The 50695-nt window shown below is 39.0% G+C and overlaps 1 protein-coding gene across 1 annotated transcript; it reads right to left on the bottom strand.

Annotated features, from left to right (window-relative positions):
• Positions 1 to 18787: 18787 nt before the first annotated feature.
• On the bottom strand, positions 18788 to 44586 carry LOC117713284 (interferon-induced very large GTPase 1-like). The gene is made up of 2 exons (XM_034509540.2): positions 44506 to 44586; positions 18788 to 36712 (listed from the first exon to the last, which is right to left on the bottom strand). The coding sequence occupies exon 2, from the start codon at positions 36706 to 36708 to the stop codon at positions 29419 to 29421; it is 7290 nt and encodes a 2429-aa protein (XP_034365431.1). The 5' UTR covers positions 36709 to 36712; positions 44506 to 44586; the 3' UTR covers positions 18788 to 29418.
• Positions 44587 to 50695: the final 6109 nt, after the last annotated feature.

The raw sequence follows: 50695 nt of genomic DNA on the forward strand, positions 1-50695 counted from the left end.
GCAAACTTGCATGAAAGTTGTATACATTAAGGTAACATTAAAGTGATCTTGAATATAGGTACAGAATAAAAAAAAACTGGGGTTAGTAAGGAAAATGAATAGGATTTTATTTGGTAACCTTTAACTGAGTTCTGAATTGAGTTTCATCCTTTGGATAAACCATTTTCAGAGAAGAATGGCTCAGGAAAATTGAGCACCAAGCACATAAACACTCAGAAATGAACAGAAAGCTAGATTTGTTTAGGACTTGGTTCTCTTCGAGATCTGACTCCTTGGAGGCACATAAGTGCAGACACAGAATGACTCTGGTACATCATAGGATACAGTTTTCCACAAACCTCTGAGATTTTGGACATCTTTATGATCTGGATATTTCTAGGGTAGACATACTTGGCCTAGAGTTGACTACAAACCTTTGGCCATTTAGCTTCATCTGGTTTTGTTTCATTATCTTGTTTTTCTTGTTTGGCTTTTTTCTAGACTTTCCCATGGATTTTTCAGCTTTAGGAGTAAAATAATGTTCATTAATTTTATAATTAATAAGGTATAAAAGGTCTTTTCCTATCTATAAATCTTTTTAACACAAGCAGCTTGACCTAAATAAAGTTGACATTACTATTTCTCAGTTATGACCCAAGAAAATATATTACTGTTTTATTTTTATAAGAATGATTAGGAAATATGAGTTACACTCTCATGAGATTATGGGTGTGAGGCATAAAAACACAACAACAACAATAATTTGATAATCATCACCATCATTATCATCACCATCACCACAACAATCTTCATCACCAAATAAGCCTATTTCAAATTAAAAACATCTGCGTAAGTGTGAAAAGGCAACATATGAGAAGAGAGACAATATTTTCAAACTATCTTATGAGGGCCTAATGTTTAAAATATTTAAGAAACTTACAATTTGAGATTAAACAAATGAAATCTTGAAACAACCATTTGTGAAATTGTGTCTCTGTTCTTCTTCACCCACCTAAGGCATTCTCTAGGCTTTAATAACAATTGAATGGCCACTTAGGTAGAAGAAAAAAAAAGATAGGCAAAATATTCAATAGACATTTGTACAAAAAAAAGATCATAAAAGTGGCCACCAAGTACACAAAATGCTGTTGCAAATCAAACTACAATGAGGTACCACTTTACATTTCATATAGAATTCCTATAATCAAAAAATGGAAAACAATAGATGCTAGAGAAGTGGTAAAAAAATCAGAAAATTTGCTCATAGCTAGAGGGAATCTAAAATGGTTCAGCCTCAGTAGAAAAGTTTGACGTTTCCATAAAATGTTAAACACAGACACACAGACACACAGACACACAGACATACACACACACAGACACACACACACACACACACACACACACACACACACACACACAAAGAGAGAGAGAGGGAGAAAGAGAGAGAGAGAGAAAGAGAGAGAGAGAGAACTTTTTTTTTTTGGTTTTTGGAGACAGGGTTTCTCTGTGTAGCCCTGGGTGTCCTGGAACTCACTCTGTAGACCAGGCTGGCCTCAAACTCAGAAATCCACTTGCCTCTGCCTCCCAAGTGCTGGGATTAAAGGTGTGTGCCACCACCACCCGGCATCTTTTTTTAAAAAGATTTTATTTAGTCTTAGTGAGCAGGGGGAAGATGTGTATCACTGTGCATGTATTGAAGTCATGCTTTGTGGAGTCAGTTCTTGCCTTCTACTTCTATGAGCTGTTGAGCCATAACACTAGCAAAATAATATATGTTAGAAGTTCTACTTCTAAATGTATGCCCAAAAGACAAGAACACAGGTACTCTAGCAAGTACTTGTAAGGGCATATTAATAATAACACTATTCCCAATAGACAAAAAGTAGAAGTAACTTAAATATGCATTAGCATTTGAGTGGAAAAAATCAAGTGTTATAAATATATACAAATAATATTATTCATTTATAAAATATGAATATCACTTCAAGAATGAAGCTCAACAGTGAAGAATTAAAAAAAGCAAAGAATTTTACACACATACCATTTGGATAAAATATCTACAATGTATGAATATATAGACATATGTCAGGGACTGCTCTGCCAAATGTTGGAACCCGCACTGCCAAAAGCTTGGGGGCCAAAATTGTTAGAGCATTTAAAAGACTGTTTTTTTACTATCCCATTGCATCTTAACGACAGAAAGTGCTTTGCTTTCAGTGTTCCCGCTATAAATTTTAGAGAACATATGAAGAGATATCAATGGAAGGTCTTGCCTCAGGGTATGGATAACAGTCCTACCTTGTGCCAAAAGTTTGTGGCTTCCACCATAGAGGGTGTTAGAACCATGTGGAAGCAAATCTATATGATTCATTTCATGGATGATATTTTAATAGCAGGAAAAGTTGGAAAACATGTACTCCAGTGCTTTGATGATCTTAGAACAGCTTTACAGACTGCAGGATGACAAATAGCACCAGAAAAGGTACAATTACAAGATCCATATACTTATTTAGGATTTCAGATTAATGGTCCATGTATTATTAATATAGTAAGGCCACCTTGAGGACTGATTCCCTTAAGACACTTAATGATTTTCAAAAACCATTGGGAGACATTAATTGGCTACGACCATATTTGAAACTCACGACAGGAGAATTGAAACCTCTGTCTGAGATTCTCAAAGGAGATCCTGACCCTAAGTCTAACAGGGCTCTAACAGAGGAGGGTAGAAAAGCCTTACAGAAGGTTGAGAGTGCTATTGCATCTCAATTTTTAACTCATATTGATTATTCTAAGCCTTTATATTTTCTTATTTTTAACACTAAACTAACTCCTACTGCAGTTTATTTATTTATTTATTTTTGGCAAACTGCACCCATATTATGGGTCCATCTTCTTTCATCCCCTAAAAAGGTTCTTTATCCATACTATGTTGCTATAGCTGATATGATTATTTTGGGCAGAGATAATAGTCAGAAATATTTTGGAAAGGATCCTGATGTAATAGTACAACCATATACAAGGCATCAGGTTGATTGGCTTATGCAGAGTTCTGAAGTCTGGCCTATTGCATGTGCCTCATTTGCTAGTCACATAGATAATCATTATCCATCAGATAAATTGATTCAGTTTTGTAATCGCCATGCACTCGTTTTTCCAACTCTTGTACTGTGCATGCACCCATCAAGGAAGCATTGCTAGTTTTCACTGATGGTTCTTCATCAGGAACAGCTGCTTATGCCTTTCAAGATCAAGTAATCTCCTTTGCTACATCATCCGTGTCAGCTCAATTAGTTGAATTACATGCTGTTATTGCTGTGTTTCAAGCATTTCCAAATCAAACCATTAATATTTATACAGATAGCTCATATATAGCTCAATCTATCCCTCTGCTAGAAACTGCTGAGCAAATAAAACATTCCTCAGAAGCAGCTGATTTGTTTTTACAGTGCCAACAATTAATTTTGAGGAGAAAGTGTGAATTCTTTATAGGACACCTAAGAGACTACACTGGGCTACCAGGTCCTCTCTCTGAGGGAAACACCAAGGCAGATATAACTATTCGTGTAGCTGCAGTGACTTTATCAGATCCACCATCTAACTTGGATCAGACCATAAAGGCTCATGAGTTACATCACCTTAATTCTAAAACTTTAAAAATTATGTTTAAAATTACCAGAGAACAAGCTAAGCAAATTGTTAAACAATGTCAATCATGTGTTACACTTTTACCAGTTCTTCATTTGGGCATAAATCCAAAGGGACTGATACCAGTCTCTGGCAAATGGATGTTACTCATTATAATGAATTTGGCAATAAAAAATATATACATCTCTGTGTAGATACATACAGTGATTTCATTTATGTGACATTGCAATCTGGAGAAACAAGCAAGCATGTGATCACTCATATGCTTGCTATAATTGCTGTATTGGGTGTGCCTAAGTAGATAAAGACTGACAATGGCACAGGTTATACAAGCTCAAGTTTCCACCAATTCTGTGAAAAATTGGGAATACTACATAAAACGGGTATTCCATATAATCCACAGGGCTAAGGTATGGTATGGGTGCATTGAACCATTAAATGTCAATTTGAAAAAATTAAAAAGGGGTAATGGCACCCTACCAAGGAATCCCCCAGAAATATCCTTCATCACATGTTCTTTATTTTAAATTTTTTATCTTTGGATTCTGAAGGAAAATCTGCTGCAGATAGATTCTGGCATCCTGATACCAAAAAGAATTTTGCAACAGTCCTCTGGAAAGACCCATTAACTGGAACCTGGAATTGGCCAGACCCAGTGCTTATCTGGGGAAGAGGTTCTGTCTGCATATATTCCCAAACTGCAGATGCCACATGCTGGCTGCCAGAGAGACTGATTAAACAACTAGACAACAATAACAAACCCAGAGAGGAGAAACCTATTTTTTTCTTTGCAGGAAACATGAAGATGCTTCTCAATTACCTTCAAACTGGAACAGATCAACCAGCAAACCTAACTTGGGAAGTCCTCAATGTGGAAGGAGACATCACCACCCATACCTTTAGGGTGGCTCTATTGGACTCTTGGTTCCCCAACTTATGATTTAGTGAGGAACATCATTTAGACCCAGGAGAAAACCCACCCAGTTACTATAGTTGTTTTTAAGGTTTGAGATTGACTGGAGCAGGAACAAGGATTTCCCTACTTGTTTTGTTAAGATCACAGCTATGATCAGTTCTGTATTTCTATAAGTTTAGATTCTGCTATAACACATTTGTAAACAAAATAGAAGAGGCTTATACTTTTTACTCCTTGGACAGAGGGAGTTATGTGTTGCCCTTAAAAAAGAGTGTTGCTGTTATACTGACTATTCAGGCATTGTTAAGTCTCTTGTCTCTTGGGTCCATGCTGTTCAACAAACTGATGGCTTTTGTATGACAACAGATAGAAACCCATACAAATGAAACCCATATAGGTCCATCATTACAGGCTGGAAGTAGGGGATTCTAAAACCTCTGTCATGAAGACTAACGAGGATTAACCCCTAACTTACGAGCTAAGCTGAATAGTCAATGATGGGTAAAAGAACATTTCAAGACCCTTGCCCCTAAAAAGGGAGGCTTCCCCATCCTAAGACAGGAGCTCAACCAATGGCTGTTGAGTATCCAAAGACAGGAAAGGGAGGCTGGGGTCCTTTGTTCCGACCTAAGGCAGGCATGGTTTCCATAAGTTTTCCCAGCCTTCCCTTTTGAAAAAATTTTAAAAAGGGGGACCTGTGGGGAGCCAATAGAAGGCAGCTATCATCCTTGCAGCCATCTTGAGCCATATACCCTGACAAGAGACTTGTTTTCAACAGCCTACAACAGCTGAGCACACTCCGATAACATCTTGTTTTAGATACCCAGGATTTTCCCTTGGGTGTGTGTGACATAAAAGTGTGACTTAGAGAGGAGACTTAAAGGCGTGACTTAAAGGTGTGACTTAAGAAGTGAGACTTATAAAAGGAGAGAGGCAGACAGAAGACAGCACTAGAAACTTGGAACTTGGAGGCACTAGGGACTAGAAACTAGGGACTAGGAACTCTAGACTTGGGACTTGGACCTGGAAGAGAGACTTGAGAATAAACGGGACTGAATCACACTTTGTCTGGTCTCCATTCCTCATATCTGCCCTCACTCTCTCTCTTGCTGAACCCTGACCCACAGACCAGAGCAGCAGTACGAGCCAGAGCAATTTAGCCCTCAAAACTTGGGGCAGTGCAGGCTCTAACAATTTTGGCCCCCAAGCTTTTGGCAGTGCGGGTTCCAACATTTGGCAGAGTGGTCCCTGACACTTTGGCACCCAAAGTGGGGCAGCAAGAATGAGAGACCCAGTGAGGGACATTACTGGAAGAAGGATCTGCCGAAAATTAAGAAGTGAAACGAAGGTGATCACCGCAGGAATCTGCAGCATCGAGAAAGGTAAGTCATGATAATGAAAATGGGGCAAGAAATAAGTCAACCTGAACTCAACTCTGTTTTCATTTTGCTGTTTACTGCTCACATGTGTTAATTGTCTGCTTTTGCTCCATTTCTTAAATGCTATCTTTCATGTTAAAAATAAAAAAAAAAGTATTTATCCGAAATTAGAATCTAAAATACAACCAAAGTTTGATGACGATTTGTCAGAGCCAGATTGTGCTGACCTAGAGGAAGAGGCAGCCAAACATTACGACCCTGAATGGCCCTCTTCTTGAAGATCTGCTCCCTATGTGCCTTTGCCTCCAAATGCTCCCGCAATGGTGATTATAGATACCAGAAGGGAGTTAACATGAAAAATATCTTTTCTTAAACAACAAATAGAGTTAGAAAAAAGAGTAACAGGACTTAATTAATCAGCTACAAAAATTAAAGACAGGGAAGATGTCTCGAGAGGTAAACTGTGAAAATCTCCCGGCTCCTTGTGTTCCTCAACCAGAAGTCTAAAGGCAGTTCCTGTCCCTAGCTTAAGTTCAGCTACAGATCAGCCAGAGGAGGGAGAGGCTGAGGCTTTTTCTGTATCTGAGACCAGAGAAGATCAAGGGGTTGCTTGGAGACATCACACAGAGTTTAATTTTCAAATTATTAAGGAATTTAAAAATGCAGTATCACAATATAGTGCCACTGCTCCCTTTATTCTTGCAATTTTATAATTTGCTGCAGAGGAGTGGCTGACTCTTGGAGATTGGAATACATTAGTGAGAACAGTTCTTAGCGGTGGTGACTATCTTATTTGGAAACCAGCGTATCATGAGAATTGTAAAGAAACAGCTAGGAGAAACATTCAGGCAGGCAATGGTTGGTCGTTTGATGTTTTAGTAGGAGAAGGGCAATTTGCTTCTAGTGATAACCAGATGTAATATGACCCAGGCTTATTTGCTCAAATTCAAACCACAGCCATAAAGGCTTGGTGCAAACTCCTGGCAAAGGGAGACCCTGTTGCATCCTTAACAGCAGTCAGACGAGAACCTGATGAATGATTTTCTGATTTTGTTCATCGATTAATGACAACAGCAGGGAGGATTTTTGGCAATGCAGAAGCAGGAGTAGATTATTGAAACAGCTTGCATATGAAAATGCCAATTCTGCCTGCCAAGTTGCCATTAGACCCTACAGGAAATAGACAGACCGTATGGGGTATATCGGACTCTGTTCTGACATAGGTCCCTCTTACCAACAGGGCTTAGCTATGGCGGCTGCCATGCAAGGACAATCAGTAAGAAATTTTTTGACAAGTAGAGACAAAAAGGTCTGTTTTAAATGTGGCAAGCCTAGACACATTGCAAGAGATTGCAAGGCAGAAAATGAGTTAACAGCCCAGAAATCAGCCTGGGCTCTGCCCACTTTGCAAACATGGAAGGCATTGTGCTAATGAATGTAGGTCCAAAAGAGATGCACAAGGAAACACCCTTTCCCATAATCAGGGAAATGGGAACAGGGGCCAGCTCCAGGCCCCGAAATAACACAAGCCAAAACAGGCTTATGGAGCAGTCAGTTTTATACCAGCAAACAATTCCTTTCAGCACTTAGTCAAGCAACACCAGGAAGCACAGAACTGGACCTCAGTTCTGCCACCCACACAGTATTAACACCAGAAATGGGACCTCAGGCCTTACCCACTGGAGTGTTTGGACCACTCCATCCAAATGTGTTTGGCCTGATAGTGGGAAGAAGCAGTACTACTTTGCAGGGACTACAACTTTTTCCTGGAATTATAGACAATGATTATTAAGGTGAGATTAAGTTAATGGCACAGGCAATTCAGAATATAGTCACCATTCCCACAGGTAGGAGGATAGCTCAACTATTGTTCCCTACTAATCACAAATATAAGAATCCTAAAAGAGGGGATCAAGGCTTTGGTTCCTCTGATGCATACTGGGTACAGCCTATAGTTAAACAAAAACCAATGATGACACTATGGCTGGATGGAAAGGCATTCCAAGGCTTGGTTGACACAGGAGCTGATGTGACTATCCTAAAACAAAGTGATTGGCCTGCCACCTGGCCTCGGACTCCAACCTTAACCAATCTAAGGGGTATTGGTTTTTAAAGTCAAAATCCACAACAAAGCTCTAAGGTGCTAATGTGGATAAAGAAGGTAATACAGGGAGTATACAACCCTATGTCATCCCAAGCCTCCCCATTAATCTCTGGGGCAGAGATCTGTTATCCCAGTTGGGATTGATTATGTGCAGCCCTAATGAAGTAATCATGGCTCAAATTGTAAACTCTGGATTTTCCCCAGGGAAAGGATTAGGAAAAAGTGAAGAAGGGATTACTCATCCTGTTGAGGTCCATGGTAACATTGGAAGAAGAGGCTTAGGGTATTTTTGATGGGGGCTACTGATTCAGCTGCACCCCTAGGGTGTTGTGCAGATCCCATCACCTGAAAGGGGGACTCGCCCATCTGGGTGGATCAATGGTCCCTAATCACCGAAAAATTACAAGCTGCTCAATTGCTAGTGCAGGAGCAATTGCAGGCAGGACATTTAGAGGAGAGTAACTCTCCCTGGAATACCCTGATATTTGTCATTAGGAAAAAGTCAGGAAAGTGGAGACTGTTGCAAGACTTGAGGGCTGTTAACTCAACCATGATTAGGATGGGAGCCTTACAACCTGGGCTGCCCACACTGGTGGCCATACCTTTAGGCTATTATAAAATAGTTATATGTTGAGTATCAACAGACACATAACATTGGCAGTTTCTAGTATCTGGAAGAAGTAGAGAGTGAGGAGCCAGGATATACTCCTTACTGAATTATGTGGTTTAGAGTAATAAGCCATATCATGAATGTACTAAATGGGATTAAATTGTTCCTTTTAAAATAGTTTATTTTATATTATATGAATTTCAGCTTATTTATTAGTAGTACCTTAAATAGATGATGTTGATGATGTGTGGTCTATGTCATGTGTACATCTGGAAGTCAGAGGACAATTTAAGGGAGTTATTTGTTGTTGTTGTTTTCTATCTTTACAGGGGTTCCAGGGATTGAGTTTAGGTTTTCAGTCTTGTATGGCAAGTGTTTGACCACTGAGCTGACTCACTAGCTCTAGATTATTGTTTTAAAAGCATTACGAAACACAGTTTCTATGTTATGCTGGCGACATCTCTTGAAATATTCACAATAGAATGATTTCAGGGAGTGTTTTAAACATATCTAGCAAAGAGAGGGATGGATTTGTGCAAGACTCATATTTTCCCATTTTTGAAATGTTCATTTCTGCCAGATTTTGCTGGTTTATGGCTATCAGAACATCTTGGAGTATTCCTCCCCATAGTTCTATATCAGTGTTTCAGCTGGTAGTGCCACTGTGTTTGCCTTCTGCAGAGTACCTCAGTTAATGTGGCTATAGTCTTTAGCAAGAGCTATATTTTTCAGTTGGTATTTAAACTTTTCCATCTCTTCCTCTGTAAGGTGTTTAAGGATGTTACAAAGGAATGCTTCCCAATTGCATTCCATTTTGTGAAGCTGAATCCTGAAGAAATGATGGACTAGCAGTTACTGACCTGAAATGGAAAGATCACTGTAGTTAACCACAGGAATGATTAAAATTATGACATATTTTGAAAATAAGTCAGAAAAAGAGAAGTAGAGATGCTTATTCATCTGCTTGTGCTGTGACAAAACACCTGACAGAAACCTTCTAATGGAGGAAGCTTTAGTTCTCCTCATAGTTCAAGGGAGCACAGTCCATCATGGCAAGGAAGTCATGTTGGAGGAGTCCCAGGTGGTTGGTTACATTTCATTATGATCAGGAAAGGGATAGAGAATACTAGTGTTTAGCTTGCTTTCTCCTTTTTATTCAGCCCAGGAGGCCATCCTTGGGAAAGTGCCACCCACTTCTGGGTGGGTCCTTCTACTTTAATTATTCTAATCTAGTAAATCCCACATGGACATGACCAGACACTTGTCTGTTTGTATCCTAGATACTGTGAGATTGATAATCACTATTAATTGTCACAATGTGAGATCAGATTGTCTGGTAGATGCACACTATCATATCATCTGCAAATAGTGATATTTTGACTTCCTCCTTTTCCACTTGTATCCCTTTGAATTCCTTTTGTTGTGTAATTACTCTGGCTAGGACTTCCAGTACTATATTGAATAGGTAGGGAGAGAGTGGGCAGCATTGTCTAGTGCCTGATTTTAGTGGCATTGCTTCAAATTTCTCTCCATTTAGTTCAATGTTGGCTACTGGCTTGCTGTATATTGCTTTTAGTATGTTTAGGTATGGGCCTTGAATTCCTGATCTTTCCAGGACTTTTACCATGAAGGGATGTTGAATTTTGTCAAATGCTTTCTCAGCATCTAGCATCTCTTTCTTTGTTGTGTCTGTGTGGTTTAGGTATGAGCGTAATTGTGGCTTAATAGAATGAATTGGGTAGTGTTCCTTCTCTTTCTATTTTGTGGAATAGTTTGAAGAGAATTGGTGTTAGGTCTTTATTGAAGGTCTGATAAAACTCTGCACTAAAACCAACTGGTCCTCAGCTTTTTTTTTGGGGGGGAGGAGACTTTTTTTTTTTTAATCTTTCACAGTTTTAATTCTTTTTAAAATTTTTATTGGATATTATATTTACATTTCAGATTATTTCCCCTTACCCTATTCCCCCCCACCACCTAAGGAAGTTCCTATCCCATCTTCCCTCCTCATGCTTCTATGAGAATGTGCCCCCACCTGCCTCCCCACTCCCACCTCCTCACCCTCAAATTCTCCTCCAACTCGGTGTTCATCCTTCATGGGACCAAGGATCTCCTCTCCCACCTATGCCCAACAAGGCCAACGATTGGGAGACTTTTAATGGCTGCTACTATTTCTTTAGGGGTTATGGGACTGTTTAGATGGCTTATCTGCTCCTTATTAAACTTTGGTACCTGGTACCTGTCTAGAAAATTGTCCATTTCATCCAGGTTTTCCAGTTTGGTTTAGCATAGTCTTTTGTAGTAGGTCTAATGATTTTTAATGATTTTTTTGAATTTCCTGAGTTTCTGTTGTTATGTCTTCCTTTTCAGTTTTGATTTTATTAATTTATAAGATACTGTCTCTGTGCCCTCTGGTTAGTCTGGCTAAGGGTTAATCTAGCTTGTTGATTTTCTCAAAGAACGAGCTCCTGGTTTTGTTAATTCTTTGTGTAGTTGTTTTTGTTTCTACTTGGTTGATTTCAGCCCTGAGTTTGATTATTTCCTGCAGTCTAGTCTTCTTGGGTGTATTTGCTTCTTTTTGTTCTAGAGTTTTTAGATGTGCTGTCAAGTTGCTAGTGTTCCACAGTTGGTGGTATGGTCCTGTTAGAGGATAACTGTCAGTGCATGTGTGCTTTGAAAATTCAAAAGCCAGTGCCATTTTCAGTTAGCTTTCTCTCTGTCTTCCTTGTAGTAGTTGTTCTCAACATGTAAGCTCTTAGTGCCATGACTGCCTGCCTGCTGTGGGGCCTGCTATGATGATCATGCACTAATCCTCTGAAACTGTAAGCAAGCTCACAATTAAATGCTTTTTAAAAATAAATGTTGCCGTGGTCATGCTGTTTTTTTCACAACAATAGAAAATAAGCAAGATACTGAGGTATAATCTAGTCTCTTGGGGACTTTTTATCATGAAGGAATGTTAAATATAATCATAGATGTTCAGCATCCATTAAGACGATCGTGAGGTTCTTCTTTTGGTCTATGCTATATTACATTAGTTGAACCATCCTTGTATCCCTGAAATTCTAACTTCCAAAAATTCTTTAAATTTTTTTGTAAAATTATTTTATGCTTATGGTGTTTTGCTTGTATGTATGTCTGTGTACCACATGCATATCTAGTGCCTGCAGAGGCCAGAAAATGCTGTTGCATTCCCTGATTCCCTGTAACTGGAATTACAGATGTGAGTCACTATGAGCTGCATGGAAACTGAACTCAGGTTCTCTGGAATAGCAGATAGTCCTCTTAACCACTGAGACATATCTCTATCCTTCTTTTTGTTTTTAAAAGTCTGTGTATGATATGTGTGTATATGTTCCTGCATAGGGAGGTTGGAGTACAACTTCAGGTATTGGTTCTTGTCTTCCTTATTGTTTGAACCATGATTTCTTAGTGTTTGTTTGTGGGACTGTAATGGCCCAGGATTATGGAGTAAGGATCAAGGGAGCTTCAATCCTAGATACCTGAGATGAAGGCAGCAGGAATTGGCTACCTTCCCACTCCCAACCTGGCTCCAGTCGGCTGCCCACCATCAAACTTAGTAAGAATTATTATGCTGACAGCTATCATGCTTAACTCCTTGTTTGGCCTTATAAGGCTCTTCACACTTCACCCTACCCTACAGCTCCTGAGTATGTAGATGAAGCGCCTTCCAACACCTCTGCCCTGACCCCCTAGCCCCAGCCACACAAACCTTGCCACAGAGACCCTGGCTACCTCCCTAGGGGTATAAATTAGCCCCCCAATAAAGGAACCAGTTCTCCAAAGCTGTTCTAGGGTGTGTTTATTACACACACACTCACTGTTGACCAAGATCTTACATTGCTCCCACCCATGTCTTGGTAAGTTTCACTCCTTTTAGCCCAAATGTGTGCAACTGGCTTGGCTACACTAAAGGAGAAGCAGATAGGGGACAGCAATTTCTGTTGTGTTCATCAAGCAAACAAGCTGGACTACAAACTTCTGAGGATTCTCCTGTCTTGGTCTCCTATCTTCCCAAAGCATCACTGAGAATTTCATATATGTGTACTACTATTTTGTGGATAGCCCCAGTCTTTTGTTTTCATGGTATTTCCACTCCTGGGAGGGGCTGCAGAGGAGGAGTGAATCTTGTGAACCTTCTGTCCAATTGAATTTGTAAAATAAAGGCTAGAACCAGTGATTGGGCAGTAAAAGGGGAGGTGGAGAAAAAGGGGAGGAGTCTGAAGAGAAGGAGGGAGAAGAGGAGTTGAGGGGTGTGGGGGGGAGAGAGGAGAGAGAGAGAGAGAGAGAGAGAGAGAGAGAGAGAGAGAGAGAGAGAGAGAGAACTGAGAGCCAGAAGAGCGAGAGGAGCCATTGGAGCCATTGGTGGAAGGACAAAGAGGAAGAGAAGAACATGGCTTAGAAAACCGCAGGTTTTAAGGGATCTCATAGCTGGGGAATAGAGTAGTACAATGGTAAATCTGCCCAATCCAAGGCTTGCAGTTTATAATCATAAATATTGAGTTGTGTTTTCCTTGACTGGACGTGTTTGGGTCAGAGATTTACTACAACAAATTTCCTTGCCTTGCTGGGGATTGCAAATAGCCCCTGAAAAAATACAAAGAGGGGATTCCATTAATTATCTAGGGTATAAAATAAGTCTACAAAGGGTTAAGCCACAAAAGGTACAAATCAGAAGGAACCAGTTAAGGACCCTTAATGATTTTCAGAAGCTACTTGGAGATATCAACTGGCTGTGGCCTGCAATTGGCTTGGCCACTCAAGAGCTAAGTAATTTATTTCAAAACTTACACGGTGATAAAGATTTAAATAGCCCAAGGAAATTGACACCTGAGGCTGAGGAGGAGTTAGCCTTGGTAGAAAGAAAATTGCAGGATACACATCTAGATCATATTGATCCAAAGATAGCCTGCATCTTAGTTATCTTACCTTCTACTCATTCTCCTACAGGAATTCTAATGCAGAGAGAAGATTATATCTTAGAATGGATATTTTTAGCTCATAAACAGAATAAGAAGTTAAAAACCTACATTGAGAAGGTCTCTGAATTGATATTAAAGGGAAAAATGAGACCTCGACAATTAGTTGGAATGGACCAGGCTGAAATTGTTGTACCTTTTACTAATGCAGAAATTGCCTCGTTATGGGCACAAGATGAACATTGGCAAGGAGCATGCAGTAACTTCTTGAGAGAGATTAACAACAGATACCCTAAAAGCAAGCGGCTTCAGTTCATAAAAAGAACTAATTGGATTATCCCTCATATATTAAAGGGAACTCAGATATCTGGAGCCCCTACATTTTACACTGATGCTAGTAAATCAGGAAAGGCAGGATATAAATCAGAAGACATAAGTAAGGTGGCTGAGAGTCCCTATAAGTCAGTTCAAAAATCTGAATTACATGCAATAATCATGGTGTTGTCAGATTTTCAAGAGTCCCTTAATATAGTAACTGACTCTCAATATGCAGAAAGGGTTGTTTTACACATAGAGACTGCTGAACTTATTCAGGTTGATTCTGAATTGACCTCACTATTTATTCAACTACAACAAATTATCAGAAATAGGAGTAAACCACTATATATAACACACATAAGATCCCATACAGGTCTGCCAGGCCCTCTAGCACAAGGTAATAATGAAATCGACCAGCTATTGATAGGAAGCGTGCTAGAGGCTTCAGAATTCCATAAAAAACACCATGTTAACAGTAAAGGTTTAAAGAAAGAGTTCTCTATTACTTGGCAACAAGCCAAGGAAATTGTGAGGCAGTGCCCTACTTGTTCATTATATAACCAAACTCCCTTGCCTACAGGAACTAACCCTAAGGGTACCCAAAGAAATGACATTTGGCAAATGGATGTCTTTCATTTTATAGAGTTATGTAAACTGAAATATGTGCACCATACTATAGACATGTATTCAGGATTTCAATGGGCAACTGCCTTGGCATCAGAAAAGGCTGATTCTGTAATTACACATTTGTTAGAAGTCATGGCCATTATGGGAATACCCATACAAATTAAAACACACAATGGTCCGGCATATATCTCTAATAAGATGAAGAAGTTTTTTACATATTATAATATAAAACATGTTACAGGCATATCACACAATCCTACAGGACAAGCAGTTGTGGAGAGATCTAATTGAACTCTAAAGGAGATGCTTGATAGGCAAAAGGGATCAATAAGAACCCCCAAAGATAGATTACATAGTGCATTATTAACCTTAAATTTTTTGAATGCTAATGAACAAAACACCACAGCCACTGAGAGACATTGGATGGTGGAAAAAACTACTGAACTAATATGAATATATGAAGGATATTCTGAATGTCAGAATGGAAAGTGGGAAATGTGTTACGCTGGGGGAGAGGTTATGCCTATGTTTCCACAGGAAAAGAAAAGCTGTGGGTTCCTTCCAAGTTGATAAAAATCAGACATGACAAAGGGAGATCCCCTGAAGACCTCGTCGACACAGAAGAAAAGGGAGACTAACACAACCAACCAAATAAGTGATGTATATATGGTGTTGTTTATGCCTCTTTGTTGTTCCAGAGTTGTTTATGACAGCTCTGGAACTGGCTAGGGCTAAAATGTCTATACAAAGCCAAGAACATTTAATTGGGTACTAATTTTTCATGACTTAATACATGCCATCCTTTATGAGGGCATGTATACAAAGTTATATTATAGTTTGATTAAGTGATCAAACTAACTTGAAGACGGGCAGTTGCCTTTCCTTATTGATCTTCATTGACCAAGCTATGTGCCCTGCATGCTCCACATGAATGTCTTTATAAAACTACCTGCTGCTTTTAAGTTATATGTTACAGGATGAAAGAAGAGAAACACAGCCCTAGCAAGATTCATACTTGGGGATGCTGAGACTCCAGGACCTTCTATTCCAGCTTTGTGCTTGATTCTACTGCAACTACATCGAAGCTGTTTCTTTTAAGGACTTGCTTCCAGATCTTTTCCAGAACAGCTAGATTGCCTGTCCAGCCTTTCTGACTGTCACAGTCATGGTGTCAGCTAAGCAATTAACTTTCTCAGCACATAGTGACTTCAAGGCAAATGATGCCAGCTAGCTCTCCTTTGACTAAGCCAATTTTCCTATTTCCTCTTGGGCCCCCAGATGGGAATTCTTTGCCCCAATTCAGCTGGAAGCAGACAAAAGATCATTATCCCAGTTCCTTATGTTGGGGTGGATGGTTCTGGTTACTTTAGAAATTATACATGTGTTGTCATTTAAAGAATACTTTACAAATGTAGCTTCGGACAGGGAGGGAACTAGAGAGCTTACTCTCAGGGATTTCTACCTTTCCTGTCCTCTTCTCTATCCTTCCTTCTTAGGTAAAAGGGAGGGAGGAAAGAAAGGGGGAGACATAGTAAAACCATAGAAATAGACAAATAGGGTTAGGTTAGCAAATTTACTCTTAAGTTAAACATTACATAGGTATATCTTACATTGGTATAAATCTTTATGATTGTTACAAGGTTGAAGTTATAATCTCTTATATTGGTATAGAATTTATTTTGTACAAATTTAGGGTTTTTACTGGTATGAGTTTCTTATTGATATAAAAGTGGGATTAATATTTTTACTCTCATATAGGCATTGTGCCTGTGTAACTCATTTAGAAATACAAGGCTTAGACCCAGTCCTTTTAAAACATTTTTTTAAAAAAGTGATTTGAGATGGTTGGCTTGTGATTCAGGGGCCTACAGCAATTGCATGGCTCAGAGCTTACCGTTAGGGTGTTTTCTAGATTTTAATTAGAAATAGTGGAAAGGAATTAACAGACAACAGTTCAGATTGCTTTACATAGATAGTTGGTTTTCAAAAACATCAGAAGTCCACAGAATTGATGTTACAAGCATTCTTGTGTAAACATTCATTTTATTGGAGACCTGTCTGCTCCTGACAGCTTCCCTGTCTTGGATTCTAAGAAGAAATTGAGAATCTTTGAAGTTACTCCAGTTGTGGTGAGACAGCCACTAGGCAAGAATTGCCTCTTTTCATCTACAGACAAAATACTGTGCAGAAAAAAGACACACTTGTGGAATAGTTGACTGATTATATCTGCCAAGACAGAGTAATCAGCTCTTAGTAATTCTGCATCACTAAGGTCTGTCAGATGATTCTGGGCCAGAAGGCTGAAGATTTGATGCTCCAACGTTCCATAGTATAGGGGCTTTCCAGGTGTTCAGTGGTCTCCATAAATTGGCTAAGTTTTAGAAGCTATGCTTAGTGCTTCCCATACTTTCAGTTAATCCAGTCATTCTGGATTTCTGACGGGGTTGAAAACCTATAGTCTCATAGCCAATCCTGGCTATTTACTTTGAGAGAAAAGATCTGAGTGGATGGTTTTAAGCTGACATTCATTCTGAAGACAGGACATAAGCCAGGTTCAGAACTAAGTCTTTTAGTTGAGAGAGATGGCAGAGGTTCTATTTAGTTAACAAAAATGATGGACTGGGTATTAGGCCTATCTTGTACTTTAACAATTACAACATGGTAATATAGTTTGTGTTCAATTTATATCTGAGAGAAAAGAGTCTTTTAATTGGACAAAAAGGGGGAAGTGTTGTGGATAGCCCCAGCCTTTTGTTTTCATGGTATTTCCACTCCTGGGAGGGGCTGCAGAGAAGGAGTGAATCTTGTGAACCTTCTGTCCAATTGAATTTGTAAAATAAAGGCTAGAGCCAGTGATTGGGCAGTATAAGGGGAGGTGGAAAAAAAGGGGAGGAGTCTGAAGAGGAGGAGGGAGAAGAGGAGTTGTGGGGAGGTTGGGGGGAGAGGAGAGAGAGAGAGAGAGAGAGAGAGAGAGAGAGAGAGAGAGAGAGAGAGAGAATTGAGAGCCAGAAGAGCGAGGAGCCATTGGAGCCATTGGTGGAAGGACAAGGAGGAAGAGAAGAACATGGCTTAGAAAACTGCAGGTTTTAAGGGATCTCATAGCTGGGGAATAGAGTAGTACAATGGTTAATCTGCCTAATCCAAGGCTTGCAGTTTATAATCATAAATATTGAGTTGTGTTTTCCTTGACCGGACGTGTTTGGGTCAGAGAGTTACCACAACACTACTATGTACTGCTTTGACATGGGTTTTGTGGATCTGAACTCAGGTCCTTGTGCTTGCACAGTGGTGCAGCCTGCAGCAACAGCTGAATGGATTCACCTGCAAGAGAGGCTGAGAATAGGGAAATGGGTGGGAAGAGATGAAGCCAAGACAAAGTTCTCTGATCAAGGCTCGAAGTTTAATAATTTGCTTTCACATATAAAGGGGAAGCCCCACTCCCCCGGAGTCTCTTCTCAGTTCAGCCCAGGGGCTGGGCAAGGAGATAGCAGTCTGGAAGGTGTCAAGGCTAGCTCAGCAGGCAGTCCATTCTTCTTACCTCAAGTAGCAGGCTCCAAGGCCCAAGGCTGGTAATGCAATGCATCTCCTAGGTCCTACTGTTGCTTGGTCTATTGTGGTAAATGACTTTGCAGACCTGCTCAGGCCTGGGGGAAGGGCACAGCACAGTAAGTATTTTACCCACTGAGGCATATCCACAATTTCTAGAAAATTCTTATAAGTAGATGGTTCCTGGGAAGAATCTACTCTCATATTATTAAAGAAAAGCTACTCATTTACATTGACACAAGAAGATGGATGACATGAATTATCCCTTCAAGTCTCCTTTGAAGCCTCCACCACTGTCTATATGTTATTATATAGTTACTTGAAGTGTATATCAAGCATAAGACAGTGCATATATATTTTTGATTATTCAAAAGTGCTTAAACATGATTTTTTTATGTTTTTTTTCTAAGACATGATTTCTCTGTATAACAGCCTTGGCTGCCCTGGACTCACTTTGCAGACCAGGCTAGACTGTACCTCACAGAGATCTACCTGCCTTTGCCTCCCAAGTGCTGGGATTAAAAGCATGATCAAACATACCTGGCTAAAACATGAATTGTAATATACTTATTTAGACATTAAATAATATATTTATTTAGAGATTAATTTCTTAGTATATTCCAAAAAAGTTTCTCATTTCCTCAGTGTAATAGTGAACTTTATATTGCCATATTTGTCCCCAATATTGTCTTTTGTTGTGCTATGTAGTAAAACCTGGACAATTTGTGACCCGCGCAATCGTCTCGCCAGCAAGAACCTACGCGGGCACCAGGATCCTTCTGCAGCAAGCATTTATTGCAATGGAAAGAGGAAGACCCCGAGCCCTGAAAAGGCACTGCCTATATACATCCTAGAGCGGCATGTTCACTTCTAATTGGCTGCTTGCTCATTACCTCGTATTACGCCCCGGGTTGGGCAGTGACTTGGTGCGCTTTCACCACTTGCACATGCGCAGTCCACTTATTACTTGTGGGAGTACTGGATGCCAGTGCCATCTTATAATGGCGAACGTTATCACCGCTCACCGCGGCTCTCTACAACAATTGAATATTAGTTTGTACTTTTCTTCAATCTCATATCTTATTATATCATATTGTTTATTCCAATATTTGCTGCATACTTTGAGAAACTTGCTTGCATGGATTTATGTAGGTAATGCTTTCTGATGTTAAACTATGTTCTTCATTAAAGCTATTTCTTTCCATTTCCAAGAGCTTCCATAGTATCATCTGGGGTAGACTTGAACTTCACTGTGTAAAATGACCTTATTTGAGCTACTGTGTTCTGCAGGGAGGTGGTTCTGATGCTAAGGTCCTGTCTTCCAATTGATTCTTGATAGATCAATAAAGATGCCAGTGGTCAATTGCTGGTCAAAAGGAAAGAGGTGGAACTTTCAGGTTTCTGCAGGCAGGCTGAGAGATGGAAGAAGAGAAAGGGAGATTTCACCAGGCTTTTTGGAGGGAGAGAAGGTGAGCAGTCATGTGAGATCTCAGGTGGAGCAGCCATAGGCCACTTCCCCAGGTGGGAGATTAGAAATGCATCTAAGTGAAGGGCAGTTTTGGGTTGCTGAACAAGGACAAGGTAACTGAACAACTAAAGTTGAGGGCAGATTTAGGGTGCTGAGCTAAGAATATTGGGAAAGACCTTCCAAATGTGGCAGATTAGAAGTGCCTAGCAATTGAGCAAATAAGGCAGGTCGAAAATAAGTTAATGTGTTTGTGTGTCTTTCATCTGCAGATCTGAGGAAACCTGCACAGGGCTGGTAGCACAGTCTGCCTGGAGCATAAAGTGGGATAACAAAACGACAAGCTACAATGTTCTGCCCTATTTCTTCATTCTTCTTCCCTTCTTCCTTTCATCTCTTCCCCTTCCTCCCTTCATTCCTTCCAATAGTCATTGACTCCACTAAATACTTAAGTAGTGTGCACACAGGAAACCCTCAGTGGAAACTAGTTGAAAAGTTGGCATTGGTTTCCAGGCCACTGTTTTCAAAAGTGCATGTTCACAATCTTTCCATGGTACCTCACTGTCAGGGTGTGTTCATAAACATAGTTGTTAATTGTATCCTTAAGATTTGTTTTCTAATCCAAAAGGCCAACAGAGTATGAATAACTCTTTTTGTGTCAGACATTGCACAAAGCTGATAGTAATAAATCAGAAAACAAAAAGAGATGGACCACTCAGCCTAAGTGTAGGGTCCTTAGAACATGCAATAAACTGCTAGAATGCCTTCTATGTTGATTGTAGAAGAAACTGATATATCTTTCAAATAATCACAAGGTAATTCTTTGTGTCAGCAATTGACACCAAGTTAGATGAATATGAATCTCACATGGCTGAGGTAAAGCTCTTCACAGACAAATTAGAAGATGAAATTTCCCTATTATCAGTAAGGTTCCCAAGGTGGCTTGGTATTGAAATCAAGCTTCTCTCTCTACAGTACTTCTAAATCCTCTGAATAACGTATTCCTGATAAGATAGTATTTAATGAGATAGTGGCCCAAAAAGTTGTATGATATCTTCTCTTTTTTGATGAAATTTTAACAGACAGATGTAATTAGCTTGAGCAGAAATATTGAAGGCACCCTGGGCCATAGTTGGCAGGATGATATTGTGGGGAAAAGAACTATTCCTACTGGCTGATCAGCTGTGGCAGCATGGTGGGCTGCAGCTAATAAAGGAGTGAATAAACAGCTAATTATTTGGGCTCGGTGGAAAGAGGATTCAGGTTTGTCATGCTGCAGAGAACAAGGGCAAGAGTGGATGAGAAGAGGAAGAAAAGACAATGAAGGGGAAAAAGAACATCTTGCATCTGAGAGATAAGACAAAGAGTGGGCAGATATTTTCCACTAGTGTAATGAAACAATGACAGTTTTTAGAACTGAAAAATGTGGTTGAACTAATATGACAGTTTTTAGAACTGAAAAGATGTGTTTCTATTTACAAACTGTTATCTTGGAAATATTATTAGGTGTAGCTTCGGGTTTCTTGTATATAAAACAAGATGCAACTTACTTATTTTGTTACAAATGAATTTTGTGAGGCATCTTATATTATTCAGGATGTAATTGATGCTCAGTAATTATTTTATAGTCCTTGCTGTTTAGTAAAGAAAATAATTAAAGTACATAGACAACTGTGACAAGACAAAATAGAAGGGTCATAGAAATTATGAGTTGAAAGTTTACATTGCATGGGGAAATCAAAAGCATCACCAGGTTTGGGGATGGTAAGATGGTTCAGTGTTAAGAATACTTGTTCTTACAGAGGATTCAGTTTCAGCACCCATATGATCTTTCACAGCTATCTGTAGCTTCAGGTCCAGGGAACTAATGCTTTCTTCTGGCATCTATGGTCACTGCATAGTTCACTAATATAGAAGCAGGCAAAACACATACCTAACACATAAAGATAAGTGTTTTAAAAATGCTATTATAAAAACTTAGATTTTTAAAATTCTCTTTGAGTTTAAGATGGAGGATTAGATGCTATCCTTATTATACACTGGATCACAACTGTCTGGGTTAAAGAATAGGCTCTACCCAGAGAGGGAAAAGTGGAAAAACACTAGAAACCATGAAGGTAGGTCAGGTGAAAATTGCAGAAAAAACAGAAGGGTGAATCAGAAAAAATAAATTAGTAGCTCATGGCTTTATCCACATTGACTCAAATCAGAGATTGTAACAGAACTGTCAATCAGAGGTAGCTGTGGGGATTGAACACTCATGTGTAGGTTGCTGACTAGAACGATCACAATGAGGATACAAACAAGCATCTGAAGGAAGTTAGAATTTTTCTTTTTTTCATTTTTTAATTGTATATTTTATTTATTTACAATATAGATGTCATCCCCTTTCCCTATTTCCCCTCCCTAGAACTCCTTATCCTATACCCTTTCTCTTTATACTTTTATACCATTTTGATTACATGCATGTATTAAGGTCAGTTCTAAGTTGAGGGTCTAGCAATACAATAGATGCAAATAGTCGAGGAACAGGCAATACAATAAACACAATTAGTCAATGAAAAGCAAGGCATCAAATCCAATTAAGTGAACACTCCCATTATCACTGTTTCTAAAGGCTTATCAGGATGAACAAAGTATCTGAGCCTACTTCCCTATCCTAGCCCAAGGTCATTTTCATGTCTGAAGCTTACTTCCTTGTTCTAGCCTAAAATTTAGGATCCTATCCAAAATTACTTCTTTGTTCTAGCCTAAGATTTAGATTACTGTCTGAAATTACTTCTTTGTTCTAGCCTAATTTAGATTCCTGCCTGAGATTAATGCTTTGTTCTAGTCTAATGTCAGATTCCTGCTTGAAGCATACTTCCTTGTCCTTGGCCAATATCATAATCCTGTCAAGCAGCCCATTTTCTTGTCTTTGTCCCATGTCAGCTTCTTGCCAAGCAGCCCCAAAGGCTCCCCACCTCTCCCCTTTTTTAATTTCATTAACAAGACTGAACCTGTCTTAGGTCATTCTGACAAGAATGCCTTCCTTACTCATCATAGACTATGCATTATTCAAAGCAGTGCCCTCCTGTCTTACGTTGCTAAGGCTCTTTGCATAATATTACCCTTCCTTGGCTTGCCAGTCTGTAAATTTAATAATTCTGTCTGGGGGTCCATTTTCAGGTTCAAGCCATGTTCTTTGGCTTCCAACATGTTGATGTTGTTAAAGATAAGCTTTAACATGATGGACATGAATAACAGTTTTCCTAGGACAAGAAGGACTAGCCTGACCAAGCTATATATGCCATTCCTGAGGTTTGACCAAAATGGAAATACTGATCTCAGGCCATGGAAAATTTTATTGACATTATCTGCAGCATCAAAGGCCAACAGAGCAAGGATTCCTTGAATTCATAATCTCACTATGCAAAGTTAACACACCTAGCGAGGTGTTAGGATTTTGCCAAATATCCTAAAGGTGTCTTTAAACTTTTTTTCTAATTATAGTGACAGTCATTGTGAATTTCAAAAGTAGCACTACTCCAGTGATATTTGTCATGACACTTGTGATGGCTCCTAACTCTTGAACTCTGAACCTCCTTCACATAATTTGAATGGGTTATAGAGCATCATTTGTTGTTCCAGATACCTATAAAATCCTTTCGTATACTCAATACATTAGTAACATTTTTTGTCTAGATTGTTAACAAAAATAATTATCTTAACTCCTTGTGTCAATGCTATTGCAGAAGCAGTGGTGCTAGCAATTAATGGAATTAAAGCTGTTATACCAGCAATAATTAAGCCTGCTACCCTCTTGGGAAGTTAGGATTTTTCTATTGTTGTATAATCACCATGACCAAAAGCAATTTAGGGAAAAGAGTCAGTTCACATCCCAGATTACTGTCTAAAACTGAGGGACATCAGGGCAGAAATTCATGAGAGGAACTGAAACAAGTTGTGGAAACCTGATTACTGGCTAGCTTCTTATAGCTTGCTTTGTCTTCTTTTTTATAGCTTCTAGGACCACCAGCCCAAGGGTGGCAGCATCCATAGTGAACTGTCCTCTCCCACATCAATCATCGATCAAAAATATGCACCACAGGCTTGGGCTCACACCATTCTGATATGGTGTAAATGAAAAGAATAAATTACCATTAAGATATTATTTTGTTTTTCTCTTTATAAAAGAAGTCCTGGAGAAAGTAGGGGTACAAGGAACATACTTTATCACAATAAAGGGAATTTATACCAAGCCCATAGTCAACATCAATTAAAATGGAGAGAAACTCAAAGCAATTCCACTAAAATCAGATATAAGGCATAGCTGTCTACTCTCTTCATACCTAAGCCATAACTATAGCTTCAAGTCTTAGCTATAGCAATAAAAGAAGTGAAGGAGTTCAGTATTTATTTTCTTTATTATAAATTAATTACTTTATTTATTTACATCCCAAATGTTGCCTCCCTTTCCCTGTATACCTCAAGTTGTAAGAAAACAACTAACCAAACACTAAAGCAGTAGATAAAAAGAAAGAAATATAGGACAGAGAATTAGTAAAATGGAGACTAAAAGTTCAATATAAAATCAATGAAAAAACAAATAGATTCTTTGCAAAAATAAACAAAATTGCCAGACCTTTATCCAAACTAAATAAAAGAGATAATACCCAAATTAATCGAAGATGAAAAAAATACTTAGTTTCTTTCTTCTTTCCTTTCGTTTTTCTTTTCTTTCTTTCTTTTTTTTTTCTATATAACAGTAGTGAACTTGCTGAGAGACATACTCAGGACAAAAAAAATCTCATTCATGACTAACATAGCAAAAAGATAAAATAGTAATAAATCCATATAAAGATACAAATGGCCTTTATCATGAAAACTTTAAAATAACAAAGAAAGAATTTAAGGACATTAGAAAATGTCTTATATAATGTCTTATATAATCTATGATCACTAGTCCTGGAGTGACAGTAATAATTGTTGCACCCCCGCTAGATCAGCAAGGAAGACTCCACAAACTGGATCCTTCTCAACAGCCTTTATTGAAAGTGCTCTTTTAGATTTCTTGGGAGAGACTGACTCGAATGCCCAGAACAGGCTGCTTATATACCCCCAGCCCTGGGCGTGGCAAAGCGCATGGAGGTGTCCGATTGGTCAATTTGCAATGCCTCATTAGCATACTCATTAGCATACCCCGCCCGGGAGGAGGTGATTGGCCAGGTTCGTGGTACCCTAGTGGTACCTCATTTGCATGCCCTGTTCGGGAGGGGCTGGAGTCAAATTCCAAAGTACACTGCACATGTGCAGTGCACTGGTAGTTCTACCTGAGCCTAAGCAGCCGCCATCTTGGATTGCGCATCAGAGTGGCTGACGCGCCAATGCCAGTCAAAGCAGCAGCACTGTAAGCCGCTTTGAGGCGGGGCGCTGCTTCCCTCAGCTGTCAGCTGCTTAGAGTCAGTGGCGCTGGGAGTCAAAGCGGGCAGCCGCTTTACTAAGCCGACAGACCTGCGGTGCCTTTAGTCAGCCATCAGGTCTGTGGCTCTGTTTAGTCCATCAGGTTGGCTGCTTACAGATAATAGTGGGTGGGCCTTCCTATATCAATCATTATTTAAGAAAATGCCCCACAGACAGACACCCATAGGCCAATATGAAAGAGGAAATTCTTAAATTGAAATTTTTTTCCTGAGTTTCCCATATGACCCTAGTTTCTGTCAAGTGAAGTATATTTAATCAGAACAAGCTAATAATCTGATTCCAACAGAGGAGAAAGTAGAAAATGGACTTCAACTTATAGGCACAAGAAAGGACATTCTGAACAATGACTGTGGTATTACAGACATTAAAATCAAAACTGACAATCAGGACCTTTTGAGACTAAAAAGTTTCTGCATAGCAAAGAACACCACAATGATGGTAAATAGAAAGAAGGATAAATTTTTCATCAAATTTGTATCTGAGAAAAGGTTACTGTCTAGAATATATAAAGCATTAAAACACTAAACACCAAGAAAACAACCCCATTGCAGAATGGGGTATGGAGCTAAACAGAATTCTTAGAAGAAGAAATACAAATGACCAAGATATACTTTAAAAAATACTCAATATCCTTAACTGTTAGGGAAATGTAAAATAAATCTACTTTGAATTTCATTGTAAGATAGTCTGAATGGCCAAAGTCAAAATACAAATCACAGGAAATGCTGGTGAGGATTCAGGAATAAGGGAACACTTTTATTGTTGGTTTGACTGAAAACTGTTGGATTCACTATAAGAATCGATGTGAATCTTCCTCTAAAAATATATACTGCATATTCTCCATATGTTGAAGATATCTGAGGCAAGAGATATCTGCCAAGGGGAGCCACATACAGAGAGTGGGAAAAGAATAAGAGAGAACTGTATGTTGTAGACAGCAAAGCTGGAGGGCTGGACACATCAAAGTTCTTTGAGACTAAATATGCCTATACTTTATACACTGGGCATAGTGGTACAGTACTTGATATTTTCCCTGCTGGTTTTCTGCTTGCTTTGCTTTACACTTGCCTCAATATACCCTCATCTTCCCCATTTTGAAATGGGAATATATACTCTGCTTTTGTTAAAAATATGTAATTCTTTTTAAAAAATTTTATTCATATTTTATGATTGTTCATGGTGTCACAGTTAGGTGTTTCCCTCAAGTCTCAGGACTGACTTTGGACTGGAGATTTCATCAGTGTTGAGACTATTAAATAGTATGGAGAATTTGTAAATGTTGGACTAAATAATATGGCCATGAGCCTATGGGGTCAGGAGTGGAATATTGTGATTTTGATGAGAAGTGGCCATAGGCTTATATATTTCAGTGGTTTGTCCCCACCAGGTTACATTGTTTGTGGGGGTATAAATTTTTAGGACATACCTCATTTCTTCTCAGACCTACGTAGCTTTGCTGTGGGAAGCATAACACTGGAATCAGGCTTAGGAGTTTATAGCCCCATGGGCTTACAGTTTGCCCTCTCTATTTTCTTTGTGCAGTTGAGATGTGACCTCTCAGCTTCTTGCTCCTGCCTCTTGTTGCTGTGCTTCCCCACTGTGATGGACGCTTAGACTTCTGGAACCTTGGCCAAAACCATCTTTTTCTTCTGTAAGTAGCTTTTGGTTATTTTGTCCTAAGAGCAGAAAAGTACCTACTCTAATTAGGTAACATTACTTATTGCTGGGACAAAATACTGGAGAAAGTCAACTGAAGGAAGAACGGTTTCAGTTCCTGGTTTGAGTCAGGGTGGGGAGAAGTTGTACAGGCAGGAACTTGAGCACTGTATCTCCAACAAAGGGAGAACAGTGAATGCTCTGTGCTCAGGGAACTGTCTCCTTTTTATTCAGCCTAAACCTTCAGCCCAGGGAATGGTGCTTCCCAGCTAGGGACAGTCGTTCTACCTCCATTAATCTAATCATTTCATCTCTCATGGACATAGACTAACCAATCTAAAAATCTCTTTCACTGGTGTACCTGGAGGCTTGTCTCCTAGGTGACTGTAGATCATGTCAAATTCACAATCATTGTTAAACATTGTCTTAGTTAGAGTACTACTGCTATGAACAGACACCATGACCAAGACAATCCTTATTGAAAACAACATTTAATTGTGGCTGGCTTACAGGTTCAGAGGTTCAATCTAGTATCATCAAGGCAGGAACATGGCAGCATCCAGGCAGGCATGGTGCAGGAGGAGCTAAGAGTTTTACATCTTCATTTGAAGCAGCATACAAGTATCTGCTAGCAGAATACTTGCTTCAAGGAAGCTAGGATGAGGGTCTCTTAAAGCCCACACTCACAATGACACATCTACTCTAGCAAGGCCACACCTTCTCCAATGGTGCCATATCTTCTAATAGTGCCACTCCATCAGCTGAGCATATGCAAACCATCACAAACATCATAGTCCCTCCCCCACTTACTTTTTACCCAGTCAGCATAATTTGAGGATTGAGTCCTTCTCAGACCTATATATAACACCAGGCTTTAATTTTTATGTTCATTTTATTTTATTGAAAACATATTTCTTTTCTTCTTTCATTTGTTAAAATTAGTAGTAAATTATTATGTTTTATTTATATTCCAAATGTTGTCCCCCTTTTTGGTTCCTCCTCCCTGAGAACTTCAGCCCATTCCCCCTCACCTTTGCCCTGGAGGAGGTGGTCCCCCAATCACCCACCCACTCCCACCTCATCCCCCATCAGGATCCCCCCATCCTCATGTGTCAAGTCTCTGCAGGATTTGGCTCATCCTAATGAAATAAGGCAGACAAGGCCGTCCTCTGCTTCATGTGTGCCAGAGTGACACAGGCCAGCCCGTGTATGGCTGGTGGCTCAGTCTCTGCGAGCTCTGAGGGGTTCATTTTCATCACGCTTCCCCTCTCTCCCAGTTCCTTTAGGTTCTCTCCATTTTCCTATCAATGCAATTTTATTATTATTATTATTGTTATTATTATTATTATATTTCTTTCAAACACACAAACATACAATTAAAAAAAACAAAAAATAAAAAACACATGAGAACAATACCCTCCCAACAGAACAAAACCAGAAAACAACCAAAATCAAAATAAACAAGCAGAAAAAACCCAAAGCAATATAACATTAACATATTTAGTACATATAGATAAATCAGGAAATATCAAATTAGAGAGAAATAAAATCATTTTAGAAGAAAATCTTCAAGTCTTATAATAGAAACTAATTTATTTTTACTTATTTTATTTATAATGGAACATAACTTGATATTAGGATGTTGAAGACAAGCTACATCAATGCTCCAAGGAGGGCATGTGGATTAGTGACCATGTAAAGCAGGCACACGCTCACACACTGGGTGGATGAAGCAAGCTCCAACAAGTGAGCTCCGACAACCTTTTGTTTCTCTTAGCCTTTTAACACCAACTAAGACAAAGTTCTCTATGTAAGAAAAAGATTACCTCATAACCACAAGTTACAAATTTCTAAAAACAATCACCCAAACCCATGTTCTTCAAAGACAGAAAAAAAATCATCACACAAGAGGAAATTACAACAGGATTATTGATTATGTATTCCTCTTTTGAAACTCATACCTAATGAAACATTTCTCATCTAATTTTTTTCAATTATCTTTTTCTCCATAGTAATGGCAAAGTCATAATTCTTTTGTTGTTGATTAACAAATTTTAAGCAAGCCAAGTCTACAGTACAAGTTTTCCATATGGTTAGATGATGACCAATCTGTATTTACCAAGAACAAATAATCTATTTTACCTCTTATTTTTGAAGTCCTGCTCGGCTAGACTGGCTAATCAACTATTCTCTATTCTATACTCATAATAGAACTATTTACTCTTTGTTCATTACCTTGCCCTTTTATGATGTACCAAAACCTGTGACTCCATCTTTAGATCACAAAATCCAGGAACTCATACCCAACCTTGAATGAATGTTTTAAGCAGTATCTCGTCCCAAGCCGGTTTTCCTCTTCTAAGCACAGTTACACACTCACAATGAGTGAAAGCTCACTGTACTCCTTTTCTAACCTATGCAGCCCTCACTATTCTACAGGGAGGGGCACATTCTGCTCTTAATTCTAACCTTACTATGTCTATCTGGGGAAACAACTTAGGCCATCTCCTTAAACTTTCTATCATTTACTCTAACTCCCTGAAACTATTTACATCAAATCAGGAATTCTATAAAATCATTAATTCATCTAAACAATCTTATTTTATGAAAGTTTATCTTCATATTGATCTTCAGAAAAATTGCCCAACAGAGTGAGCCATCTGAGGAAGCTCATCTGCCCACGGCAGCTCCTCCTGCATGGGGTTCTCCATTAAGCTCCCTTGGTTAAAGCAAAATTTCTGTGGCCCACCTAGTGTTCTGTTTGTGGCAATTAATATTTTTTTAAGTCATCTAGGACTTCTTGCTTTGTGATTTTGGTCCATAAATCTGGAAGACTACCTTTGTTTGTAAATTTTTTGTCATATTTCTTTTCTAGCTTTGATCTGAAATGACAGACAAACCATTTCCAATATGGCTGGATAGATGAATCTGGGGTGATGCGCCATGTGGCAAAATCACCTCCTGCTTCTCGATATTTCTTGTATGGGACCCACTTGTGGTCATGAGAAATAAAAAAACAATCACTTGCTACTGAACTGGTACAACAATTAATGTCAAAGTAGTTTGTTTTATTCCAATGCCAACCAATGACAGCCTGAGGACGGTGGAATGGCACACTGTGGTCTCCTCCATGTTGAGGAATGGTGTTTGTACAAATTGCATGACAAAAAGGACACTGTTTCCAGCAGCCACAGAGATGTTCAGAGAGAATTTTCTCAATGTCAGGAACAATTTCATTCATGGGCTTTCTTGAACAGTCCTCTTCTACTTTCCTCATTGCAGAATCCAAAGCTGTGCTCATGACTTCTTTGAGAAACTCAGTATCCTTTATCTCCTGGTGCTCGATGCTTACCAGGTCTTTTCTTGGGAAGATCAGGCTGCTCCCTAGATGGTCACAGAACAAATCCAGCCAGCCAGATGCAGTGCTGCCTTTATCTTTAGCTACTGCTGTGGACTCATGAATGGCAGACAGGATGGCATTCTTGATGTCACCTAAACTTATTTTTAAAAAATTCTTTATTTTTTTACTTTCTTTTTCTGAACAGTATCTTGTAATGTGGTCTCTAATGTAATCCCTGAAAAATGATTCTGGATGATGAAGGTATTGCCAGTATTTATCAAAATTTTCTTCTTCTGCTAGAGAGTAGAGAATATGTTTCTCCAAGTTAGCTCTGTTTCCATTGAATTCAGGGCAGGTGGCTCGCATGTCTCCAGCGACTTTAGGACCCATCATTTCCCATATTTTGGCAGAGATAGCAGGAGTGAGCTTGAGCCATAGGAAGTCAACAAAGGATGTGATTGAGGTGGCACCTTGGCAGGAGATCTTAAAACTCATAAAGAAATCATCTTTCTTTCTCTCCAGATAGTTCACAGGGTCATTCGCAATCTTGAATGCCTTGTGCATTTCCTTGAAGCTCTTGGATGCTCTTTGGAATAAGTACACGGATAAGTCAATGTTGTAGGCTCTGGTAAATGTGTAGTCTACACAGAGTTCTGATTTCAGCTCTTTTTCTATAATCCTCAGAATTTCATGAAAGTAATTCTGACTGTAATCACGCTTTTGTTTCCAAATATTTTCAAGTGTTTCAGTAAATTTTGAACAAATGTTGTTAGTAGTCTTCTTGATGGATTCTTTATGATGAGCTTCTAAACTCTTTGCAAACATACCATAATTTTTTTTCATTTGGATATGTTTGTCATACATGATTTCAAACTGTTCTCCAGACATTATTTTTAGTCTGTCCCCAATATTTTTGTCCTTCTTGAAATATTCAAGAAGGATATTTTCAGAATCCAAATCAATGTTAGGCTCTGTGACACGAGGTACATTCGAAGACACACTGTAGATCCATTTTGTCCAAAGTTGACTGAATTTCTCATGCAACTCTTCATCACTGAATTCCTTACCCTTTACACTTAACGCTAACTTTTGGCTCTTCTCTAACAATATATTTTCATATTGTGACTTTTGGTTATCTAGTATTTCTTGGCTTTTTTTAAGACTGATAAGTTCATTGCATTTCCTTCTGGTGTCTGAAATAAGTGAATCTTTAAGGATTAGTATCTTATGTTCAAAATTTGCTTTCCATTGAACCAGTATTTCACTATCTGTGTCTTCTTCAAAATATTTGTCAAACTCTTCTTTGATGGTTTTATATTTCTTGCTAAGTGGATCCTCCAGTAAGTTGGATGTGAGAGTCAGGATTATCCCATTTTGAATCTGATTGTTCAGCTGATTGTGTAAGTCCAGCACGTGACTCCTCAGCTCCCAGGTCCAGTGGTTATACATGGTTTCCAGTTTGCTCATGGCCATGACCTCTTGGGTGTTCCTGAAACTGAAAATGAAATTTTCAGCGATAAGAGCTTTCCACAAATCTTGAACTCGGAATTTTACATCTGAGATTTTCAAGATCCTTCTCCTCGATTTCTGTTGGGCAGTCAAAAGAATTGCATTCCTTAGTTCCTGGACATTGTAGCTGTAGTGAGGATTGGGAGGGGCCATTGGAGGATTACCATCCCACAGGTGAGCAAAGTAGTAGACATGACTATTGGCATCAAACTTAATGACATCACTGAAGCGGGTTATGTTTGAGCACTCTTCCAACTCAGCAGCCAATGCTGTCATTTCATCCAGTCTCTGCTCCAGTCTCCTTCGTCCTTCCATAGTTTGGTCTTTTGCTGTAACTTCTCCCACATTCTGATGGACAAAGAAGCAACTGGGGGAGATTTTTACTTGTTTCATTCTCAGAAATGCTTGAACAGCTATTTGTAGGATGTCCTGAATCTCTGATGGATTCTCCCCAAAAATATTGATCAGAGTCAAGTTTCCAAGGCCAATGACTAATGTTGCCAATTCATGGTCCCAATTCTGGGATTTATTGTTTAGTTCTGGAGCCCGAAGTCCTTCAGTGTCTACAACAAGCAGAAAATTAAAGCCAAGTTCTTTTGCGAATGTCTCTTCCACCTTTAGGAGTTGCATGTAGGCCCCCTTGGTACATCTGCCTGCACTGACTGTGAATTGCAGCCCAAACAGGGCATTCAGCAGGGTAGATTTCCCTGAGCTCTGCAGGCCAAGGACAGAGAGAACAAACAGCCTTTTGTCTCCAACTTTCTCTGAGATCTTGTCAAAAATAGCTGCTACCCACTTGAGAGGCACATATGAAGCATCCCCATCCATCAGTTCAATGGGAACACCAGCTATCATCAGGTCTGCAGCAATTTGAGGGAGGCAGAGAAACAGGCTATCTCTAGAGGAGGAAGTTTCTTCCAGAGCTTCATAGATCTGGCCAACTTCTCGGAGAAGGTGCTCAATTCCTAAAGTACAGTCATGAATCTCTGTGGAAATGGCTTCTATCTGCTTCTGCCAGAGTGTCAAGGAGTTGCTCTTCTGTCCTGTTTGCTTTTCTCTTTGTACCATTAACCACAAAGATCTCTGCTTTTCGTGTAACTTTTCTAGGTGTTCTATAGTCAGGTTATCAAAAAACAGAGTCAGCCACTGCAAAAAGTAGAGTTTGTTGTGGGTTTCTGAATAGTCTTGGAGGAGTTCAAGAACAGAGCGCATTAAATCATTCAGAGGAAAGGCTTTTTCCAATTGCCGACGTCGAATTATTCTTTTATCTGTTTCGATCTCACTCTTATGTTGTTCAATGCTCCGATTCCCCTTTTCTCTCAGATGATAGAACTCTTTGTCTTTCTTACACCAAAGGTGCCAAAGTTGTCCTTGAAGGGGTAGTAAATTTTCTTTTGTCTGAGATAACTTGTATTCCTCCAGGAGGGCCATTATAGTCTGTGCCTTTTCTTTGGCTTCCTTGCAGTCTCTCTGGTCTTCATCAATAAGGAATCCTTGTTTTCTAGCTGTCTGGGAACAGTCCTCCAAACTGAGAGCAGTGTTAGAGAGCTCTAGCAAAAGTTTGATGGCATTCGTGAGCTCCTCTGTTAGTTCTGCCTCATTTCTATTTTTGATGCCAATTCTCATTCTTTTACCAGAATTATTTGCTATGGTCTTTTCTTTGTCATCAATCAAGCAGATCAAAGGTGTTGATGACTGACAGAGGTGTCTGACAAGCTTTTGACTTTCTTTATTGTTATCAGAAGCTGACATGAGGATCACAATGACAGAAGACACATCTTGCAGGAAGCTGAGTTGTTGGCTATGTGCCTTGGCATCTCCATGAAGATTGGTGAAGGTCAGACACTTGTCAAATAAGTCATTATCGAGGCCTCCAGGACAGAACCAGCAGATTTCTACTACTCCCTCCATCAAGAGACAGTGTTTGCTGCTTCCTCTGCAGTGTCTGTGAAAAAACACATCATGTTTACGTTTACTGAGGAGAGAGTTCATGATCTGAGATTTGGAAGCAGAGAGGTCATTTCCAACTCTAATGAAGGACACAATGGGTGTAGAGACACGACACATCTGCTGATTCTTGTGAGTGTAGCTGTTGTCCTGCGGAGATTTACTTGCATCTTGCCAACTTTTTCTGATTTGTCTGAGAGACCAGAGACAAAATTCATTCTGAGAAGTGTTGGGATTTGGCACCACAAGGGGGAGTGCAAATTGACAAATAGAAAGTTTGGACAAAATATATTGCCTGGTAAGATCATCTGCACAGTGTAAAATGGCCATCTGGATATCCATTGGGTGAATGTGGGGCCAGGACTCAGTGGCAGAAGGATAGCTAGGACTGTCATTGCCTTTAATGTCATCTTCATATGGATCAAAATCTTCATTTTCTTGATTGGAGGAACTTACGGAGATCTGTTCTTTTATGTTTTCATCATCTTTGAAGACAAGATGTCTCAACCCATAATCCAACATCAGTAGCTTTTGTAGAAAATAGAATGGAAGCTCCTTTTCAGATCTTGGCTGTGAATTGTACACAGAGGTCTTGTAGATGAGATGGAAGTCAGCTCTGCTCATCCCTTTTGGATAGTAATGGTCTAGGCCTAGACGTTGGAGCAAGTCTAGGAAAGGTCCATTTTCTATCATTTGCTTTGTGTTGTTTTCATTACTCTGTTGTTTATAAGTCTGTTTCTTTTCATGGCAGAGACTTTGCAATTGTTTTTTTACCTCATCCATTTGTAAAGAAGGGGTGGTGGTCTTATAATCCCCATCAATGAGTAACCTTAAATCATTCTCCAGAGTTTCCCAGTCATGATGTGCTTCATGTTTTCTGAGAATATGTGCAACTTCTTCAGACAACAATTTCCCCATAAGTTGTTTTATTAATGTCAAACGCTGTCTTTTCTCTTCTGTAGAAATATCTGTGATTTTAACTGTGGCTCTTAGAGCTGTGTGCACTAGGAATGCCTGTGCTCTGTAATTGCAAATGTTTCTAAGCTCTTGGTATTTGTGTTGGTTACTTTGCATTTGATCCAAGAGGAATTTTAACTCATCACACCCCAGAAGATGCTGAAAAACACTGTTTACCAATTGATAGCCTGCACCAGCTGCAATGGACAGTAGCAGCAGCTGCATGTCTGGTTGGTCTGTCTCTCTGAGGTACTTTAAGAAGGAGCTGAGAGCTGTGGTGACCTCATATGTAGCCATTCTTTTCACTTCTTCCACTGTTTCTGGGGACTCACTTTTGAAATTCACTTCCATCAGCTTATTGTGGGTTTTCTTTAAGGACTTAATGAATTCATAAAATGAGGTGATTTTGACTTGCTCTTCCTCTGACTCTGACTGATTGATCCATTTCATGATGGATTGTGCCTGAGGAAAGTTTGTCACTTTGTAGACATGAGGTTCTAGAAGGCTGCACAGCTGAGATTTAATAAACTGAGTTTTATAAGTGGGTGAATTTTTGCAGAAGTTGAAAGTGTTTATTAGAAAATTCTGCAGATCCCAATCTGTGAGGCATGTATTAATCCAAATGTTGTAACTTTTTATTTTTTGACTCAATGTTTGCATAAAGTCTATTAACTTACTAAGCTGTTCTTCAGGATCAGAAACCTCCCAGCATTTCACATCCTCTAGGAAAAGCTTAGCTTCTTTTCTAGCAGTAAGAAATTCTTCTCCTTCTTGAATCTGGGCAGCGACTCCAGTCAGAGCAGTGTAGTTGTCTTTGAGGTAGTTAGCCACTTGAAGGGCATCCTTAAAATCAGTTCTGTGATTAGACAAGATGATGTCCCAAATAGGTACCAACTGGAGTCCCCTATCAATGACAGACCAGGTTTGATTGCTAGCTACAAGACCAGCTGTCCACTGGGTGATTCCATCTGCTTCTGCTGGTCCACCTGTGTGGGCTACAGATAGTTGCACATTGGTTTGAAAGTTTTGATGAGTTGTACTGTCAGACACTGTTTTTGAATGTGAGTCTGCCATATTTACATTTGCACCAACTTTAACTCCAAAGCCACTATAGCTGCCTTTTATGTACATATTCAAAGACTCTTTTGTGTGCTGCTTTACATCAGCCAATTGCTCACTTTTGAAACCTTCTGAAATGGCTTTCCAGCAGTAGATTCCCCCCAGGTGAAGTGGGCCTTGGTTAGCATGGGAGCCAAACCTGTGGAAAAAGTTTTCAGCCCTGTTCTTTAGTAAGGGGAATTCATCTGGGTGTGTAGTCTGCTCCAGGAGTTCCTCTATAGTTTTTAGTTCCTGGAGAGCAGCCTTGGAGAGCTGAAGATGATTGATGTGAAAATGGCAGGTGGCCAATGGAATGTAGTTGAACTTGGCTGAACAGTAATAAGATTGCTCTGAAGACGATTGGTGGGTATCCTCAGATTCTGTCTGTTTGTTGTGATCCATACCAGCTTCTAGACTAAGTCCCCAACCTTTGCCTTTAACCAAAGAGTTTGAACTGAAGCCCAGCATCTCTATAGTCTGTGTATACATGGCTTGTTCTTGAAAAGATGAAAATTCCTTTGTTTCTATCCATGTGCCTTGTTCTGGGCCAACAAGTGAGAACTGCTTAGGGACACTGAGCAGCTCTTCTCTCTTCTGAATCAGGCTTCTTTGGTGGCCGGTCTTATAAATTCCCTGCAGGGCCAGTCCTCCAGATGCCCATCTGACCAGGTCTCTATCTGAGAGGTTTTTGCTCTGAGTCAGGGTCTGTTCCATGTGACTGAGATGTCTCTCCATTATTTCAGTGATGTCTTTTAGGGGCACTTCAGGCACTGGCCAGCACTCCTCAGGGATCTCCATTGCTTGCCTCAGCTCTGCTTCTTTTTTCCTCACTGCCTCTTCTTCTCTGTGCTTCCCTTCTGACTGCAAGGCTTTCAGAGCCTGCAGTGCCTGTCCTGCCTGCCTCTGCCTGTTCTTTATCATCTCCTCTGGAGTCTCCTGCAGCTTTGCAACACTATTTGGCTGTGAGAGGTCAAGGAGGTTCTCCAGAGCCTTTTTCTCCCATGTGTGTTGTACCTGGGACTTCAGCTTCTGGAGGTCTCTTTTGTCTAAATATTGTAAGGCCTGGGCAGAGGTCACACCTAGGTCTTCCTGAAGCTTAGGCATCCAGTAGTCAGCAGACAGTCCCACTTCTGTCAGCATCTCCTTGAGATCGTGCCTCCTTCTGTTTCTTAGCTGAGGCTCATCAGGGATGTCCTTTGTTGTTGCCATGGCTCTGTGAGGAACAGATCATAGTTCGTTTTGTCTGTATCCTTACCTAGGAACTATCAGTTGTGTGGCCAGTAAAGTGAATTACTAATATTTCAACTAACAGTTTTATTCATCTCTTGTAATTGTTCAGGTTATTTTAAAACAACTCCTTGTTTGTGTGTGTGTGTGTGTGTGTGTGTGTGTGTGTGTGTGTGTGTATTTGGATATGTGAGGAGCCTTTCATTGTGTGTGTTCTCATCATGACCTGTTTTTTTGGATACTATGGCGAGTTGCCACTTTGCCTGATTTTATTTTTTTTCAAGACAGAGTTTCTTTGTGTAGTCCTTGCTGTTCTGGGACCCACTCTCTAGACTAGGCATCCTGAAATTGGAGATCTGCTTGTTTTTGCCTCCTGAGTGCTGGGACTAAAGGTGTGTACCACCACTGCCTGACACTTTGTCTGAGTTTTAAACTTTCTCTTGCACAGAATCAATTGATTTGAGGAAATTAATGTGAAGGATAGTATTTGATAACATACACGAATTTGCTTAGTTGATGTTTTTATAAATAAGTGACATCATTAGTTGATTCTTTTTTCCTCACCAATTTATGTGAAACCAGTGTTGACTGTTTCCATTCCTACTTCTGTGTAATTTTTCCCTTACTTTTCAGACAGGGTTTTACTATGTAGCTCATAATGGCCCGGAGCTTGTTATTGAGTTTTTTCTTTGGCCTCTTGACTGCTGGGATTACCAGTGTGTGTCACCATGCCTGGCTTTGTCATATCTTTGTAGGTCATTTTATAATATTAAATTTCTCTCATGTTTAGACACACTACTAATTTGTTTTGTTTTAGTAACTCTTACTCATTATTTTCCTTTTGTTAATATTATCTTTGAATCTTATGAAGACGATTTACTAATGGCATCCACATCTATTTATAAAGACACAAATACACCTTTGTGTCCAATGGTTTATCAAATTTATGGAAATCTCTTCCTCATTGCCTCTAAAGTATTCAGTTACATAAGATTTCTCACTTCAGTTGCATACCTATTCAAGTTTCCTTTCCTCCTATCATTTTTGCCCTACTGAATTACACTTCCATATGTCCAGGCCAACAAGTGTTCTATTTTTTTCCTTTTTTCTCTGAATATGAATTTAGTATACTACTAATACTTAATCTGCTGTGAAACCACCCTAACCCCACCAGTCTTACATCTGCCTTCAGTCTCGTTTCATTTTGTACTCCCCTGCTATGTCTCCCTTAGATTTCCCTTCTTTATGTTTTTGTTGGTTTGCAATCATAGTTAACCCATTTGTCATGCTTTGAGTTTTTGTCCTCCCTCAAACTCACATTTTAAATTCATTTGCCATGCTACAATATTAAGATGTGAGTTTTTTTTTAAGATAGAGTGTTACTATATAGCTCTGGCTTTTCTGGATCTTGTTGAGTAGGTCATCCTGACTTTGAATTTTGAGATTCTACCTTCTGAGCAGTGGGATTAACGGTGTATATTATCATGACTGGTAAGTTGTCATACTTCTGAAGATGAAATTAATGCTGTTATAAAAGAGAAAGTTTAGCTTCATTTAATTTTTTTTGTACTTTAATGCTGGCTTCCTCCCTGTTCCTGAACTTCCTAACCTCCAGGCTGAATTAATCTCTTATGGCAACCTTGAAGGGATGAAGACAAGATTGATACCAGAGAAGTGGAGAGTGGATTTTTGTTGTGACAGAAATGTCAAATTATAAGATAGCCCTGAAGTTGGACAATAGAGGCCGGAAGGAATTGAGTGCAAAGGCTAGGAAAACTTATATTTACATGAATAAGGATATAGAGGCAATTCTGGTGATAGCTCAGAAGAAAAGATTTACAAGACAAGTCAGAAATTTGTTAGAAATTACCTAAATATGATCAGAATGTGGTTAAAGTAATTCTCACGAGACCTTCAACAAAAACAAGAATACAATATTGGAAAGTGTCATGGTTGGAATATGATTGGCTCAGGAAGTAGCACTGTTTGGAGGTGTGGCCTTGTCGAAGTTGGTGGGTCACTGTGGGCATGGGCTTTAAAATCCTCCTCCTAGCTGCCAGGAAGTCAGTATTCTATCAGCAGTCTTCAGATGAAGATGTAAGCTCTCAGCTCTGTCTGTATCATGCCTGCCTAGATGAGGCCCTGCTTCTACCTTGATGATGTGGGACTGAACCTCTGAGCTTGTAAGCCAGCCCAATTAAATGTTGTCCTTTAGAATGTTTGCCTTGATCATGGTTTCTTTTCACAGCTGCAATCCTAAGACAGAAAGCTAGAGACAGGATCTACTTGTTCAAAAGTGGCAAGGAATTTAATTGAACTGTGTCCATGCTTTGGCCTTATGAAATCACAAGTTAAGAGTCATGAATTAGAACCACTTTCCTTTTGCCCCTGGCTTGTCCCTTTGGCTGGGGCAGACACCTAGCTGGTCTGCTCCCGTGAAGACACCATATCCTGAACCTTCTTAGAAGAAATAATGCACTCACAGCAGCAGGGAACAACTCTCCCCCACAACCCTATGCCCCAGAGCTGCAGCTGGGAGCCTGGAGCACTCTGGACCCATTACCCACCCTAACCCCACCCGTTGGAATACAACTCCCCCTCTGCCCCTAGCTTGGTCCTTTTGGCTGGGGCAGACACGTAGCTGTCTGCTCCCATGAAGACACTGTATCTTGAACTATCCTAGAGGAACCACTGCATGCAGAGAAGCAAGATTTCAGGATCCCAGAGGCAGCCTGAGTCCCAGGAGCTCTTCCACCCAGGAACTCAGGATCACAGGTTTGCAGAGACAGCTGGATTCTGAGGAGTTCTGACACAAGAAGATAACTGGAAAGACAGGCTTGAGTCAGAGACAGTGAGTACAGATAACACTAGAGATAACCAGATGATGCAAGGCAAGCAAGAACATAAGCAACAGAAACCAAAGTTACCTGGCATCATCAGAACCCAGTTCTCCCACCATAGCAAGTCCTGGACACTCCATCACACTGGCAAAGTGGGATTCAGATTTAAAATCACTTCTCATGATGATGATAGAGGACTTTAAGAAGGATATAAACAACCCCCTTAAAGAAATACAGGAGAACACACATAAACAGGTAGAAGTCCTTAAAGAGAAAACACAAAAATCCCTTAAAGAATTGCAAGAAAACACAACCAAACAGGTAAAGGAATTAAACAAAATCATACAGGATCTAAAAATGGAAGTAGAAATAATAAAGAAATCTCAAAGGGAGACTACCCTGGAGATAGAAAACCTAGTAAAGAGATAAGGAGTCATAGATTCAAGCATCACTAACAGAATACAAGAGATAGAAGAGAGAATCTCATGTACAGAAGATACCATGGAAAATATTGAGACAACAGTGAAAGAAAATACAAAATGCAAAAAGCTCCTAACCCAGTACATCCAGGAAATCCAGGACAGTTAGATGAGCAAACCTAAGGATAATAGGTATAGATGAGAGTGAAGATTCCCAACTTAAAGGATCAGTAAATATCTTCAACAAAATAATAGAGGAAAACTTTCCTAACCTAAAGAAAGTGATGCCTATGAACATATAAGAAACCTACAGAACTCCAAATGGACTAGACCAGAAAAAATTCCTCATATTACATAATAATCAAAACGCCAGATGCACAGAACAAAGAAAAATTACTAAAAGCAGTAAGAAAAAAAGGTCAAGTAACATATAAAGGCAGACCTATAAGAATTACACCAGACTTCTCACTAGAGACTATAAAAGCCAGAAAATTCTGGAATGATACCATACAGACCCTAAGAGAACACAAATGCCAGCCCAGGCTACTATATCCAGCATAACTTTCAATTACCATAGATAGACAAACCAAGATATTCCACGACAAAACCAAATTTACACAATATGTTCCCACAAATCTAGCCCTACAAAGGATAATAGATGGAAAATTCCAACACAAAGAGGAAAACTACAACCTAGAAAAAGCAAGAAAGTAATCTTCTAACAAATCCGAAAGAAGATAGCTACATAAACTCAATTTCACTTCTAATAACAAAAATAACAATCATTTTTTCTTAATAATTCTTAACATCAATGGATTCAATTCCACAATAAAAAGACGTAGACTAACAGACTGGATACATAAACAGGACCCAGAATTTTGCTGCATACAGGAAACACACCTCAGTGACAAAGACAGACACTACCTCAGAGTATAAGGATGGAACACAATTTTTCAAGCAAATAGTCCCAAGGAATAAGCTGGAGTAGCAATTCTAATATCAAATAAAATTGAGTTTCAACCAAAAGTTAACAGAAAAGATAAGGAAGGACTCTTCATACTAGTCAGAAAAATCTACCAAGATGAACTCTCAATTCTGAATGTCTATGCTCCAAATTCAAGGGCACCCACATTCATAAAAGAAACTTTATTAAAGCTCAAAGTACACATTGTACCTCACACAATAATAGTGGGGGATTTCAACAGCCCACTCTCAGCAATGGACAGATCATAAAAACAGAAACTAAAAAGAGACATAGAAAAATTAACAGAAGTTATGAACCAAATGGATTTTACAAATATCTATAGAACATTTCATCCTAAAACAAAGAGTATACATTTTCTTAGTATCTCATGGTACCTTCTCCAAAATAGACTGTATAATTGGTCACAAAACAGACCTCAAGAGATTAAAAAGATTAAAATAATTCCTTGCATCCTATCATATCACCGTGGACTAAGGCTGGTCTTCAATAATAGCAAAAACAATGGAAACCCCACATACACATGGAAACTGAACAATGCTCTACTCAATAATAACTTGGTCAAGGAAGTAATAAAAAAAGAAATGAAAGATTTTTTAGAATATAATTAAAATGAAGGCTTGTCATACCAAAACTTATGGGACACAATGAAAGCAGTGCGAAGAGGAAAACTCATAGCCCTAAGTGCTTACAAAAAGAAACTGGAGAGAGCATACATTAGCAGTTTGACAGCACACCTGAAAACTCTAGAATAAAAAGAAGCAAATACACCCAAGAGTAGTAGACTGCAGGAAATAATCAAACTCAGGGCTAAAATAAACCAAGTAGAAACAAAAAGAATCAACAAAACCAGGAGCTGGTTCTTTGAGAAAATCAACAAGATAGATAAACCCTTAGCCAGACTAATCAGAGGGCACAGAGACAGTATCCAAATTAATAAAATCAGAACTGAAATGGGAGACATAACAACAGAAACTGAGGAAATTAAAAAACAGTATCAGATTCTACTACAAAGGCCTATACTCAACAAAACTGGAAAACATGGATAAAACAGACAATTTTCTAGACAGATGCCAGGTACCAAAGTTAAATCAGGAGCAAATAAACCATCTAAACAGTCCCATAACCCCTAAAGAAATAGCAGCAGTTATTAATAAAAGTCTCCCCATTAAAAAAAGCCCAGGACCAGATGGTTTTAGTGCAGAATTTTTATCAGACCTTCAAGAAAGACATAATACCAATTCACTATAAACTATTTTTACAAAATAGAAACAGAAGGAACACTACCAAATTTGTTCTATGAAGCCACAATTATGCTCCTATCTAGTCCACACAAAGACACAACAAAGAAAGAAAACTTCAGACCAGTCTCCCTTATGAATATTAATGCAAAAATACCCAATAAAATTCTCACAAACCGAATCCAAGAACACATCAAAACAATCATCCGTCATGATCAAGTAGGCTTCATCCCAGGAATGCAGGGATGGTTCAATATTCGGAAATCAATGTAATCCACTATACAAACAAACTCAAAGGAAAAAAAAATAAAGCACATGATCATCTCACTAGATGCTGAGAAAGCATTTGACAAAATTCAACATCCCTTCATGGTAAAAGTCTTGGAAAGATCAGGAAATCAAGGACCATACCTAAACATAGTAAAAATAATATATAGCAAGCCAGTAGCCAACATTAAACTAAATGGAGAGAAACTTGAAGCAATCCCACTAAAATCATGGACTAGACAAGGCTGCCCATTCTCACCCTACCTATTCAATACTGGAAGTCCTAGCCAGAGCAATTACACAACAATAGGCATTCAGAGGGATACAGATAGGAAAGGAAGAAGTCAAAATTTCACTATTTGCAGATGGTACGACAACATACTCAGTGACCCCAAAAGTTCCACCAGAGAACTCCTAAACCTGATAAACACTTCAGCAAAGTGGCTGGATATAAAATTAACTCGAACAAATCAGCAGCCTTCCTCTACTCGGAAGATAAACGGGCTGAGAAAGAAACCAGGGAAATGACACCCTTCACAATATTCACAAATAATATAAAACACCTTGGTGTGAATCTAACCAAGCAAGTAAAAGATCTGTATGTCAAGAAATTCAAGTCTTTGAAGAAAGAAATTGTTGACGATCTCCAAAGATGGAACGATCTCCCATGCTCATGTATTGGCAGGATTAATATAGTAAAAATGGCCAGCTTGCAGAAAGCAATCTACAGATTCAATGCAATCCCCATTAAAATTCCAACTCAATTCTTCATAAAAATAGAAAGATCAATTTGCATATTCTTCTGGAATAACAAATAACCCAGGTAGCTAGAACTATTCTCAACAATTAAAGACTTTCTGGGGGAATCACCATCCCTGACCTCAAGCTGTACTAAAGAGCAATAGTGATAAAAACTGCATGGTATTGGTACAGAGACAGGCAGGAAGATCAATGGAATAGAATTGAATAACCAGAAACGAACCCACACACCTATGGTCACTTGATCTTTAACAAAGTATCTAAAACCGTCTAGTGGAAAAGGGACAGTATTTTCAACAAATGGTACTGGTTCAATTGGAGGACTACAAGTAGAAAAATGGAAATAAATCCATTTTTATCTCCTTGTACAAAGCTCAAGTCCAAGTGGATAAAGGACCTTCACATAAAACCAGATACACTGAAACTAATCAAAGAATTTAATTGAACTGTGCCCATGCTTTGGCTGTAGGGTTCTATGAAATTGTAATTTAGGAGTGATGAGTTAGAATATATGGTTGAAGAGATATCTAACCAGCAATGTGCTACATGAGCCAGTTTTAACTATTTACATTAAAAAGTAAAAAGAGAAGTGATTTAAAGATACAATTTAAGGGAAAGCAGAATTTAAAGGTTTAAAGGTTTAAAAAAATTCTTTGTGTAAAGAATAAGAAAAATATTTAAGAGAGAAAACCAAAGAAAGAGTCTAACAGCCATTTTATAAAGAAATTAGTGTGATAGAAGAAGCTAAATTCTGTTTTTTGGAAGAGATCAAGCAAGTTCATGGTGGTATAGCTGTAGACCCAAAATTCTATTCTGTAAAATCATAGAAACATGAGATTTACTTGCCATGTAATAGTTATAAGAAGTGCAGAGTAGAGTGTGAGAGCTTTCCATTATGCATGGGGTTAGTGACTCTGTAACTGGGCAAGTTCAGTCTCCTTTTACTCTTTACTATTTTGCTTCTCTAAATTCATGAGATGTTGTAGCAAGAAGGTATTGATCAGACACTAGTGCTTTTATCTTAGACTTCCCCATCTTCAGAATTGCAAGCCAGTTTATTCATATTCTCACTATATTATTTTTCTCGCTTGACTTTTAGATGTATTACTAACTTGGTTTATGTCAATCTCTCTACTCTATTTCTACAATCTGAAGCAATGTGAGACCTTGTTTTAAAAAAAACAACTAAATCAAACAGAAATGAAAGAAATGATGATTCAAGAAATAGGGCAGTTTAAAATTGGCTAGGGAGTATTGTGGAACTGCATTACCTTCCTTTGCTCAGCAGAGGTCTTGAAGATAGCCTTCGTTTTTATTGTGCGTCCTTGATCTCTGATTCTAGAGAGAGAACAACAGATTTTCTCCCTAATTAGAGCTATATCGAAAAAATAAATGAAGACATAGAATAAAAACTACCATGTGGTAGAATGTTTCCAATGTATTTGAATGGAAAAGAACCTCCCACTTCTACATAGAAGGGGATTATAAAGAAAACCACAGACACGCTAGAAACATAAAAAAGACGGGGGAGAGATATTTTTGCGCAGAAGTAGGATGTAAAAGCTCCTTGTCTATAGGAATTTAGAATGCCACAGCATTCAGAGAGTAGGGTTTATACTCAGAAATTACCTAAAAAGCAAATTGACCATGAACAGTTTAGAAGATACTGGAAAATGATAATACCTGATGATACATTATTATTTATAATATATAGTGAGCTAAAAATAATCTTAATGGTAAAAGCAAAAATTTGATTTAAAAGTAGACAATAGGAGACCTGTGAGATGGCTCAGTGGTTCTGAGTCTTTGACACTATCCCTGAGGATCTGAATTTAATCTCTAGAGTCTACACTAAGAGAACTATCTCCTATGAGTTGTCTTCCTAACTTTACAGTTACATGCCTACAGTCTCTCTCTCTCTCTGTCTCTCTCTCTCTCTCTCTCTCTCTCTCTCTCTCTCTCATAAAAAATTGAGCAATAGACCTAAGCAAGATGGCATGTCATATAAAGGTTATTGCTGCTAAGCCTGATGTTTAATCCTGCTAATCTCTGCAAATTGCCCTCTAACTTCTACTTGTATGCCATGGCACACAGAACACATGCAGAAAACCAATAAATGAATGTAACTTTTAAAAGAGTACATACGGATGACCTACAGGTATAGGAAAGTCCTGACGAAATATGGTCCTGCCCTTTTATCTGTTGTCTTGGTTCCATTTTGTCCTGCAAAGGGATCTAATCGGTTGTCAGAACAGTGTGGAATCTATTGCTGGGCCGCTAACTTCTTTTTTTTTTCTGAAGTTAATTTTTTATTGGATATTTTATTTATATTTCAGATGTTATCCCCTTTCCCCATTTCCCTTCACCCAGAAATCCCCTATTCCGGCTTCTATGAGGATGTACCCCTACCTATTCCCTCACTCCTACCTCGCTGCCTTCCAATTCCCCCACTTATGCTGACAAGGCCATCCTCCCCTACATATACAGCTAGAGCCATGGGTCCCTCCCTATGTGCTCCCAGGCTGGTGGTTTAGACCCTGGGAGCTCTGGTTGGTTGGTATTGTTGCTCTCTCTATGGGGCTGCAAACCCCTTCAGCTCCTTCAGTCTTCTCTCTAACTCCTCCATTGGAAACCCCATGATCAGCTCAGTGGTTAGCTGTGAGTATCCGCCTCTGTATATGTCAGGCTCTGGAAGGCCTCTAAGAAGACAGCTATATCAGGCTCTTGTCAGCATGCACTTCCTGGCACCCACATCAACATCTGCCTTTGGTGACTGCACATAGCTTCTTTTATTGGCACTAAACTTCAGAGTTTCCTTTTTCTCACCATGAACTCTGGAGAAAATTTTAATTCTTGGGGATAGAAGTGTCCATGTTTTCAACAGTCTGGTAGCCAAAGACACAGGCTCAAGTTTCTTTAGAACATATTATCTCTTGCTAGGGTAGATGTGAAGAAATAACTGGAGAGTTCTATAATAATAAATGGCAATTTCAATAAAGAATATAATGCTATAGAAAATTAATAATGAAATAGATGACTAGAAGAAAACTATAATCCAGTAAAAGTAAATGTATACACAATGCTGCCCCCTAGAACAACATATGCATTCTTCTATAGGTCACATGGGCATTTTCCATATGGTAAGCATTAGATAATATCAATAAATATTAAAAGACTGAAGTAATAAAAGATTTCTTTCTCTGATCAGAATGGATTGAATCTAGAAATAACAAAAGGAAAAATTAGGATATTCACAAATGTGTAAATTCAAGAACATTTTGTTTAAAAGGCAGGATGTCATCATGTAACCTATGATGACTATTATTGGCTGTCAACTTGACTACATATGGAATTAAATAAAACCTAAGAAACTGGGTACACCTTCCAAAATGTTTAAAACTAAATCGATGCATCTTTAAATAAAGCTCTTTTGAAGTTGGAAGATCTACCATTAATCTGGGCCACATCTTCTGTTGGGAGCCTATATAAATTAACATAAGGACATAACATAAGGAAGCTTGCTCTTTGCTTGTTTGCTCTCACTCTTGCTGGCAAGTTCATTCCTTCACTGTCATTATAGCCCATTTCTTTGAGATTCTGATATATACTGAAGACCAGCTGATACATCCATCCACGTGGGCTGAGGAACAACTGCTAGATTCTTGGACCTTCTGTTGGGTAGACAGCCACTGTTGGAGTGGCTGGATCATAACCTATAGGCCATTCTAATAAATGTCTCTAACAAAGCGCGCGCACACACACACACACACACACACACACACACACACACACACACACTCCATTAGGGAACTCTACCTTGACTAATACATAATCATCTTCTAAACCATGATTCTCATAAGGTCTCAGGTTCAGGGTTCAAGAAGGACAATAGGCTAGAGCCCCTTTGATTAAGAGATTTATTGGAAAAGTTATATGGGAAATTTTGGGGTATTTTTAAGTTTGACAGAACAAAAATTAGAACTTCTCTGAGATTAGCTGGGGAGGGGATGTTAGGGTCCTGGAAAACTTGGTAGTCCTAAAGTCACCCTGAGACAATTGCTTTTGGGCTCTTGAATTCAAATAATGATATTTATGGAACAATAAAACTCACCTTCAGAGGGTGAGTTTTAGAGAGAAGTTATAGATTCTTAAGTCAGAGCTTGATAGCCAGAGTGGATGTTTGTGTGGGAAAACAAGAGCCCTTGAGTTAGCTCATTGGTTTGGGTATTAGGGCTTGAATTCAAATACCCAACCCCCCTGTAAATAGCTGAGCATGAGATCCAATATCTCTGTCTGGTCAGATCTAGCATAAGCTTCTCCAAGGTTGATTAGGATGAGTTCTTCTGCTCTTTTCTTCTATCCACCCCTCCCCTTGATGTAGTCTGGGTCTCATATTCTGTGTCCTGTTTTAGTCTGGCCACCCCAGTGTCACAGCTTATCTGTAGGCTTCCACGAGAAAATGCTCTACCTGCTCCTGACCACAGGGTCCTCTCCACATCCAATGGCTACACCCTTGCATTTTTTTCTCCAAGGTTTTGTCAGGTAAGTCTCACAATCTACTCCACACACCCTCCCCAACTCTAAGTTTCTAAATAGAATTTGTCCAACAGTTATGACAGCAATTAATAGGTGGGATTTTACAAAACTAAAAAGATTTTGCACAGATAAAGAGGTAATCAGGTGAAAAAGATGCCCACAGAATGGGAAAGAATGTTTGCCAGCTATACATCTTATTGGCTTACAGACAATCACAGTAGCTTCTCCCAGGAGCCCAGCATCAGCAACTTAGCAATAGCTTACATCATCATGTGCGTCCAGGTGCAAGCCAACCTGGTGTATAAGAGAGACTGATCAGCTACTCCAGCTCTCTCTCTTCATCTTCTCTTTCTTTTCTCTCTCTGTCTCTCTTTTTTCTCTCTTCTCTTCCCTACTCTTCTCTCTCTCTTCTCTCTCTCTCTCTCTCTCTCTCTCTCTCTCTCTCTCTCTCTCTCTCTTTCTCCTCTCTCTCTCTCTCCATGAGTTCCTTGCTGGCCTCTTTATCTCTTCCTCTCTCCCTCATCTCTTTCTGTCCTTCACTGACCACCCCCTCTCTCTGTCACTACACCATTCCAGGTTCCCTGTCAATATAAATAGTCTTTATATTAGGTCTGTTGCAGGGCTGGATTGTTCAAGGGAACACTTTCCTTTCTGCTGCCACTATACCATTGTTTTATAAAACACAATACATCTGAGTCAGGAAAACAAATGACTCATTCAAAAAATGGGCTTGGGATCTAAACAGAGAGTTCTCAAAAGAAAAAATAAAATTACTAAGAAATATCAAAAAATGTTTGTTATCTCTGACAATTGGGGAAATTTAAAACAACTTTGATTATTGTATATCTCTGTATGTAACAGGAATGATAAAGAGGCCATGAATTTGAAAAAGTGCATAAATAGAGAGAGCTATATGGGAGGGTTTAGAGGAAGGAAAGAGATGGAGGAAATCATGTAATTGTATTACAATCTCAAAGATTAAAGAAACAATTAAAAAACAACTACCACTGTGAGATTTTATCTTTTCCCAGTCACTGAGACAAAGATTAACAAAACAAGTTGCAACAAATGCTGGGTAGTGGGTTATTGGGATAAGAGAACTCTCATTCACTGTTTGTGGGATTGCAAACTGGTCTAGCCACTCTGAAAATCAGTGTGGAAAATGTTCAAGAAACTAAAAATAAATCATGGAGAAAGAGGACTTTTATTTGTTGTTGTTGGGGTTGCAAAAATGGTCCAGTCATTCTGGAAATCAGTGTGGACAATCATCAAAAAGCTAAACATGATTCTACCATATGACCTAGCTATGTCTCTCCTCATTGTATGCTAGGAGGACTTGACACCTACTCCACAGGTACTTGCTCATTCACTGCATATTGTATATTCATTGCCTCTGTGTTCACAATAGCTAGGAAATGGAAACAATCTAAATATCCTTCAACAACAAATGGAAATGAAAATGTGGTACATGCACACTATACTTTTTAGCTATAATGAAAGATGATGTAATAAAACTTTCAGGTAAATGGATAGAACTAGGAAAGATCAAACTGAGACAAGACACATAAAGACAAGCAGAATTTGTTCTCTCTTATTTGAGGTTCCTAGATCCAACTCTTCAGATTAAGTGTATAATCTGGAATAACTGCTGAAACCAGGAAAATAAAAAAGGATGTGTGTGTGTGTGTATGTGTGTGTGTGTGTGTGTGTGTGTGTGTGTGTGTAGCAAAGAGAAGGAATAACAAATAAGGCACAACTGATCTGAAAGAGGAAATGGGAAATGTTGGGGGCTCTAATTCAGTAGGAAGAGAAAGATAAATACAGAAGAATGAGGAAGGAGGATAAAATAACAGTATGGCTATCTGAGGAAGTCACAAGGAATCATACTATTAACTTTTTATGTAAAAACACCTATAACACAATTTGTCCATCTATAAATATACATATATAGTTTAAGTGAAATTTTTCATCTTGTCTGACAGTGCTTCCTCCAAGAGCTATAGACTATTAAAACCCCTCCAAAAAGCTGTGAGAAGCTGAGAAGCCCTTTTTAGGTCAGGGTTGTCCAAGAGAATTCCAAAACATTATGGGTTACTTCTATTGCCCATGGTAGCCCCCTTCTATCTCTTAGAGATAGAAGATAAGTGCCTATTGATGAAGGTACCATTCACTTCAGACACAGGGCCCAAAGGACCTGAGCTGGATCTGACCTGTAAGCTTCCTCCTTGAGCACTAACTTTCATGTTAGCAGAAAGGGCTAAGCAAGCTTTCAAAGGATAGAAGCAAACTAACAATGATGCCTATGGACCACTGCAATAACCAGAATGACATGAAGGCTGCAGGTGTGTCACAAATATTTTGGCATAACCAATAGCTCTTTAATTGAACTTAAGAACTGTTCAACAAAAGAGAAATCGTGCCTAGGACTGGAAACTTAGCCAACTAATCTGTGCTAATGAAGTTATGGATCTTGGAGATTGTACAATTGCCACTTTACTAAACCAGCACAATGCATAACTACATCCTAAGTATTTGTCCTTATATTTAGGATATACCCTATAGACACATAAAAGTATAGTCTTACTCCTCATCAAGAAAACTCTGCAACAGGTTGAGAAAAATACAGAAAACCACAATAGATCAAATAGCAGAATTGTGGAGCTCAGGTGTTACTGATCCATCTACAATACAACTCCTATACCTTAGGGATCATTGCAGAAGAGGGGATGGAAAATTATAAAAGTCATATATATATTACATATAATACACATAGCATGTACATATATAATATATAACATATCTATATAATACATGATACATATATAATGTAATATACATAATAAGCTTATATATGTGTGTGCTTCTACTATATATTACATATGACAACATATATATTATGTGTTGTGTTTTATAAAATGCAATATA

The sequence above is a fragment of the Arvicanthis niloticus genome, chromosome 1, assembly GCF_011762505.2.
Source record: "Arvicanthis niloticus isolate mArvNil1 chromosome 1, mArvNil1.pat.X, whole genome shotgun sequence".
NCBI lineage: Eukaryota > Metazoa > Chordata > Mammalia > Rodentia > Muridae > Arvicanthis > Arvicanthis niloticus.

What these genes read in the sequence shown, in the direction of transcription:
- LOC117713284 (XM_034509540.2), bottom strand. Translation starts at nt 36,708, where the DNA reads ATGGCAACAACAAAGGACATCCCTGATGAGCCTCAGCTAAGAAACAGA.